The sequence below is a fragment of the Phalacrocorax aristotelis genome, chromosome 12, assembly GCF_949628215.1.
Source record: "Phalacrocorax aristotelis chromosome 12, bGulAri2.1, whole genome shotgun sequence".
NCBI lineage: Eukaryota > Metazoa > Chordata > Aves > Suliformes > Phalacrocoracidae > Phalacrocorax > Phalacrocorax aristotelis.
The window spans coordinates 18,348,001-18,419,670 of record NC_134287.1 but is presented as its reverse complement, the minus strand read 5'-3'; the positions used below and the strand labels follow the sequence as shown (position 1 = coordinate 18,419,670).

The window sequence follows — 71,670 nt, the reverse complement described above, 5'->3', positions numbered from 1 at the left end:
AAAGTGAGGTGGTATAAAATATCTTCTCATGGCTTTCACTGACATTCAGTTTTATTAGACTGATTGTAAGATCAACAAATATGGTCCAAGAACAGTGTGGATCTATGGAAACGTTTAAAATACTCTCAAAAGATTCTGCATTGCATTTGCAAGTTATCTGTTATAAGAATCTCATACATGTCATCCCCTGTATGAGCTGTATTTTTTTCCTGAAGATTTTACTGTGCTGCAACTGCCTTTGGCTTTGATGTTCCCTGGTTCACGTGAATAAAATAATACAGTGAATCTACTTTGTCCTGTCATAAGGATGCATGAGTCATCCCTTAAAAAAGACAATAGCCATTGACTTAGTCCACTGTGCTCTTTGTAGCTGCCACCCTACAGTGTAGGAATATTGGTGTAGTTTTGAACCAAAAACCTGAGCTACAAGTAGTAATAATATAGGCTTTTACTGAACTGACAAAAAGCCTTGAAAGACAAATAAATACTAACACAAGCCTTTTCAAATGAGAATTACCAGAGCACTTAAGGAAAGAATGACTAAAAAAAGAAAATGTAAAAATAGATGTTAGTTATTAACAATCAGTATTTGTATTTACTAATAGCACTCCAATGGCTGCACCATTTGACCTAAAATTTGAGATTTGATACACAGATGGAGGAAACTCCCTGTACATAACCAAGGAATGATGGGGAAAACTTCAGACCTCAGTGCAAATATGACAGTGTAAATATCACCAGCATTTAATAGAGGGGGAAATTATGAAGACATTTGGGATTTTGTTGCAGTTATGTAGGTTGTAGTTTCATGATAACAGGTTGTAGTTTCATGATAAATTTATGATAGCCCTTTAGCTACTCCACATACTTTGGTCTTAAACGTTAAGTACTTGTGAATCATTACACTTTCATCGAGTTCATTCCTCTATCTATGGTATCTTTTAGCCCTCTTCTTCTTCAGAAATCTTCCACAGAAAAAATTCCTCTGGCTGTACGCAATTGCATTATCACAGTGGTAATGTGGTAAGTCAAAAGGCACTGAAGTCTGATCTAGGTTTTTTCCCTTGGGCAGTTTTGAACACGTTCCAAAACAAGTGGCTGTAACAGTAGCTTGGTTTGCCCATTTGCAGATCCAGTCACACCTAAGCAGGTTAGCTGTACTTTCTCCAGTATCCCAAGCTTTTAAATGTTGCAATAAATGTACCAAAGGTCTGTTGACTCAGGTGGAGCTGCCCTGAGAGCAGCCATTGAAGTCCATTTCCACCTGCCTTGGCCACAGACCAGGGCCAGCCTTGATCACACACAATCCAGTGCTGAGGATGAAAATACAGTTTCCAGAGATATCAAAGCAAAGCTGATCTGCAATGAGGGCTCCAACAAGGTGTGCTCCATTGCCAACAGTGTTGTGATCTGCCTCTGCTGTGCCCCATCTTGCTCTGTGGTCACCAGAGGTGCAGCAGCCCAGCTCATGCAGGCAGACACAAGCAGGGACCAAGGAAGCACAGCACTTCTTCAAGACACCAGCTTCTTCAAGGATCTAGAAGCTGCCTACTGATGGCCTGACAGATGTAGGTCTCCCAGTATCTCAGACCAGCATGTATCATCTACAATATGTATAACTGTTTGGGAAAACAGGAGGGGGAGAAGACTTGCAGTTGGCCGATGGCTGTGGTGGCATTTGGCTTCTGGAAGCTGCAGTCAAATACTCAAGGCTGATGCAGTTTATACAGCAGTTTGTTCTTCTCAGGGCCCAGTGATGACCAAATGTTACGTGCAATGGTTACCTGATGGGGCAAATTATGCTAGGTCACCTTTGCAACCCCTGTGGCACTGACCAATCACAGCTGTGCCGTGCCCTGAGGAGGAGTCAGGGATGTTGCAGCCTGGAGCAGGTGGGGTTGCAGACAGGCATTCTTGGAGTTGCATCCTTTTTGCCATCCTGCAACCACCAAGATGTTTGCCCCACACAGTGCTCCAGGAAGGCACTGCTAGCCCCAATGATGTTAACTTTAACATCAACAATGATGTTGCTGTTAATTGTCATTTTTTTCTGAAGAAATGCAAGCAAATTGGTACCTTTGCCTGCTATGAAGCAGAATTGTGGTATTGCCTAAAAAAGTTATGCTGGCTTCATTTGACCATATTGGTTGGCAAAGACAAAACAAAAAATCAAAAAAAAATCTAGACGTGGAACTTCTAAGTTGTTTTCCAGAATTGCTTTTGGCTGACAGTAAAGTGCTATGTTAGGCTGTAGCAATAATTATGCTATCATGGTAAAAGTATAATAAGGATTTGTATGAATTTTACAGAGGTGCCTGGTTTAGGCAGCAAGTCATAGACATAAACTGTTATGCAGGGCTGATCTCACAGCAGATCCTGACCACAAATAAGATCTTCCTGGATTTTTCCAGAACCCAGGTATGTGATGTTCCTGTGTTCTTGCAGAAGAACCCCACATATGACCAACATGTTGCTTGAAAAAATGTCTTTATTAAAGATGATTCTTTTCAAGACAGCAAAACTTTGAGTTCAAATGCAGAGACACTTCAGGAATCAAGACAGAAATATCACACTAGAAACATTGTCTTCCTTATTTTGTGCTTATTCAATTTATATTGGAAATCAGCCATAACTGAAAATAGCTCAAACAGCTATTTGTCATTTATATGTCAAACAGACATTATGTATGAGGATCCATATGCAACTGGAAGAAAAATTTTTCTCTTTCAGTCATGCGCAATTGTCTAGGTATTTTTAGGTGCATAAAACCTTCTCCATCTGAAATATTTCATTATACCATGCAAATTTTATGTAAATTTTAATCTCCATCTTAGAAAACAAGACTTAAAAGAAAGCTTAGCAGAGTACAAAGGTAGTACCTGCATTCAAGTATTTTGCCTGCTGGCACTGACTGTAGTGAAAACAGGAACCATTACAGAGCAGTTTCAACAGTGCTACCCTTGCCTGAAGGGTGAGCTGAAATACATATATTGCATCACATTGAGATTTATTGATGTACCTTTCAGAGGTACACAAATGGGCTCCATTACTCATTGTCATGCAGCACATGTCGTGTGATGCACTCACAACTGCTCTATAGAAAGGAAGGACTCTTGGTCTTCATTTTCATCTGAGGAAGCGGGAAAAAAAACCTCATGCTTGGTGTGGAGCAGGAACTGGCTATCTGGGTTCCCTACAACCCAGGCGGGATTTTTCACTAGCCAACTTGAGAGGAGGAAGCTGATGATTCATGTACTGTGTTAAGGTTTGAAAGCCTAATATTCCTGGTGGCAACTAATTTGAAGGTTGTTATTGGGCCACAAACTTTCCCTGGTTGTCTGGCTTCCTTTAATGCTGAGTTGTTATGTCAAGCCCACCTCTTCTCATGAGGTGAGCCATCACTGCAGAAAGCCTTTTGTGTTTGGATTTTAATCTTGAATTGGCAATGAAATTATTCAATGCAAGAAAATTACTCAATCCATCAAATTACTCTACCAATGTGATCAGCTGCAGGTGTTTAACAAGGCTTATATGATCTGATATGGAATTGGTTTCTTCACTTAATGTTTCAAAAGAAGCCCAACAAGAGTGAAAATCAACTGCCAGGGGCCTGACAGCAAAAATGAATGGTGCATGAGAAACATGAGTGGAAGCAGGAGCTGAACTCATGCTCTCCTGAATGACAAAATGGTCCAGCTCTGGGAAGGATGAGAAGACCTGCTTACATTTTATCCCTCATCTTGTTATTTCCAAAACACTAAAAAAGAAAAAAATGGCATTCTAGATCAGGTTTGAAGATCAATCAACTTCTTACACTCGGATAGTGGTGTCCCTCAGGGGACCATACTGGGACCAGTGCTGTTTAATATTTTCATCAGTGACAGAGACAGTGAGATCATGTGCGCCCTCAGCAAGTCTGCAGATGACTTCAAGCTGAGTCATGCAGCTGACACACCAGAAGAAAGGGATGTCATCCAAAGAGGCCTAGACAAGCTGGAGAGGTGGGCCTGTGAGACCCTCATGAGATTCAACAAGGCCAAGTGCAAGGTCCTGCCCCTGGGTCAGGGCAACCCCTGGTATCAGTACAGGCTGGGGGATGAAGGGATTGAGAGCAGCCCTGCAGAGAAGGGCTTGGGGGCACTGGTGGACAAAAAGCTGGACATGAGCTGGCAACATGCACTTGCAGCCCAGAAGGCCAAACTGTATCCTGGGCTGCATCCCCAGCAGCACGGGCAGCAGGGCGAGGGAGGGGATTATGCTCCCCTGCTCCGCTCTGGTGAGACTCCCCTGCAGCGCTGTGTCCAGCTCTGGAGCCCTCAGCACAGGACGGACATGGAGCTGTTGGAGCGGGTCCAGAGGAGGGCACAACAATGCTCCAAGGGCTGGAGCACTTCTACAAGGACAGGCTGAGAGAGTTGGGGCTGTTCAGCCTGGGGAAGAGAAGGCTGTGAGGAGACCCTATTGCGGCCTTCCAGTGCTTAAAGGGGGACTGTAGGAAGGATGGGGGCAACCTCTTTAGCAAGGCCTGTTGTGACAGGACAAGGGGTGATGGTTTTAAACTAAAGGAGGGTAGATTTAGACCGGGTACAAGGAAGACATTTTTTACAATGGGAGTGGTGAAGACCTGGAATGGGTTTCCCAGAGGGGTTGTGGAGGCCCCATCCCTAGAGACACTAAAGGTCAGGTTGGACGGGTCTGAGCAACCTGATCTAGTTAAAGATATCCTGCTCACTGCAGAGGGGCTGGACAAGACGACCTCTAAAGGTCCCCTCCAACCCAAACCATTCTAATATTCTGATTCTATGATACATCCAGGGTACTGTAGATACACATCAAACAAGGATTATAGTAGTAGAGTGTGTTTATAGAACTTAAACTGCAAATTAAGCATTTCAGTTTTACCATTAAAAGCACAAAAAACAAACAAAAATCTTAGAGATCACAAATTTGTCTGGAAAGCTTTCAGACTGGCTTTTTGGACACAGCAGTTACAAGTCACAGGCAGTTTGGGAACAGGTGAGTTCTGGAGAGCTGCCTGTGCCCTGTCTCATCAGACTCCCTGCAGAGCTGCTGAATTAGCATTTTTATGATGTGCAGACAAAACCAACTGGTGTGAAGTAGGATTAATAGGCAAAAGTCAGTAAGCATATTCCTAATGTTTATTGTAGAGCTGCTGGTAATCCAGCAGCAGCATAGTTTCATACAGAATAAAGCTGGCATTTAAAGATGCTATCTGTGAAAGGAGGCAAAGTTTTATTTAAAATCACATGCATTTCCATTCTTAGCACCAGCTCCCCGAAGCTGTACTGGGCCAGCAACAACAGTCACACTTTCTTGGCCAGAGCTTGCCTCTCTCTTGGACCTACTAATACAACCTTGGTAGCATCTGGAAGAATAGTCATAGGCCCTGCACACCACTAGCTCACACTGCACGTAAACCAATGGATTGTTATTAACAAACTGGAAGGCACTGAATTTAAACCGGACCATGTGTTTGTAGGGTGAATAATATGTAGTGTAGGTCGAATCTTGAGCACACCTAAAAACAAACAAAAAAACCTCTCATGAATACACGCTGCAATTAGTCATTTACATGCAATATAACACATAACATGAAAAGTGATTTCTTAAACATGATGAAAATGGTTTAGAAACCTGCAATTAGGAAAAGCAAGGTGCCCTTCTTTGGCAGCATTGAGCCATGTTACCTCCCTTCAGCCTGTCATGTGGCTAGGTACCTTGCATTTGTACTTTTTTCTGAAGGTGAATTATCCTTACCTGAGGTATATCACTGTTACCTCTCTAGTAATAACAATCCACAGTGAACTGGCCATAGCCACTTAGTCTATTTATAATTTTAAACTGGAATATGTGTGTTATATTTTGGGTCAATCCATCCCCTCTTCCCCAGTAAACCTCAAATGCCTATGTTCACTAAATAGTTAGAAGCTGACATTAATGTATGCTGTATTCACAGTATTCCATTGAAAGAAAATTTAAAAAGAAAAAAAAAAAAGAGATACAGGAGTTCAAAGGCAGTTCTTTCTGTATTTGTAATGCATAAGAGCTTACCCATTCTTGATTATATCATAGGTTACTGTCGTAAAATTGTGGGGAGTGGGAGATGCCACACATGTGTCCAGAAACAATACCAGGTTTGAGTCAGAGCTGTGCAGGTAAGCTTCAAGGAACAAATTCTGGTTGATATCAACACAGTATGGTGACTCATTCACTGGCCATAAGAAGGATGCAGAATGATAAAATGTAAGGTTTACATCATATCTGCCATACTGAGTTTCATTGACTTCAAAATTGTCCTCTGCAACATACATTCTTTGTGCCCATGTGTTCTGGAGCATTTTGCAGTTGATATGCAAGCGAAGTGTTCTATTTCTTGTGATCAGAGTACCAGAAGAAGATCCTCTAATAATGTTGGAATAGATTATTGTATTGTTGTTTCCCTGTTTGGCATATAAAATAAAATGCGAAATTAATTAATACGGTCACACAGCAAACTATTATGCATTCTAAACTTTACTGTACCCCTACAGCAATATGCACAGTAAATGTATTATTTCCTGGAAAGTCTGCTGTGGAGGAGTCTGAACCTAGTAATTTCTGTTCTCAAGGTAAGAATCTGTAATCTACATGTAATATTCGGTGACTACAATGTGGACCTAGAAAACTAATTACACTACAATCAGAGATAACTAATTAAATACAACCTGTACAATTCTTTGAACATCAAATGCCTGAAGGATCTGGTCAAGCAAGGTATTTAAGCTCAAATCTGACCTACACTACAATTAGTCATATCTACTAAAGGCTTTAAGATATTTTTAACTATGACACTCATCTTGGGACCTCAAAAATGCTAAGTATTTGCTTCCTCCTGCACTTTATTCTTTAGAATATCAATAACAGGCTACAAGTGAATGGTCTGGCAGCAGAAGCAGGAAATATGGGTATTAATAAACCTGATCCCTCAGGAGAGGGAGAGGCAGCCCATAATCACCAGGACATTTCCAGTCCCTGAAGACCTTGGTATAACTTTCAATTTGTGTGGGTTTTCAAAATCAGTTCTTCAGTTTGAATTTTTACACACTCACAATATTTGCATATTCTGTTGAAACATTTAAAGTCGTACCTCTCTCACTGTGCCGCAGCCAGTGTATGGTATGTCGAATATAACATACTCTGATGTAATGTTGGGTTTGCAATGGGGGTCATTCAAGGAGAGACGCCAAGGAGAGTAGCCATATGACTGAAGGTAGTATCTGCTCACCACTGCATGCATGTAGTCTGACAAACACGACAGTGCTAGCAGACAGCAAAGAAAATATGTTACAAGCTCATTGAAGTGACTGAAAAAGGTTATACTTAAATAAAGTGTCTTTTGCAGAAGCAGCTGATATTGCAGGAGTTCAGAATCCGAACCATATACTTGCATCTCTATGAAATGTTACTGATTTAATTTAAAATAACACAAAATGGGTGATTTTTTGAAGTGGTACAACAAGATTAAGATTAACAATCAGTGAATATAATTGAGAAGAAAATTGAGAAGAAAATAATAATTGAAAAGAAAATAATCTGCTTTAAACATTAACTTACTAGTGCTCTGATCTGCCAGAGTGGAATAATAATCAGCCTGAAAACCTCTGTACGTATATTGAGAGTTACTGTAAAATCGGACAGTCAGCAGGTTTGAGGAAGATGTGTATGTGCGAAAAGAACCAGAACAAAATTTCCCAAGGAGACGAGACGTATAAAGTGGCCCATCATAGACTTCCACATAGTCAGACAGGCATCTGCCACCTTCCATCCTGGGGAAAAAACATGACTATTTAGTCAAATGCTTAATTTTGGGGGTTTTTTACCTCTTCCCTGCCCCTTTTTTGTTTTAACTCAGATTAACTGTTCATAGCAAAAAAGTACATTTTAGTGATATGAATATCAAGCCTTTGGAACAGAAATTACATCCTCCAACTTCTGTCTCATTGGATGCCAGCCACATTACTGACTAAATAAACAAAAATGAATAAATTTGTCATCCCATAACATACTGAAAGCTTTTAAATACAACCTTGAAATCAAGCAGCTCTCAGCTTAGTAAGTCCAAGGCATCAGTCCCATACATCATCTTCCCAAGTAAAAAATCTTTACTTACTGAACATCTCTAAATGTGAGAGTGACGCGAAAGTTGCTTTTTACTTCTATTTCCCAAACACAGTTGGCATTGTTTGGATAATTTCTGGGGTAAAATGGACTCTGTAATGTGCCAGATGGAGAAGAAAGCAAGCCACCACAAGAATAATCTTCTGTAGAGAAAAATATGAAAAGAAAAATATCTCTCTTAGATTTTCAAGTTTTACTTTCTTTAATGGCAAAATAAAAAAAAAACCTTCTCTCACTAAATGACCTAACATTTACTATGTGAACAAGGAAATTTTCAAAATAAGTACTATCCTCAAATGATGTGCTTGAACAATCAGCTGAAATAAGAATTAGATTAATAAAATTACTTATGAAGTGCTTAAAACTTCATAAGCACTTGTGAAATTACTGCTTAACTGCAAAGAAATAATTGACTTCACTGGTTGTGAAATCACCTGCACTGCTAATTTAGAACAGGCATTATTGCTTTGGTATAAAATGAAGAGGAATATGCCGCAAAATTAAAAGCAGTAACACACCTCCCAATTTCTACAATCATGATCAAGCAATTCCTCTGCCTACACAAGTAGACCACAGCCCCCACAAAAATACATGACACTTTCCATCTGAGGGTCCCCTTAGATGCTCACAGATGTTCCCCCTCAACATCAGGACACACTTTTTCACCGTGAGGGTGGCTGACCAATGGCACAGGTTCCCCTCAGAGGTGGTGGACTCTCGGTCCTTGGAGATAGAGAGCCAAGAGCCATTTGGGCATGGTCTTGGGCAGCCAGCTCTAGGTGACCCTGCCTTAGCCAGGGGGTAGGACCAGTTGTCCTCCAGAGGTCCTTTCCAACCTCAGCCATCCTCCAACTCTGTGATCCTGAGCAAGGGCAGGAGATAAGCGGACCCCTCAAGCCCTCCAGGCCCTACCTGAGGTCTGCGACAAGGGCCGACTCAAGCTGGAGCTACCTGGCGCTGCCAGGCAGAGACCAGCACCTGCGCTCACTCCTCAGCAACTCCTTAGCTGCAAAAAGGAGTTCACTGCGCTGCGTGTGAATGCATCGGCCCTCTTTATTTTGGGAAAAGCAGTAGTAACCATGAGCAGGGACGCTGGCCTCTGCACAGCTGTAGCAATGAGTGTGCCACGAACAAGCAACGCCTCTGTCTGCAATCAAGGCCAGAAAAAAGAGGTGGAGAAAGCCCTGCCCCTGCCCTTCAGGCAAAGAAAGAAAGAGTTTTCTGGCAGCAGTCGGGCGGCAGTCCTGTCCACAAAGGTGCCCCGAGCCAAATCGCCTGTCAGTGAGGCCAGAGGGTCTGGATGGCCAGAGGCGTCAGGACCCGTCAGAAGGCCCTTAGGAAGAGTGTGTGCTTCCGCCCTGGCAAAGAGTAGGGGACAGCTCTGGTCTTACCTGGGGTGCTGTTTTGGGCGAGAAACGAGGAGTAGTAGGCTTGGAAGCCTCTCTGGGTGACAGAGCCATCGCTGCGAAACAGGATGGTCAGCTGGGGCCCGGTTGAATTGAAGACACTGTGGTTGTTGCTGCAAACGTTCCCCAGGAGCGGGCTCCCAAGGGACCCACTGTCGTACACCTCGATGGCGTCGTACTGGCAGCTGCTGCCTTCCAGCCTGCGGAGGGAGAGGAAGGTCTGTCTGCACCACAGGCCGTGCCTCCTCCGAGGACGAGCACTGGCAGGAGCTGCAGGGCTCGAGCAACCACCCCCGCTCCTGGCCTGGCCCCGGCACTCGGGCAGAGGCGAACAAGGCCCCGCCGATGGGGACCAAGCCACCCCTGAGCCCACAGCCAGCGCTGGGCACCCTGCCCACACCACAGCTGCCATCCCGCCAGACTCACTGGACATCCAAAAACTGGAGCTCAACTCTGTGATCTGGATCCCACAGCCTTATGTGCCACACGCAGCGGGCGTTGTTGGGGTAGGGGTTGGGGTATCCCGGGCTCTGGATTGAGCCGGACAAACCCTCAAGCAAGCCACCACAGGAGCCAGCGCCTGCGGAAAGGAGCAGAGCCTGGGAATGGGCAGAGAGCTCTTGAAACCCTGTCGCCAGAAGCTGTCAGAGAAGGCATGGACCCCCGCAAGGAGACTCTGCCACAGCCCCACAGAGACCCTCCCTCCTGGGCACATGGCTGCACCCCAAAGCCTCATCCCCACATCCCCCCAGCCCAGAGCACAGGCTGTCCTCTACAGGTATTGTCCAAACTCAGCCATCCTCCAATTCTGTAATCCTCAGCAGTGGCAGGATCTAATTGGAACCTCAACCTCTATTTGGTCGCACCTGTGATTGATGGCATGGGAGGAGTCAAGCTGGGTGCATGTGTCTCTGCAGGGAGAGAGCAGCAGGTGAGTGAATAGTATTTTTCCTAAAAGGAACATACTTCTTGGGTCACCCTTCTCCAAAGCAAACCCCAGGACATTGATACACGAGACCTACATTCATCACTGTAATATGGCATGACTGAGCACATTTGTTGCAGTACCAACTGCCCCTCAAGGGCCTCACCACTGTGGCACTTTGAAGACCAGCTCCAAACCTATGAACAGTAGAAGCAGGTGCTTCAGTCCAAAAGGATTCCAAGTGATCCTGCATCTCCCTAAGCTTCTGGGACAATACCCAAGGTCTGTAAGTGCTGGCTATATTGGGTCTTATAATGGAGCATCCCAGAGGAAGAGCACCCCAAATAGAATACGATGTAAACAGAAATCTCTGGTTACCTGTTTGCAGAGGCACTGTTATTCCCGAGTCTGGAAGGAGAAAACAAGAGGGTGTGAGGCAGTCAGACCCCTTGGCTCCCCTTGGACCACATACTGTATGCTCATGGAGAGCTGTGGAGGGATTCCTGGGGAGCATGGCCTGGCTCAAAACCACCCTGCTCCTCTCACTCTGCTCTGTATGCAAGCCATCACCCATATTCCAGATCTCCTGAGCACAGTCTGCAAGCGCAGGCATGGTGTCCCTCTGAAGCAAAGGCCCCTGTGTCAGGGACATGGACACATGACCCACTGCTGCCCTATGGAGAATGGAGCAAGGGCTGGCTGCCTTTGCCCAGCCTCACACAAACTCCAGATGGGTTTTCTTCAGGAAAATTACATCAAAATGCAAAAACCCACCTGAACATATGACAGAAGCATCCCTTTGATAACAGCCATAGTACTCTTCCTTGTAAGGGCAATACCACAAATAGTCTTCAGAGCCCGCACAGTTCACCTCTGTCATCATGTATGGGTTCCAGTTGGATGAAGGGAAAGAGTACATCACACCAAGAGGCGAGCCACAGCCAAGCTGCCTGCACACAACCTGCGCATCTTGCATGTCCCACAGGTACCCGCAGACTTTAGTCCAGCTTCCAAAAAAGAAGACTTCCACATTGCCTGCACATCTGTTCGGCCCACCAGTCAGCTGCAGCAACAGCTCTTTGAGAGACACAAAACCCTTGGTCAGGTCAGCAGTGCTCTGGTTTCAGGCAATTATATTTGCTGACTGATACACACGAAAGTCGGTGGTGCTGGTGGCCCAAGGAGACCCACAGGTCTTTGCAAACCAGCCCCAGCTTGTGTGCGACCTGTGAAAGGCATGGGGCCAGGACCTTACCACTGGGATGGTGGGCCTGTGCTCTCACATTTAGCCCCCTGCTTCCTGGCAGAGCGATGGGAGAGCACAGGCTCCTCCATCCTCCCCAGGCATGGCTGCCCCCTGACACTGAGCAGCATCCACCTGCAGCACAGTGCGGGGCTGGCAGCCCCTTCTTGGGCTCCCATGCTGGGGGATAGAGAGGCTGGGGCAGCAGCGGGCATGCATGTCCCTGGGGCCATGATGACCTGGCAGACAGACTCACCATCAGCTATGACTGGAACTGCAGAGGACAACAAGCAGAAAAAAACCACATGGAGAGCAAGCGAATTAGGACAAATCCTTTGGGAGATGTCAGCACACTTCACGCTTTCCCCAGTGAGTCAAACCCCCAGAGAAAGGCACAAGCAACAGATCACTTTCTTCCTAGCAAGGATGCTGGCTGCTGGGGGGCAGAGCCATCCCCGAAATCCCAGCTCCCAAATAACTTTGATCTCACACACACACCCACCCCAGCATAAAGCATATATGAGCTTTTTTATCATACAAATTTCTTCCCAAAAATAAATATGATGGTAAAAATATAAAGCTATCACTATCATATAAGTGAAAAAAATCTGATAAATTCTACTTACAAATAGTGGTCTCACGTGGTGTTGGGGGAGCTGTATTTGTTCTTTTTTCTAGAGAAGAAAAAACCATACATGATACCATGTGAGGAGATCAACAAGGGAAATATAATTTGAAACTTCCCAAACACTGTTCCAGCCTCTAGCAATTTGTGGCTGATGAACTTTAGATCCAAGAGGTTTCTTTCTATTTTAGTAGGCCTTAGCAGGTTTTTCCTCCATTAATCATCAAATCTCTTTGTGAACCCACCAAAATCTGCAAATGGCCCAGAGAGTGCCATGTGCCCTCGAAGTGAGAAGAATATCTCTCTGTTTGCTTTGAACAAGGTGTCAGCTGGTTTCACCTGATCCAATCAGAAGTTGATGGCTGTGCTTCTTGCACAAGAATAGGCTGTGAACAACTGTCTCCTCCTCCCTTTCTCCGTACCAAAACCAACAAAGCTACCCCAAAAATCTTAACAGAAATTAATATAACTGAAAACTATCTAGTGAGCTGGTCAGAGCAAGGCCAGTGAGGAAGGGAGGCTGCAGACCCCATTATCTTCCTTCATTTTGTACAGTTGCAGAAAAAAGGGGGTCTCCAAAAGATCCCTGTGACAGGTTTTGCTCACATTCCCGCCACATTTAAGCTACACGGATTTGATCCATACCTCACTGCTAAACCCAGCTGGCGACATGAACTCTGAGTCAGAGAAGCTTTCCCTGCTAAAGCTCCTGTACAGGGTACTGGATGGAAAGCCCTCCAATTGGCACCAATAATCAAAGGTGTCCCATGGGACAGGGCTCTGGCAGGCCGAGAAAGGTGGTCTCCTTCCTCATGCTTCATCTAACCTAGGGAGTTATGTTCTCCGAGGTAGGGCTTTATGGGGTTATTTAAACCCCAGGGGAAGAACAGCATATAGACCACCATTATTACCCTTCTATATCAAGGCTCACAACTCTCCAAACATCCCATCATAGAAAAGTTTAAAAGGATTTAAAATAGGTGAGTTCGGCTGTTTAAAAACTGGTTTCAAAATATAAATGGAGTTGTTCCAGTGTTTGATTTATTTTAATAATTGTAGTTACTGAAATAAAACTGGTTTCCATATTGGCTTAATCACAGTGTCACTATATTACTTTGTAAGAATTGTGGTTTTGAAAAAGAAGAGCTGAGGTGTCTGGTAAGACGAGAGTGAGCATGGTAGACCATGGGAATATTAGGCCACAGGAGCAGGTGATGACAGCACCAATCCTATAATCAAAATGAAAAAGAGCATTTCACGGGGGCAGTGAGGTCCTGCTCTGTCTCCGTATAGGTCACTGGAAAGCAGGCTACAAACCTGTATTCAGTTAGAATTTGTTCAAACCATGGATGGCTTTTCGCTGTGCTTTCAGATACTCAGAAACTGTTGCATTTATAGACCCTTGGTTTTTCACACAGCGTTATTATCTTAAGGTTTTCAGCCAAGCACTGATTTGTTTAAGCTCTTCATTGCAGCAATGACTTGCATTCTTTCTTGGAGAAGAGTGACATATATATAATTATATGCTGCATTTTAAGTGCATACATACACTGCCATATAGAGCCTGCATGGGCTCATTTCAGCATCTGGGAGCCCAATCTGAAGGACACTGAACCCCTGACTATACTGGTAGGTTGGCTACATCAGCTACAACTGGACTAGAAAAGTTCTCAAATGCAAGCATCAGCTTAGAGAGAACATTTAGCAATGCGACATCTATAAACAATGTACATTTTTACATAACTTCTGAATTACCTGTTGTAGAAGCTTCTGACGTCCAAAATACAGACACTGTCGTCACAAGCAGCCAAAAAAAAAAAGAAGTTGAAAGAACATTATATGAATTAAGTAATGTGGATGGGAAGCTTTCATACACCCGATCCTCTGGTGACACTGACAAAGGGGTGTCTGCTGATTTACAAGGGAGTGGATTAGGTCCAACTATTGTCGGCAATAATCCTGCTCCATGCAAAGTCTGAGAGGTGGGAATATGCCTTCACTGACTAATATGTATGTATGTATGACAAGACCTGTAATATTGGCCCTTAAACACAGTCTATGTATTAAAAATGATTTCTGGATGTAAAGGAAGACCCTAACAGAAACGTGCCTAACAGAAACGTGCCATTTATTCAGTGAGGAGGGAACTTTCCAACGTGTCCCACCTGCTCCTCATGCATGCAAGGCTTTAAATCTAAATTAATTAGAAGGTAATGAAAGGATCAAACAGTAACTCAGTATTTTCCAGCTCAATATCAACATTCCAGCTTAGTTTTCGACATCATTAGGTGTTCCTCGAATATTTATGAAGGGAGTAAATAATAGCATTAAAAACTGGACCCTGGAAAGAGCCCTGAATGGTTATTTCATTTCATTGTGTACGTGGATGTTTGGGGGAACACAGAAAGGCAAAACAGGTTTTTGCTTTTGATTCATTAGTCCGAGTCAAGTTAATGCCAGAACTTTACATCTGAAAGACAGAGGGATGGAAAGACAGTGGAAATGCTTTTGATCTTTTTCTGCTCCTCCCTCCTGCACAAAGAATGCAAGAGCAGCTGCTTAAAATGAAATGCCTTGTTTCTCACAGCACCATGCTGGCACTCTGTTCAGTGTGGGAAGCCTCACCTGAAAAAGGGGAAGGTGTTTTTTGAATACAGGAAAAGTGTTTTACCCTGTTTGAAGCATCCTCCCTCCCATCAGACCCACCAATATCTATATTGGTCCCCAAAGGGATGAAAGTGGCTGGGCAGACCACTGCCTCTGCAACCAAATCCAATTACTCTCGTAACAGGAATTAGACTATGGGAAATTAGAATAATACAAAATTACAGTAATTCCTATTATATTCTAATAATGACAATAATAATAGGAACAGGGATATGTGCCATACTTGTTTTACCTAGGGCGCTCTCTTATTAAACACCAATGTGTTAGTTGTAACCAACTTAAACAAATACAAAACACGTGGCATAAAAAGCACCTCACACTGTTTAAAATAAACGTGCATTTCATGCAGAAAATACATATTAGTCTTTAAATTCATTACCCCAATACAAAGAGTCAGAAAATCATATCATTGGCTTTACAGTATAGTCATTTGAATTTCCTTCACTAGCCTCTACAAAATGGTGACAATAAAAATTTAAAAACATTTAAGCAGTTCCAGTAAAAGCTTTTGAATTTATGGGTATAACAATTGATTTTCTCATCTTGTATAGGCTTGACCTGCTCATGGTTTCTGAAAGAGTTAAGCTGTGCTACTAAATCCTCTTTTACCCTTAATTCTCAGCATTAGCCTGATGTGAAATATATCCACAAAGGTGATCAGAAGTGAGACTCTTTACCTGCATCCACCTGAATTTGAAGACTTATTATTACCATCCAAGACAAGATCATGGTGGCAGCCATCTCCTTGGAGCTCTTGATATAGAAGGGCACCAGAATTTATAGGCAGAGACGCTAAAGGGTGTAGCTTAGTGGCCCAGTCTGTCCCGTCAGTAAGTCAATACCAAACACATTCTGTCACTGCTCTTACTGCCCCAATGTCCATGACTGTATGTTTGATTTGTTACACAATAGTTATAGCTTCCTGGTTCTACAAGAAGCCAACACCTGACATCCTCCTCGGAGAAGGTAGAGAACAAAAGTGGTTGCAATGGCTGCTATTTTTCCATCCCACCCCTCTTTCAGCTGTGAAGTTCTGTTGCTGTCACGAATGTAACATGTCCGTTTCTCGGGTTTGAGTTGTATCTGAGCCAAAGTTGCTTTTAAGTCTGTGCAACAGAGCCTTCCTTTTTGTGACTACAGAGGTGGAAGGGTAAGAGTGTGGTGGGAAACGATTGAAGGGCTTATGCAGACCCTTCTGACTCGCCTGGACTCTCCTGGGTAGACATACCCACCAGGTGCTGGGAGGACATTTGCACAAATTGTGCAAAAACTTCTAGTAGATAAAGATTTGACATGCTGGTTGTTCCTGCTGCTAGTTTTAGATAGGTTTGGATTCATTACTGATTGGTAAACATATTGCTTCTCAAGAACTCAGGAATATGTTTCATAAGACTCATGAACCATGCAACACAGCTGTCCCAGCCCAGCACCCAACCTCAACCCAATACAGCAGAAGAACAAGGGGAGGAAGGAAGCACAAACTCCATAGTGGGAAGGGAAAAAAAGAAAGGACTACTTTGTTAGACATGCACACAGTTCATTGACTCTGTAAACATGGGTAATCTTCTCTTATCACAGTTTTGCAAGCCAGATGGAAGAAGTGGTCATTCAGAGGGATTGAAGGAAGTAAAGGAGGTAGCTTGGTAAACAGGTTGGGGCAGCTGTTGCATACCCAGAGAGATAAAAGAAAAGCAAAATCAGATTAAAAATATTGACAATTCAACAAAAGTTGTTAATATTTGAATGGAAAAGGAGAGCTTGTGAGACAACGCCAAAGATCAAGCCTGAGGCAAGCTCAGGTTGGCTGGTTCACACAGGCCTCAAGAGTTGCAATGCCAAACATCACTGCATGGCCATCCTGCCTGAGGACTGGCATTCACTGCTTGGAGCCCAGTGTCTCAGTTCTTCTGTCCCTGGATAAAAAGAAAACAAATGTGGTGGATTGACCTTGGCTGGCTGCAAGATGCCCACCCAACCCCTCTCTTATTCCTCTTCCTCAACAGGGCAGGAGGAGACAATAAGCTGAAAAAGCTCATAAGTCAAGATAAGGACAGGGAAATGACTTACTGATTACTGTCACAGGAAGAACAGGCTCAACTTGGAGAAAAATAGTTTAATTAATTGCTAATTAAAATATATATGGATAGTGAGAAACACATACAAATTAAAACAACTTAAAACAACACCTCCCTATTTTCCTAGGCTCAGCTTCATTCCTTCATTCCCAACTCCTCTACCTCTCCTCTCCCCAAGTGGCACAGGGGGAATAAGGCGACTGGAGGGCTGCAGTCAGTCCACAGCAGTTTGTTTCTGCTGTTCCATCTTCCTGCGTAAGTTCTTCCCGTATCCTTCAGGATCAGCCTGCACCAGCATGGGCTCTCCGTGGCCACAGATCCTTCAGGAAATGTCCCCTTGCTACAGCACAGGGCCCTCCATGGACTGTGGGGCAACCTCAGCTCTGGCACCAGGAGAACCCCTTCCCCCTCCATCTTCTCAGACTACGGTTATCTGAGAGCTCATGCACAGTTAGAACAGAACTGATTAAAGATCTTGATTGTAATGTATGAGCAACAGAGAAGTCACAGCTGTGGACAACTGCATAGACACATGGCTATGTGGGGCTACCACTGCTATTATTCACCCTCTTTCTCTTGGTTTACTGTTCCTTTCCCAGCCCTTTCCTCTGTGCTTTATTGCTGGCTCCTTCTTCCCCAAGAGTGGAATGGCATTTAGATCCACACTAATAGCTTGTAAGAGGGCACCATGCAGGAGAGCAGTGAGTGTTTGGCCAAGATCTGTTACAGCTGAGAGTATCCAAGTAAGCAGGTGAAGACAGCTCTTTGTGAGAGTCAAGAGCTACATGAGGAGATAATTATATTGATCTTATTACACTCAGGATCTATGACACATTCCTGAACAGTAACCATACCCGTGGCTAGAGTGGATACTTTTGAAAAGTGGGGAGAAAAAAGGCTTATCAAAAACTCAGGTCAAATTCAGCAAGCAATTTCATTTGAGCAAAATATTAATCTGTAAAAAATTTCTGTTCTGTACCTGTCATAATGAAATGTTTCAAATAAAGTTGTTGGAAATTGACCCAATCTATTTTTCAAAGCTTGAAGAACCTGAGAGCAAAACTATATTGTTCTTTTGTGACTGTGTAAGATTGCAACTGAAAAAAATTATTATTCACCAGCACTGCTGTTATTGAACTGCTTGTCCATGCCTGAGGAAGAGAGCAGACTTGGGATTATCTGGGAAGGGTACTAGGGAGATGGTTATGAAAGACAAAAAAACTTGTGCCTAGTCTCCATTTTGTGTTCCTGTTGGCTGCCTTTCATCTGCTTCCAGCTCCTCTCCCTCTCCCAGATCTCCACTGACTCCAACCCCCCCAGCTAATGAACTCCAGTCTCTTCTTCACACCCAAGTGAGGTACGCAATCTCATTACCATGATTGAATGCTGCAAGATCCGTTTACCAAAGGTCTGTATAAGATAACAGAAATCAATCGTTTTTACCTTACAATCTTGCAGAGCTGGAACTGTTTGATACTCGTTTATTTTCTGGTAGTAAACACTCCAATATATTACACAGTGTGTCAGAGGACGAGTTACTTGTTATATGAACTTCTTAAATCAACACAATCAGACTTGCAGCAGGTAAAGATAGTTAAAGGCTTAATAGAAAAGGAAAAATAAATGAAAAACATAATATCAGAGAATATCCTTGTCACTATGAAGTCTGAATACCTAAGGTTTACATAAACAGTTATCAGAACAGAGATAATAACGAGATCTAGAGTAGGAACGAGGACTGCGGCTTGCATACTTTTAAGAAGCCTTTAACCACTGCTAAAAAGCTACTCTTTACCCTGCAATTCTCTGTGTCTGGCACCATGCAGCAGAAGCACAGAGACCTCTCCTACCCTGGCCAACTGAGAGTCAGGTGTTTAGATTGGTTTTCTGGGATGAGATAGATGGATCCGACCCCTTTCACCTTGGGCATTTCCTTGCTGAAAAGATTAACTCTTAAGACATTTTAGGATGGTTCTGACCCATGGTCAGAAGGAAAATGGCTTCTACTTTCCCATCTGCAACTAGCCTCACCCAATCATAGTACATCCGGCACTCGCTGAGATCACTCACCATTTCTAACCTTTTAGGCAGGGACTATATGCCTGATTCCAAATAACCAAATTTAAGTGTCTCCAAGGTTGGTGGCAACTGATGCCACCAAGAGATAGGGAAGGGCAGTTCAGCTTCCATCCATCCAAGATCTCACTTGCATCTTGCCTTATGCTTGTTGAAGAAACTTGATCTTATACCTGACAAAGAGCAGAAGTTGGAAAAGGCAAGCAGCAGCTTGCAGAAGGAGGAAGGGTCTCTTATTTTTCGCTCAACACAGAAAGAAAAACAGTAGAATGATCCATTAAACCACAATCCCATAAAATTTCATTGAAAGGTAGAATGTTACCATAAAATAAGGGTAACCAGAAGCATTTGACAGATGTCATAGCTTGAAAATTTACATTGTCTTGTAACCAAGAAAAAAACAAAGATGGTGTTAAAGTTCACAACCTAAACACTTTGTTCTGTCATTCAATAAAGTTTAACACTGCTTTCACACAAATATTAACAATGTTTCCACATTATTTATGCAGTGGGAGAGAAACTAACAGTGCTATGTATTATTAACACACACTTCTGCCTATACAGTTTGGCCAACTTCCTAAACAATCCATCCCACCTAGTTTTGAATTTAGGGTAACAGTTTCATGAATTCAGCTCGGGTGGGCTGGTCACTGCAAGCTTTAGACTTAGCAGTTTTGCCTCCTTTTCTCAATAGGACTTGTAATTGCATCAAATGCTTCTGCCATCCTGACAAAATAAATAAGCCCACAGCCAGAGGAAAAGTCAAAGCCAAGGGCATTTCTATTAAACAGGAGAGAGACAGTGCCCATAAAGATATTTAAAAGAAAAAAAGGAAACCACAGAAATATGTTTTATGAGAGGAACAACTGTTTGACCAGCACAAGCACATGACTGAATTCTGCAGTTGTGTCCTCTTCATTATTGTACTGTGTTTTCCAAAACACCGCATAGTACTTGCCAAGTGTCATTCAGCCTCCTGAGTACTCAGAGTAATATCTGGAGGCAAATTTCACTTCCAACACCAAATACCAGAAGTTCAGATGTTTAAGGCTGCACCCTTGAGATGTCCCACTCAGAGGAGCCCAAGCACTTACCAAAACCATGCATGACCAACAGTACCCAAATACAGATCCCTGCTCTGAAGGACCAGCCCCTGACCAGCCTGGCATCAATGCTCTCGGTGGAGACAGCCCCAGCTCTCCTTACCCCTGCACTGCCCTTCTACTGGACATTTGGGATCAGATTAAGGCACTTTTCTCTGCCTTCGGTTTCTGTGCCACTCCCCATTCCTTGTTCTATGTCACTGTGTAGTGTCTGGGAATAATTTTCTGTGGCCTTTGTTTTAAATAAACTTATTATAATAAATGGTTTGTGTTGGAAGGGACCTTTACAGGTCATCTTATCCAACCCCTCTGCAGTGAGCAGGGACATCTTCAGCTGGAGCAGGTTGCTCAGAGCCCCGTCCAACCTGGCATTGAACATATCTAGGGATGGGGACTCCACAACCCCTCTGGGAAACCTGGGCCAGTGTTTCACCGCCTCATTGTAAAAAAATTTCTCCCTTATATCCAGTGTAAATCTACGCTCCTTTAGTTTAAAACCATCACCCCTTGTCCTGTCACAACAGGCCTTGCTAAAGAGATTGCCCCCATCCTTCCTATGGTCCCCTTTTAAGTACTGAAAGTATTGTATTTATTTATTGTATTTCTTTGCTAAAGAAGACTCTCCTGGAAGCATAATTCCCCTGCTGTGGCTGAGGGTTGGCAAGGGTCTGATTAAGATATAGAAAATCCCCTAAAGCAGATCCCAGCCTGATTCCCTGCAGGGAGGCAGCTATGAGAATTGCAAACAGTTTCATAAAAAACATACAGGCAGCATGTCACAATAATGGGGTGCCAGGCAAAACGGAGAGGCAAAATCCTCCCAGTGAACCATGTTTCTTATCAACACCCAGCCCCGTCTGACACTTTGAATAGGACTTTGAGTCCCAGGGGAGCTCCAGGGTGGTGTCACCCCACACATTGCACCAGCCATCTGCCCAGTATCATGCTGATCTACTTTACTTTCAATGAGACCTGCAACAACATGGCACCTTTGCCAAGTTCCCAGTCAAGGTCTACCACAGAATGGCTCAAACAACATAAAAAGGAAAAAAGAGTCATAATAGGATGCATTTTTGTAAATGCAAGACAGTCCAGCTCCTGCAAAGCCCACCTGAGACTGCACATCTTGTTGCCTTTCTGGGCAATCCCCACTTCCATAGAAGAACCTATATACACTTGACCGGGACATCAGTTCATCTTAGAAAGATTGTATTAATCCTTCTGAGTTGTTGTTGCCTGGGAGAAAAGCAGGCAAAGAAAACAGACTTAAGAAAATGAAATGCGATAAAACAAATTTTAATGTAAGAATCCTGACATCCAGAAGCTAACCTCATGCTTGGTAGGTTGCTTGAATCGTTTTCCTGTAACGAGTGCGAATCTCAAGTTTTAATAGTTTTAATAGTAGCAGCATAGTTAATGTAATGTGAGGATGTAATTTTGACCAAAGGGGTTTCACAGGCAATTATATATTTGAATGTAATAATTAATGGTTGATTCTAAATAGCAGGATTTACAACTACATAAAATAAGCAGTTAATAGCATGTTATAGTTACTTGATGGTTACGTGAAAGTTAGTTACATAAAGATTTCCCTACAGTAACATCTGGATAGCATGAAATCTAGATCAAGATTGATAAAATAAATAACCCTTTTAATTTTATCAGTAAAACTTCTACCACTTGATTTCTGTTTAAGCAAGTCTAGCACTTCTGTGGTAAAGATGAGAAAGCACGTTACCTTGTTCAAGCTTCAGTTTATCTGATGGCCAACAGCTGCATGGTAGCTGTAGCTGCAGGGAAAGCCTGTTATGTATAAAGATTTTCTAATATGGGAGATTGTGTGCGATGCCCTAACTTGTGAGGGAAACAGCTGAAGAAAAAGTCAATCAGCGCCACAAGAGACCATTTCAATCAGCACAGATAGCTTACAGTACCTAAGAGAAGACAGACTACCAAGAAAGAAAACCATCCCACCAGAAAAACATGTTATTTGCAGTAATATGGGTAGTGTATTTATATTTATATATATATTTAGTATAGTCTATGTAATTTAAAATGGGCGCTATGTAGAATTGAGCAGTAAATGTAAGACTTTCACTGCTGAGATGATGTGAACAATGAGAAACAAGACACAAAGCCCTCCCTGTTCTCATAAAATCACACATAAAGTGTGCAATATCTCTTCTCAAGAATGGATTAATAATTTACTGGAAAAAAAAATTGCAAATTTTATTATGCATGGATCAACTTATTACATGTCCACATTGCGACAAAACAATACCACTAAATATTTAACATAAAGATAAGTCTAGTTAGATGGTGCTAACAATCAGTGGACATGGTGCCACAGATACACATGGCACACAAGCACTGCCAGCACAGCAGCTCCTGGAGCAGGGAACCAGGTGCTAAAGCTGGGCTGGAATTCAAACCCTCACAGACTGAAGCCAGAGTTAAAGAATAAATATTATCTGGAGGGCAGACTTTGGCCTGTTCAGGACGCTGGTTGAGAGCGTCCCCTGGGAGTCAGCCCTGAAGGGCAAAGGAGTCCAGGAAAGTTGAGCATTCTTCAAGAAGGAAATCTTAATGGCACAGGAGCAGGCTGTCCCCATGTGCCATAAGACGAACCAGTGGGGAAGACGTCCAACCTGGCTGAACAAGGAGATTTTGCTGAGACTTAGGAGAAAAAGTAGAATTTACCACTTCTGGAAGAAGGGACAGGCAACTCAAGAAGAGTACAGGGATCTTGTTAGGCCATGCAGAGAGGAAATTAGAAAGGCAAGAGCCCAGCTAGAACTCAGTCTGGCCACTGTTGTAAGACATAATAAAAGATGTTTTACAAATATATTAACAACAAAAATAAAGCCAAGGAGAATCTCCATCCTTTATTGGATACGGGGGGCACTATTGCCCTAAGGGATGAGGAAAAGGCTGAGGTACTTAATGCCGTCTTTGCCTCAGTCTTTAATAGTCAGACTAGTTATCCCCAGGGTATTCAGTCCCTGGAGCTCAAAGACAGGGACAGAGAGCAGAATAACCCCCCCCATAATCCAGGAGGAAGCAGTTTATGACCTGCTGCTCCACCCGGACACTCTACGGGACTGGATGGGATCCACCCAAGAGTACTGGGAGAGCTGGCAGAGGAGCTTGCCAAGCCACCCTCCATCATTTATCAGCAGTCCTGGTTAACAGGGGAGGTCCCAGATGACTGGAGGCTTGCCGATGTGACGCCCATCTATAAGGAGGATCCGGGGAACCACAGGCCTGTCAGCCTGATGGCCTGACCTCAGTACCGGGGAAGGTTATGGAGTGGTTCATCTTGGGTGAGCTCACTAGGCAAGTGGAGGACAACCAGGGGATCAGGCCCAGCCAGCATGACTTCATGAAGGGCAGGTCCTGCTTGACCAACCTGATCTCCTTCTATGACCAGGTGACCCACCTGGTGGTTGAGGGAAAGGCTGTGGGTGTTGTCTGTCTGGACTTTAGCAAAGCCTTTGACACTGTCTCCCACAGAATTCTCCTAGAGAAGCTGGCAGCTCATGGCTTGGATAGGTGTACTCTTCGCTGGGTAAAAAACTGGCAGGATGGCCGAGCCCAGAGAGTTGTGGTGAATGGAGCTAAAATCAGCTGGCAGCCGGTCACAAGTGGTGTTCCCCAGGGCTCAGTACTGGGGCCAGTCTTGTTTAATACCTTATCAGTGATCTGGATGAGGGGATTGAGTGTGCCCTCAGTAAGTTTGCAGATGACACCAAGTTGAGTAGGAGTGTCAAATTGCTTGATCGATGGCCTGAGGCCAACTGTATGAGGTTTAACAAGGCCAAGTGCCGGGTCCTGCCCTTGTGTCACAACAACCCCAGGCAACACTTCATCCTTGGGGAAGAGTGGCTGGGAAGCTGCCTGGGCAAGAAGGCCCTGGGGGTACTGGCTGACAGCTGGCTGAGCATGAGCCAGCAGTGCCCAGGTGGCCAAGGAGGCCACCAGCACCAGGGCTTGTGTCAGCAACAGTGTGGCCAGCAGGAGACGGGCAGGGATGATGCCCCTGTGCTCGGCACTGGGGAGGCCCCACCTCGAATCCTGGGCTCAGTTTTGGGCCCCTTGGGACAAGAAGGCCCTTGAGGTGCCGGAGAGTGTCCAGAGAAGGGCAACGTTGCTGGGGAAGGGTCTAGAGAACAAGTGTGATGGGGAGCAGCTGAGGGAGCTGGGGGGTTTAGCCTGGAAGAGTTCAAAAAACATGTAGACGTGGCACGTCAGAACATGGTTTAGGAGGCCTGGGGGTATTGGTTTGATGGTTGGACTTGATTCCAACCAACTTGATTCCAAGACTTAGAGTTCTTTTCCAACCTTAATGATTCTATGATTCTATCAAATCACTCCACTGCTAGCCACAGAATTTTCAGTCTCTCCTGAGTTGCTAGTAGGTGCAGCTGGACCACTGCGTGTGGCTGCACTTTATTCATACAGCTGCAACTGATGCCCTCTGGCCAGGGACTTTACTTCAGGAAGGATTTGAATCAACTGAGAAGAGTCCAGTAATGAGGACAGGTACAGAAAATGTGACCTGAGATAAAAAAAGATTAAAATAATTGTGGAGGACAATTGTCCTCTGTCTTCAGAGGAAAAAGCTCAAAGCAGGAATGTGATAGCAGTCCTCAAATATACAATAAGTTGCTGAAAAGATGAAGCAGGCAACATGTGATGTCCATGCTTATAGCAGACAGCATAAGCAGTAAAGCTTTTCAGTAACAATGTGAAAGATCATTCAGTGTCAGGAAAAAACCTAACTGTACAGCTGATAGGAGTCAGTAAATTTGTGGGAACCTCATATAGGATTGATTTAAGTGCAAATGTCTGGAGTGTGTACAGGAGATGCATCACCTCTCCAGCCACGTCCGCTATGGAGATATTACATGTGGTTGGAGGAACATCCCTAGTGACTTGTCAGGCAACAGTTCTGAAGTTATTTGTTCTGCCATACACTGAGGACTGAGCTAGCAACATGGGGCTCCAACTGAGATGAATGACAAGGTATTTAAAGCTGCTCCCACTTTCTATCTTGAGCTGTAGCAAGAGTGGGGCTGTAGTATCTAGCATTTCTAATAACAAATCAAACGAGACCATGAACATCTGTGGCACAGGAGTTGATTTGATCTTACTCTGTTCATCCAGGACAGAAACAGTGTTGACCAGAGATCTTTGGCAGAGTAGCTTTTAATACATTTTTTTTTTAAATTGCTCTGTTCTTCAGGCAATGAAGTGACATGAGCAGAGGAAGCCCTTCTGCATGGTGACAAGGTTTGCAATGGCCCTCAGTGCTTGCAGGAAGCTATTGCGCAGGCTGGAACCGGTCCCAATAGAGTTCTTCCTTCTCACAGCACACCTGCCTTCTCCTGGAAAACGCTTTTTTGTTAAACATAACAAAAAGCTCACTTAGCTGAGAATAAATAAAAGCAAAACTAATAGACTGTAGGAAAGAAATAAGATATATTTCATGGTTTCGGTATAGCATTATCCTTTACATAAGTCTGTATATATAATGGTAACATTTACATGGTTGTAAACCCTTTTCTGTTATGTCAATAAGATATTCCTCTCCCACTAACCATGCTGATAAATGCAGCATTCTTTTTTGCTAACTCCTCTTCAAAAGGAAGGTTTCCTTTCAAGATCCCAGCCTCCAATTCAAACAGTACATACCCTTCTCAACTACAGATGACTACTAACCCTGCTGCTTACTTTCACAAGCCCCATCTCATAAGTGGGAGGTGCATGAATGCTGCGATTGTGCTGCCACAACTGCATTCAGCAATTCCAATTGCACTTGAGCTCTCAGCCTTCCCTGGCCTCACTGGTACCCTTCTTTTCAAGCAAGATACTGTCTCTGACCATGCTTTCTGATTCAGATGTAGCAAACATACTCTTACTCTTCACTTAATTACAGGCGTATTTTATTATAGGTTTGTTTTGAACCAGAAGGTGACAGCTAGAGCTTCTTTTGTGTTATATTTGCCTGTTCGTGGTTGACTTGCAGGTTTGGGTCTGGTTTTTGGTTTTTTTCCGGTGGGAGAAAAGCTGTACAGGATTTTAAATGAGTCACAGCATCCTGAAACTTTCTAGGTTTCCAATCCAGACTGTCAACTCTCTCCTTCCTTGCTGGACACATGAACTTATCCAAGATGCTGGCAAAATCTACTCTTTCCTTGCCACACCGGACCAGTCTCAGAAAGTTGGAATCAACCCTGTTATGAGAACAACTTGCAGCTCTTCTTTCTGCCCAGACACTCAGTTCAGGCTTCCATGGACAACTGCTTTCCCACTTGCATCACGCTCCTCCTGTGACGGTCACCCCCACTCAGGACAGCACCAGCAGAAAGTGCTGGATAATCACAATGCAATGTCCAGATACAGCATGTGCAGCTTCCACAGAGGAGGGTGTTGAAGTTTTAGCTTCAGTTCGCCCCCTCGTGGATTTACCTGACCGGAGGTTCTTATTAACACCTATTTCTCCTGGAGATGAGCCCATGGGCTGCTGCTCCTCTCTTAGCATCTGGGGGCTTTGGGTAATGGAAGCAGCCAGGCAGACACAGCAAAACCCCACAGCTACCGCACAGACACAGCCTAAATCACAGCTTTCTCAATCACCGACACCTCACACCTGTATTTTCCGCTGCAGAGTGGTGACCTGCACCATTAGCTCCCATTTAGAGGGGAAAGGAAGGCTATGCTTCCACTGGAAGCAGCCATAGCCCATGAACAGGAGACAGAAGAAATGCAGCAAACCTGTGTGTGCCATCTGCCCCAAAAACTCAACAGGGTCCAGCAGGACGATGCAAAGCTTTGCTTCTCACGCTAATGCTGCAGAAGAACGATCAGCTGGGAAAGGTCTGAGTTTGCAAGGTTACCTTGGAGTTCAAAAGAAGGTGGGATTCATTAGTCCTAAGTAATCGTGCTTAAACGCTGCACACTATGGGGCTTCAAATGAAAGCAAGGGAGCACATAAGAAAAAAGCAAAGTCCAGTATCAGATTCAGTGCTATAATAAGCCTGTTTGTTTTAATAGCAGTTAAAACTATAAATCTAAGAAAAAAGCAGTGAATGTGAATTATTGAAGGAATGGAATGGAGGAAGAGTAGGATGGACCAACTCCTTTAATTATTCAGGGAAGGTAGTTTTATGTATTTGTATGAGAGTCTTTCAATAGAAAATCCTTTCTGTATTAAAAAGAAATTAAAACAACTGACATGGTTTTCCATAAACACTTCTCATTTCAGTCTGCTTCAAAAAACATTTCTATTTATCAGAGACATTCATAGGAAGTTGCTGTGTGGAAGAGCTAGACCATCTGAGCCATGTCCACACAGTGAGTCCAGCAATGACAGCTACAGATAAATCAAGCAGTTGTCATTGCACAGTGACCTAAGCCCATAGATTGCTGTAACACAGTACATTTCCTTTAGATATACACATTGCAGACTTTCTGAAAATCATTGTGCTCTCTTTGCATAAACACTGAACAGCAAAGGAACGAACAGAACAAATATTTAATTTTCCTTTCCAGCACATTATGCAGTATTTCCAAGTTACTAAAGTTAATTCTTTACCAAATTCAGTTGACTCCCATGCTTTAGCTCTGACTCATTCTCTCTCTAATCAATTCTTAATTATCATCCACTTCCTCAGAGAGTTTATGGGGATGGACACTGCAGTACCATGACTACTAAACAAAACGATAAAAATTGAGGTAACATTTCCAGAAAAATGCAGATTAAATTGATAGGCTGCTCTAGTAGCTTTCTTCCTTACTTGCTTTGTCCAATTAGCTGATTACATATGCACTGGTTTTCACAGCAATTTTGTGCAATAAATAGTATTTACAATTGAAGTTATTGCATATTCACAGAGTAACAGTGCAAAGAGGCTAAACTGGATTAATTCCTGGGGCCCAGTGGGTCCATCACTGACTTCCCAGCATCTTGCACAAGAGAATGGGGTTTAGGAGTTGAGGGGAACGAAATAGATGGCGTGTGTCAGACACCTGTACAGCACAGCTGGACACGCAGCGTAGGATGTACAGACGTACAACGTACAGACACTAAGAATGTAAAATCAGCAAAGCTTTCTGCTACACATTTCTATACAGTCAAGAATGACGATGCCTTTCATATTATGAGTAATGCTGCCAGTCCCTTTGCCTCCAGATATAACTTTATCCAAGGCTGGTTTAATTTTGGGTTCCAGATGGGAGGTTGCCAGGCTGAGGTTTGCATTCTGAAGACAAAGGTACAGCAAGATGAGACAGACCTTTAGTCATCACTTCTCTGCCTGGCTCCTTCCTGTCTCTTAGGGGCATTCCTGCCTCTCAGAGTGAAGAAAGCCTCACAACAGCTCGCTGACATTTAACTTCAAAGTCTAACTAAATGTCAGCCCAGGGTGTAATTTCGGTTTCCTTTTGCTGGCAGTCATCAGCAGTGCTAATGGGGAGGGAGTTAGAGCAAAGGGAGGGAGAAAACTGAGTAAAGGATCATAGAAAACTAGAATCACTAAGGTTGGAAAAGAACTCTAGGATCATCAAGTCCAACCATCAACTCAACACCCCCAGGCCTCCTAAACTATGCCTTGAAGTGCCACGTCTACAGGTTGTTTGAACACCTCCAGGGATGGCGACTCCCCCACCTCTCTGGGCAGCCTGTGCCAGTGCCTGACCACTCTTTCAGTGGAGAAATTTTTCCTAATATCCAATCCAAACCTCCCCTGACACAGCTTGAGGCCATTTCCTCTTGTCCTATCGCTTGTAACTTGGGAGAAGAGACCAACACCCACCTTGCTACAGCCTCCTTTCAGGTAGTTGTAGAAACACATGTAGTGTTTCTACATAGATTTAGTCACATCCTTATTTTCTAGCAGGAAGAGGAAACAGTGTGAGATAATATGGGAATTTAGGAACAGCAGGAATAATCTCAAATATAAGTCCATCAAGAAGATCCCAGGAACCTCCAATGAACATTTCTTTATTCTCACTCTAAGGACGAGAAGGACTTCTGCAGTGACCTACCACTGCATGCAAATAAATAGTGGCACTCATCATGCACTGCTCTTGATTGGTGACTACTGACTTCTTGATCACCACTATTTCTCCTGCATATTTGCAACTGCAGTTTTAATCACCTCTACAGTATTTTTCTGATATACAGTAAGAACATGTATATAATCTAATACCCTATTAGATGTCTCTCTCTAATTTGGAAAGATGTAGTTTTAAAAACTTCCTCAGCTTCCTTAACATAAATACAAAATAGCTGGGGGGGTGGGAAGTCCTCTGGTATTGAAACCACAGGACCTGACTGCTTGGCATATAAGCCAGAGAAACCAAACAATTGTTAGTCATGATCATTTCTTTTCTAACTCAAGACATTTCCCTCATGGAATAAGTGAACTAGCTTTTCAAAACTACCTCTGAGCATAGCCACATGTAGCTATCTATTCGGCATCACATACGCAGCCACTCCAGTTTCCATTTCAGACATTCCAAAATACTGAAAATTAAGCCAGAATGTCCAATTTCTCTGATTTAGCGTCCAACACTTGCTAAAATTTCCAGGAAACTTATATTTATACAAACTGCGCCAAAGCTATTCTGTACAAAGTATTTTTCAATTGTACTTTGGAAACTACTGTGCATTGAAGCAACAAAGAATAAAACCCATTCCAAATCTATAACCCAGTAATACATAAAAACCCCCATGCTAATTAAAGACAAACTTTGCTTTTGTGTCTCTGCTTATCAGCAATCTTATTTTAAATACTTAAAAATATTTAGTGGCAATTTTGATTGCAAGAAACTGGGTAGCTGCAAACTTGATTGGATACTAGGAGAGTAAATTCTAAGCATTCTTCAGGATATGCATGTGGTTATAGATTTCTGATGCAAAGAAATTATTTATAAATTTTTTTAAAAAAGATAAATCAGAAAAACACTTTCAAATATATGATGGAAAATGGCTGGCTGCAATAAGAGACCATCTCACATCCCACTAGATGGAGCTACAGGCCTTCACTATAGGAGCCTAGAAATCTGCTCAAATCTTTCACTAAACCCAGTGGTGAAGGAAAACTATTTACAGAAGTCAAGTTCATTCACCTCTTTCCTACTGCACACGCAAACCTGAGCCATTGACCTGTGGCATTTCTGCCTCACAGCAGTATCTATGTAAAGCACAGACAAAGATGTGCAGTGCTAGGGACATTGTCGGTAAGCCCGAAGTAGCTTTCAAGAAACCAAGCAAAAAATTAATGTTTTTGCATATTAAGAGACCACAACAACAAACAATAGGAACAAAGAGAATCAGCCAGCTCTGTAAATTATGCAACTACTTGCTTTGAAATAAAAAGGCAGATGAAAAATAACTTCTTTTTTAAACTTTTTAAACACCATTTCCTGGCTCTGGGGCTTTAGCTTAAGTTTTGCTAGTTGGGTTAGGTGCAGAAGTGGAGGAAGAAGGTGGGATTTTTAAACTAATTTTTGCCAAGACCTGCATGTCACCACACCACATGCTACCCAGGGCACGGATGGTCTGCAAAATATAATCCCATTTCAACTGGAAGTTGGAAGTAGGAGGAACTTGCAGCGCAAATATACTACAAACCAACTCTGCAAGATCGTTCTACTTTGCATCTTTCATTGTAGAAAGTATTGTAGACCTTCAGTGCTTGGCACCATAATATCTTGTCAGATTTTCAGACATGGGATTTACCCTAGGGATGGAACAAGTAAATCAGTAATGAGGTGTTCAGTCATGTCAAGTGTCAATATACTGTGTGACTGTGTACATTTATAGTGATTCCAGGTGAGTAAGGGCAGGCACTGGCACTTGGGGATACAGAGGCTCCCAAAATTGGGATAAGCTGGCTGAAACAGAACTGAAATACAGCTGGTGGGAGAAGGAGCACTGTCAGGGATCCACGTCTAGAGGATTTCTTGCTGTAATTGAGTGGAATGCAGCCCTTTCTTTAAAAATCATAAGCTGCCAACTACCCATTTGAAAGTGTTACTAAGAAGCAGTTTCTAAAAGAAGAGCATGTTTAGGAATGACAGGCATCGAAATTTGTCTATAGCCCTTGGATTTATTCTCTGAGATACATATTCCAACAGAGGAAAGGAAAAGCTGCTTAACCTATTGTTTACCTGATGAGTAATTACACTGTAATTAAATTTGGTTGATTGTTCTTCACAGTAAGACAATCCCATTCACTACCCAAGCTTCAAGGGCATCCACAGATATATGTATAAAGGTTAATCTCTATGTTAGAGGAATGCCCAATATCCTAGTCAAAACCAGGTCCTATCATACACATACCAGCACTCAAGATTTTGAATAAATCAGCCTGCCTGAAAGAGCTTAAGGCCAGATCTACAACAGCTACAAACATCCTAATAACTGAACTAGAATGGTGTAAGATCTGTCATCCACCATATGACAATTTCTATAGAGGGCAAAGAGATTGCAGGCATTGGTGAAGTTGTAATTAAAAAATAAGGAAAGTATATTAACATCTGGAAGACAGGCCAATATGACATTCGAGCCAGCCACACTAAGAAAAGCAGATGCACAAGAGTGCAAATAAAAGCACATACTGAAAATATGAAAATACTGAAAAAAATAAGTGTTTCGGTTTATGATGATAAAAAGGAGACCATCAGGACATCCTTTCAGGCAGATGTGCTGCTCAGAGAAAAACACTCCACAAAGGAAGTAAAATGAATCACTCACAAGAAGTACTGTTGAATTATTTTAATAACACTAGGAAAATATCATAGTATTAAAATCCTGCATGGGATCCTCAAAAGGTTATTTTGGTTGGGATTTCTTTGTGTTTATAAACAAAACTTTTTTCCAATTGTGTTTTCTTTTAAACCAACTACCCCTTTACAATGGTATTTCCAGTTAAAACACAGCTAACCTATAAATACCTGAATACCACAACACACATTGTGTGCATGGGTTTTGTTTAAATCTTAGCAGAAATAATGGTAAATCTATTCAACACAGGGAAGCAAACGTCAATTTGTTAAGCAGGGAATGTAACAGCCAGTAAAGAATACATTGCATACATAATACAGAAGGAAAAAAAATTATCATCTGGAGTATGTGAAATTACACTGATTTTGCACCTTAAACCTATTTATTAGAAGTTACTCTGTTGGCCAATACTAATCCACTGAAGAAGCAGAATGTTGGTCAGAAGTCTAACGTTTCCTGTACCAGCACAGAGAGAATATAAGCAGTCCAATGCTGTTAAAAGAAAACATGAAATCCAGCTCATGTTTCTGGTTAGGGATCGATTTCTTCAGGAACTATTGTTAACATAACATCTTCATTGCCCCTGCGTACAACCATGTTCAACGTACTGTCCTTTTTAATAATGTCACTGACATCACTGGCTGAACTTATTGACTGTCCATTGATGCTTATAATCACATCGTTGTCCTTCAGGCCACCACTGAAAACACAAAGCAGCAATGTATTATTATAATTGCCATTTTATTGTCTTTACGTTAGTGTTTAAAAAAAAATATTGCTAGATTTTTCCTGTTTCCCGCCCAATGACAGTTGCATAGAGACATAGCAGGCATGCAAAAGTCAATCAGAATTCATAAAGTGGTAAAAATTACAATACAATGCAGAAACCTCATAAATTGGATGGAGGTACAAGTTCGATGTATCCTGTAGTTCAGTCTCTTCAGTGGAATTCACTACTGCGAATAGTGTGGTAATTCTGCAATAAGCATCCTAAATGCTGATTCGGTGGAAGAGACAGAGGCATATTTTTCTTTTAAAATAATTGCAAGAAGGGACCTATTTTAGAGGGGAAATCTTCCAAGCTTTTATTCATCTATACATAGCAAAGCAATCTGAGTGGCACTGTGTGTTAACTCATGAGGAATTTCAGTCCTGGATCCATGCTGTTCTCCACATATAGCTTTTTGGCAGCCACTTCACCTTACCTTTGTGTTTTAAACTTAAGCAGAATAACACATGCAGCAATCTAGGCCAGCCACCAAAGATGCATGCATGTCCTTCCCCTTGTCCGCCTGCCTGTAGCCCCCAGAATCCCTTCTCCTGACCTCAGCACCATACACAAACCCAAAACAAAACCCTCCCAAGCCAAAGCAAGACAGGACAGAACCAGAGCTGCACTGCAAGGCTCCCCCTGCCCAGGGCCATGGGTCTCTCCCCCAGCTGGCTGAGACTGTTGCCACGACCGAGAAACAGGGTGGTGAGGAATACAATCGACCACGTCTTGCCTAGTCTTGCACAAGTATCTGGCTCCAAGTTATGGAAATATTAACCAAGTAACCAGATCAGACATGATTCAGCCCTTCAGCATAATCCTTCTTTACAAAACCACAGAGCAGTCATCATTTTCATCAACCTCTTCCGCCCACAGAAAATGCCTTACACGAGTGTCTCCTGCAAGCAGGAGGCCTTGGCCAACATTTGCAACAAATCTGGTTGCCTACTGAAGGCATGGCTTAAAGCATTTTCATGGGACAAACCATTCCAGATTATCTTGGTCTCTTGTGCAGCCTCTCCTCTCAACTCATACCCAGGACACGTCACTGCAGAACTGCTCTGATCTCCTACCCAGCAGATCTACACAACGTGCATTGGAGAGGAAATCAGCAGAACGGAGAAAGCTGTAGGCAGGGGGACAAGGAGTGGGGGAGACAGAGCAAACATGGGCTGCATTTTAACTGCCAGGCCAGCCTTCAGAAGCAGCGTCCTGATTTGAGTTTGCCTTCAAGTTATGGGGCTACGTTGCCTCACATTTCTTCTACCTCTCTAACGTCTTTCTCCCGTTCTCTGCTAATATTACCTGTGCTCCTATAAGGTTTTTTCTCTGCCTTCAGACTGGACCTGCGTGTCAAGGCAGAAAGTTCACTGCCACAACAGAGCAGCCACATTACTCCTACGCTAACTGCAGTTTAATGTCACATTACAGACACCAGTATTCTGCACAAACAGTGCTGCCAACAAGAATTATCTACACAAAGCAGCAATAATTTAGAAAGCAAGCCGGAGAGCTAACACTGTATGTCTTACAGTGGCATCCAAACTGTAACAAAAAGATATCGTCCAACCATCCTTGCAGTGTCCCTAAGAGATAACATATGACTGCTCTGAGCAGCTTTCTGCCTACTTGGCTTTGGTGCTACATACACCTCTTTCTTGCCACAAAGATTTACCCTTCTCTTAAATGATCTCCAGTTTCAGAAAATTAGTGAAGTTTCCTATTTCCTACCCTGGATTACTACATGGTTTTGTATTAACCGAACTCTAGAGGGAAACTGTCTCCACCAAAAGTCAGACAGACCAGTGACTGTGACCACAGACCACATGCTGTACTTCAGCCAGACATCTCATGAAGCGTGGTACCAAACAGCAGGTGAGGTTCAGAGCAAATGCTGAATAACATGAAAAAAAAGACCAGTTGGCCAAAACAAAAAAGGCCTTCCCAGTAACATGACTCCTGACAAAGCTCTCACATTGAAGAGTATCTCATACCAAGAGAGGATTTCACCCCTGACAGAAGCATGCCAGGAGAGCTGGTGGGTTTGCCCAATGCTGAGGTGGTTGGGCTGAGGTAGACATGTCTTCACAAGGTGGAAGCAAAGCTTCTCCCTTGCTTTCCTACAGGAGTGACCAGCAGGGCCCTAACATGCACAAGCAATCAGCACTGGCATCGGTACAACAGATGTCTTGGAAGCAATCGCTGAGAAAAATGAAAATTGAGTTTTCACGCCCACTGCATCCTTGCCCTTTTGGCCAGGAACGCTGACAGGGCTTCACTGCAATACCCTGATATGTTCACAATATTGCCCATAGGGGACTAGACTGAAACCACAAACCAGTTTCCAGCAGACAACCTAATAGCTATCAGATGGTTGTAATTTTGTTAATTTAGCATAATCAAGATAGCCAGTTAAGCAGTGAACATTCTCCATCATTACCCCCTTAAGTCAGTGGCAGTGGTTTTGAGAAAAAAGTAGTTCAACTTACGCTTCAGCTGGTGTTTCTGGAATTACTTCAATAACATAGGCCCCAGAGACAACATCAGGAAAGTCTTTATGGCGATCCTTCAGCTCTCTAGCTTTGCTGGAAAATGAAGAAAATGCAACAAAAATATTTTGACAAGATGGGGGGGGGGAAATCACGCATTTTTACTTAGTTAACTGACCTATCATTCACTAGCTGAGGTATTTTACACATGTTGATGTGACACTTTTAAGGGTTAAAATGAATTGTAAAGTATTTCAAGAATTATTACACTTTTTGCAGGCATACAGTTCTTTAATGCCTATTTCTGGTAAAGACAATAATTTTACTAGATACAGAGGATCTGAGTTAAAACATTTCAAAACTTGGTCATTATTTGAGAACTACGAAGATCCTGAACAGCTGAAAAAAACCTTCACTTTTCAATGCATATGTAAAAAAACTTGTAGTTATTTCTACAGGGTGTAGCACCATCTGCTCATGAGTCTTTTCTGGTTTGAGTACGAATAAGCAAGTCCACACAAAAGTTTCATTTTACATTAAGTGAATTGTTTAATGAAAATAATTTTGTATGAATGGAAATATGAATGTGGCTGCTGTAATTCTTGAAAACATACTGTCTTGTTTTCTCCTCAACCCTCCTGACAACCCAGGACAGACAGTAACAACACTAATAGAGCCCCAGGACAAATTAAGGATCACTAACTATTCTCTTCGGAAGAATTAAGGAAAAGAAAAAGCCAAGGAGTTGTTTAAAAACTAGGTCATAGAATCTACAGGAGAGCTCAACCATGCAGCAGATGCAGAGAAAAATGTAGCACAAATCGGCTGCGAGTTGCCACCAGCGCCTACGGAGGAGACACACACTCCTGGTTCAAACCTCCTGGTTGTTTCTGCAGCTCATGAGCTTGATCCAAATGCATGCAGTGACCACACTTCAGAAAGGTGAGGAGCCATCCTTTTACTTACCTAGGAGTTAGAGACATCATTCGAATGCCAATGTATTTCTTTTTGGTTATAGCTTTTCCTACAAAAAAAAAAAAAAAAGGAAAACAGGTCTTGATAAATTGCTCTTACCAAAAATAGAGCCTCAAAGGCTGTTGACTTCTGTTTTATTACCATTTGCATGTTTTTCTCTTTCAAAGAGATAAATTACAGTACCTTTAGCTTGTCTGTCATGGGATTCAGTTAGGAACTTTTTGATTTTATCTGATGGGATAGCAAATGAGATCCCTGCTGTAACTTTTAATGTGTTAATTCCTATGACTTCACCATCCTGAAGAAATAAGAAATTGTTATTAGCAAACGTGAAACATCTTGAAGAGAATGGATTATTTCTTCCATGCAATCATAAAGACAAATTCATACAACACATTCCGTAGCTGCTTTTCAATTTTCCAAATGGCTTCTGTAAGACTAATTTCTCCGAATCCTCTATTGATTTAAAAAAAACTATCCCACAATTCTAGAAAACCAATGTCGATATTCATAATGCTGCTAGCGGAAGGGAAATCAGAACTGGGCAGCTCTCCAGCTTGCAGCAGACAAGCAGCATATTCTACAGCCAATTTCACTCTGTTTTTTTTCAGGAGGCACCTCATGAAGCATAGCACTGACCTGCAGGTGAGGTGCTGAGCAAATATCGCATAATAATATAAAGAAAAACAACAAAATCAAAAGCCTTTCCTGGTAGTGTGACTCCAAGAGAGAATTTTGGATTAAACACCTCTGCTGACACCTGATGTTTCAAACAGTTCTGAAATCTCAGCAGCTTCCTTCCTTGATCTACCCCAGGTAAAAACTATCCAACTACAAATTTTAAAATGGATGTTACTGATGCTGAAATTGTACTGTGAGTCAGGTGAAAAAAACAATTGCCAAATCTCCAAGGCAGCAAATCTGACTAGCACTTTCTTCCAACTTGTGCTGTCCCTCATTGCGGACCACTGCCTCTCCTCTGTTCGACCCCATCTGAGAGCTCACACAGCAGCTGGGTTTTGCAACCTGCTTCGGTTGTTCTCTCTTGGGCTTCTCCACAGCTGCTGCAAGGTCAGCTCTGACTGCATTCTACAATAGCAGCAAATAAATCCTAATCCTCTGATAAATGCGTGGGCTTTTCAATCCCCTCAGTGTGATTCAAAATAAAGGGGTAGATATGTTTTTGAACTGTTAAGCTGAGTTTCAGGATGCAAAATAAATTATTGCTGGCTGTGTGGTATACACTGAAGGCAAACACCTCAACTTTAAAATGTGCTTTCTGCTTTTTGCAAGGCATGGGCAAAAATAATTAGGCATTACATTTGCTCAAAACTATGCAAACCATAAACACCTTAAATATTGAAATCCAAGCGTATCTTGTGATTTGCCAACATAAACACAGACAAGTGATTATTAAGAACCATGTGAACTTTGTGCAGTCAGCCAGATATTGAATGCTCTGAATTACATTTCTGGTGTGGGGTGTTGTTTGGTTGTTTGTTTGGGTGGGGTTTTTTGGTTTTGGTTTATAAACTAAAAAGGAAAAATTAAAAAGCTTAACAGGAAGCAAACAAACTTAAAGAAACTCTTACCAGATTTACTAGAGGTCCTCCGGAGTTTCCGTACTGAAAAAAAACATATGGCAAGAACATGTTATAATATGTACCTCTTAATTCATGGCAAGCAAAACATAAAAGAAATTTTTTAAATATTTCTGTAGCAATTTTTTCATTGTCCATTAAATATGTGCAATAGAGAACTATCTTAACATCCAAACCCATTAACACTTAACATCATCCCTTTCAGCTGAATTTTGCAAATGCTTAGTCCTTCTTCTCTTGCCAGAATAAGTTAAGAAAGCAAAGGTTTTTCTTTTAATAGTACCACACTAGGTTTTTCTTTTGTTTTAATAGTACCACACTAGAAGATTTTAGGGCAGTTCTGGAAGCTGTTAGCGAAGATTTCTTATAAGGTCAGCAGTAGAAGTACAAAAACTATTGTTTTGCCTTAAGTGCAGAAACAAACTTGAATCCTTAAACTAAGCTTGGCTTCTTTTTCAGAAAACATGATAGACTTTGAAAAGACACTTATTTGCAGGGAATATTGCCTCCTCCCCTGTAATTCGTAAGAATTTCAAAGTGAAGGCAGATATTGTACTTGGTGTGATTCCTTGGGGGATTTTTAAACAACAATCAAGTGCTGCTGCAGCGCAGATGTCCATATTTACATGAATGAAAGAAAAGCCAACTACATTTGCTGTTCTTAAGAACTGTAACACTGGTGAAATTTTCAAAGCAACTGTTCAAGAAATTTAAGAGCTCCAGGGGACAAGGCTCAGAGTGGGACATACGTTGATGATGGCATCGGTCTGAATATAGTCCATATCAGAGTTGCGGAGCCCCAGCTCCTTCCCTCCACGCTGAGTGGTACTAACGATCCCTGTTGTCACTGTGTTTTGAAGAGAAAATGGACTTCCAATCGCGACCACAAATTCTCCTGGCCTCAAGTCTGCAGACTGACCAAGCAGAAGAACTGGCAATTTACCCTACAAATAAAATAAAATTAAATTAAATTTTAAAAAATCAAACGTTAAGACACCACCCACTACACAGGTAGAAGAAATTCTATAGAAGCATGAATACATTAATAGGCAGAGCAAAAAACGAGAGGCTTTTATCCTTTGGGATTTTGCTTGCTCTGTTTTCTTTGAATATTTCACGTGGCTTTGTACAGAAAATCTCAATCAACTTCTGCTCTAAAGAGTGGGCTCTTTAGACTGTAGGGGTGCTTCTTCCACAACAGGTACACATTAAAAAAAATTAAAAGACCAAAGGAAGTACAAAGCAAACATCTGTTGATACTAGGAATGAATTGTTTCTGACAGCTTCTTGAAATAATTAGTCAACAGCTGCTGAAGTAAAAATAATATATTGTTTAAGAGTGAGCACTAAAGAGTCACGAAAGCAACGGACAAAGTGTATTAAACATGCATATGTATAGTTAAAAACATTTTATATTCTCATAAGACACCAGCTAACGTTTCATCTTTATTCGATGGAATATCTCTTCTAAAGAATTATATTGCCTCCCACATACTCTGATATCTTCTTCTGAAGATGCTAGGATTTAAAGACTTTATGGGATTATTCTGTTATGAGAGTAGGGGATACCGTTATATTTTCCTTTCAAGATCTTACCTCTGAACATATTAACTATCATGCTATTGAAGACATTCCCACTAAGACACAAAACATTCTTAAAATCCAGCATCAATAGAGATCCTTGCAATTTACAGCAATAAAAAAAAAAAAAAAGGGGGCGGAGGGAAGGTTGGATCCACAGACCTTTGCCAATGCAATGCATCAAGGGAACAGAGTACGGTTTCTCCAAGAAGTGTTGTATCTGCACAGGAACTGAACTGGCTGGATAACAGATGATTCAAACTGGACCAATAACCCCCCCGCAGCAATCAGAAAACAGTTGAGAAGTTCTTAAGGCCTCCTACTCACCAAGTAATTAAGTGTTGTCTGAAACAGATCATATTTCAAATAAATACTTTGCCTTTATTTATCACCCGCCTGTGAAATGTACATTGAGCTCCATTTTATCTTTGCTTTGTATTTTTAAAAATCAGTCTTTACCCTTTCAGTGATGTTACACATTTTACTCCTTTAATGTCTAATCTGTTGCCCAAATGATCCTGACCCACCCCAGCTACTTAACTACATATTTAATCATGGCACTAGCCTATTTCTTTTAGCATCAGTAGACATGGACGTGTATGAATTCAGGTTTCGACTCAAGGGTTTGGAGGATTAGAAGGTTACTGAACCTGAAATCAAAACAGAAGTCGTCTGAAGGGATGTATCTTTCGCTTGGCAAATCTGACTTTAACACAGCTTTCCTCCAAGCTCGCCCCCCTTCAAAATTCTTTCCTTTGCTCAACAAACCCATCCCCCAAATGGAAAAAGGCATTAATACAAACTTTCAAAACACGTCAGTGATTCTAGATGCAGTGGAAGCCCCACCTAGAGACTAACTTAAACCAATTTCCAAGGAGTGGGTAACATAGTCACTTTATTAAACCAGGGTACCTTCAAGGTATTCTTGAGCTGTGTACCTAAAATGGAGGTACATATTTGCCTAATAGCCCTTCTTGTAATTCAATCCTTCTGGAAAACTTCCAGAAGGTGCCTTTTTCATCCCATATGTGTTCCGAAGTACACAGATGTATGCACCTATACTTGATAGGATCCAAAAGGTATATACTATGTTCTCACGTAGCAGATAAACAAGTTAATATTTAGTATGCCCTCATTATTTGTACAGATTCCCAGGGCAGTGACAATTTTGTTTCAGAAGTTAATAGAAGCTGAATCACTACTAAATTTTGGCAAAAGGGAAAACATTAGATGTTTAAATTGGAAATCGAGAGCTAGGTCTTTTGGGGTCTTCTGTCACCAGCAGTTTGAAAGCCTGTATTGAAAAGTCACTCTTAAGGAAAAAAATCCACCAATATAAACTAACCCAAAAGCCCATCACTTTGTATTTTTCACCTACAGGTTTTTTTCAAATGTCCCAGGAGGTACACAATGTCTGTAAAATAGAAAGTACAAAATAAAAGCATCGGTCATCACTGTATGCTGCTGCAAATACAGAAGTTATGGTTTTAATATTTGACAAGCCTGGTCCTGTGTATCCTTTATCCAACTTTGTTACAATTCCACCAGCAAAATTTTACTCAGATGAACAGATTGTTTCAATAAAACTCACTGCCAAATCCCAGACAGGATAAGATGCTTGATGGAAACTTATCTTTCGGTCTCCAGACAGCAAGAAAGTAATTAACCAACTGCTTGTTAAACAGAATCAGTTGGAAGAGCAACAGAATAGGCAACACAGCAAGGAGACAAACATTTCCCTTTCTAATGATCTTTCAGAAGAAAGTTTTCACAACCAGCAATGCCCTACTGTTAATAACAGTTACCCGTGGTCCCTGTCAGTGTCACAGACACAGATAAATACAACCAAGGCTGTGGGTTAATTCTGAGAAGGATTCAACAGCGATACCTAGTATCCCCATCATGTTTGCAGCACGACAAACAAGCAGCAGCATCCCAGGGCTACACTGCTGAGTAGTTCATAATCTCAGGCCACAGCCTTGACTCCACGGGACCTCTCCAGCACAGCGGGGAAGAGGCAGCTACAGTTAGCTGTGCTGGGAAGCACGCAGTATATGCAACACAAACAGCCCCATATGGGTATTGTTTGGATAGAGGGAGCACCCTGGCCCTTCCTTTTCTCAACAGATGCTATTAAGCTTACGTAGCACATGCTTTCAATATGTCACTGGTCAAGAAGAGCATTGCATTTTGGCACTGCTTTTCCTTATTAAAAAAAGAAAAAAACACTAAACACCACCACAAAAGTGGCTTTTGTTTGTATCCCAACGCACTGAAAACATACTTTCTAGAGAAAGAGGACATTTATCAGCAAATGAAACATAGATGAGCAAAAGAAAACAGATTTTTTTCTTCATTAATAGAAAAAAATGAAAGATTGGTCATGTACAAAGTTAAAAATTTATACAATGTTCCTGAGTTATAAAAACAGTCACAAAGCCAAAATCGCATTTGGCAGCAGAAAGGAAAACCATGAACAACCTCTGACTAATACAATTACTTTTGATAGTGCTGAGTTTTCAAGCCTGTGCCTATACTAGCTAGGCTTCAGTTCAAAGTCTGTATGGATTGGCTGTGGGTCATCCGTGTGATTCAACACGGCCTCTGGAAAGAGTCTGGCTAACCCTTCCTTTGCTTTGCTAGGAACAAAAATCTATTGCAAAAAATTGCCTTGCCCTGCACATATGAAAAACATAGCTTTGGAAAACGTGTTCTCTATGCAGTACATTTCTAGAAGAGATATAACCTTATGTAAAAATACGCTCTCTCAAGATAACTACAAATGTAACTAATGCATTTGATTTGCCATATTCTGTTAACCAAGAGAATTAATTTTTATCTGTTATATCAGAATCATATTGCCCTGTGCCATGGGGAGGGGACAGGAGGACCACCCATGTGGGTATCTGACACACTTAAAGAACAAGAATGATGAGAACAGTTGGAAAAGAGCTCCAAAGTCTGGGTGTCTATGGGGTAAATGAAAGTCAGCAGGGTTTGTGTACTACTTGAAATGCTATTCCTTATGATTTTGCAGCGTGGTGCAGAGTGCACTCACAGCACTACATGTAAATACTCTCATTAGAGCCTCTACGAGTAAATGCCATGAAGAATTGGTTATAATTAATATATGTACTGTAGTGGCTTTAAATTTGGGTGTTTTTTCTCTTAAAAAGCTTAAAAAATAATATAAATATGTTTACATATTATAATACCTAAAATAATTGTAATATATAATATTAAGTAAAAATTTTTAAAAAGCCATAGGACGTTAAGGATATAAAGTTACTGGAGAGTGTCCAGAGAAGGGCCACAAAGTTAGCGAAGGGTTTAGAGGAGAAACCGTACGAGGAGCAGCTGAAGTCACTGGGTTTGTCCAGCCTGGAGAAGAGGAGGCCGAGGGCAGCCCTCATGGCGCTCTGCAGCTCCCTCCCGAGGGGAGGAGGAGGGGCAGGGCTGGTCTCTGCTCTCTGGTGACCAACGCCAGGCCCCGAGGGAATGGCAGGGAGATGTGCCAGGGGAGGGTTAGGCTGGGCATTAGGAGAAGGTCCTTCCCCCAGAGGGTGGTGGAGCCCTGGAACAGGCTCCCCAGGGAGGCATCACGGCACCAGCCTGGCGATATTCAAGCAGCACTTGGCCAAGGCCCTCAGAGATATGGTGTGAATTTGGGATTGTTCTGTGCAGGGACAGGGGTTGGACTCAATGGTCCTTGTGGGTCCCTTCCAGCTCAGGACATTTTATGATTCTGTTACAACATCGCCACATTCAGAACGAACTTTCCATTATTAAAAAACCCAAGTATTTATTTAAATTGTAGAGGTGGTTTTGAAGTTATCTCAGTATAAAACCAGTCAAAACCCCTGGGCATCAAGTGATCGAGTGGGAGGTATGTCCTTCTGCAGTCCATAAGAGGAGCACTGGAAATGCAGGGCAAGCACTTATAACAGAGGCTGTAACCAGAATCGTATCAGAACACCCTGCCTCTGCCCTCACACCCTTCTACGGGCAAGTTCTTGCCTAGGATGTCAAGGCAGTCCTTGTAAACCAGGTCTGTGCTTGGGTAAAGGGCCCTTAATAACTATACTTAATAAATAGACCCTCTTCAATTTTTATATAATGTCTGATGGTCATCAGAATGACGTAACTCCTGTTACAACTCGTGATTCTCTTCAGTTAACTATAGATTTGCCACAACAGTTAATTAAAGTCCCAGGGAAATGAGCATGCCTTGCAGCACAACGAACAGGGAGCCAGAAACACCCAGCACCTAAACCCAGCTTTCCCAGTGACTCACTGCATGACCTTGGGCAACATATACATTTCTTTCCCTCATCCCTCCGTTTTCGATTTGATGAAGCCTCAGGGCTCTGCTGGGATCCATGTTTACTCAATAAAACAAATCTGCAAGCAGGCATTCTGCAAGTACACAGAAATAGGACTAAACATGCAAAACCGTAAGTGGCACATGACTCACTGTTTACACCCAGCCAGAGAAGGAGCCATTAATTAGTGTTAATATTTTAAGCCTTTCTCATCCCAAAGGGTTTCAGGCATTTTTATATATGGATTTGACTCAAACCCTGGATAAACATAACTCCCACGAAATGTGCACTACCACAAGAAACGGCTTCATCCAACAATAAGACACAGCTATCGTGGCACAAGGGATTCGGACAAGTATAGAGGAAGAGCATGATCAGCCAGGAGCCAGATGTTCACCTGATGTACATTAGCAATGTAGCTCGAGTCAGGTAATGTAAGTGGAGCCTTGACAAATCAGCTCAGAAACTAAACAAAGAGGCAGCACGTAACCACCACTGGGCACAGCCTGTGCCACAGAGGAATAAAAACCAAGAGATAGATGACCGTAACCAGTAGGTGTTTCGGTTGGAAAACTTTCATCCATGAAATAAGTGAATCTGTCTTTATGTTGGCACAGAAAGCAAGTAAATCCCTTCTCTGCTCTGTAATCCCCTTCATTTGTGGGAGGCAGATCATGAATTTGCAGGAAGTAGTTCAATAAACTGATGAAGAGAAGACAAATTTTCAGAGTTCAATTTGTTTTAAATGGTGACATTTCCTTCAAGCTTTTTATTTTTAGGTGGAAAGGAAACAGATACTTGTATGGTATGATAATTCAGCTGTAAGTAACTCTGGCAAAACATGTAACTTCCCTGGGAATTACATTTCTGTTCTCATTAATGAAACTATTTAACTTTCAGAATAGGTTATGGCAAAATAAAAACACAGGCCATGAGCATATAAAAATGTAGAGTATCATCTACAACCTAGAAACTGCTTGACAAAATGCCAAAGAAAATTAAAAACCCAAGCTAAATGCATTACAAGACTCCAAAAGTATTTCATCTATAGTTAGAAAAACAAAACTGAGTCTCTCCATCTAAATACGGAGCATGGGAAGCTTGTAGAAAAAAAAAAAAGAAAAAAGGATGAAGCGTTGTTTTGCTATGTCACCAGGATTTCAATTATCTTGCAAGACATTGCTGTTCTCCCTTAAAATAAAATAAAATACCCTGGTGCTGGCAGGCCCACACTGGAAGTCTGCGAGCATTTCCCTGTGCGGGGAGCTGGACCAGCACATCATCCCCACAGTGAGGGCTACTGGGAGCTGAAGATGGCAGGAAACACTGCAGCCTAAACTGGTGAGTAAACAGGAGTTAACATGCAAGCTTTTTACAAGCTGTTCATTTTTATAGGTCCTGAAGACTTCTGGAACCAATACGTGGGCTTCCCCAGCCTCTCTAGAGGAAGCAATGTAATATCCAGCAACAGATTTCAAAGTAAAATAGCATTTTAGAAAAGCCACTTACAGCTGGTATTCAAGTAGTTTGCTTTTTTTGAAATGCAGGCTATTAAAATATTGATACATAAACAGGAATGTTTGCTTTCCTGCTTCCTCCAGTTTGTACACACAGGGAAAAAAGCAAATCCCCTCTGACCGCAAAGATACAGATGCTGCGTTGCCTCATGAAACCACCGAAGGAATGAGGGCAGCAGGTCTTGTTGATTTAAAAGTGTCAAACTAAGTGGTTATTAGTAAAATGCAGGAAAAACCTTAAGCAAAAGGGCTGAAATACCACCGCAAATTAGGGATCAGTCACAAAGCCACTACTGCTGTATCACTTAGATGCCAAATCCTGCCTGGGGTACAGCAGCCAGTAACTGGTCACACAGAGGAACAAAAATCTTCTGATCCTGGCATATTTTCCACAGCATAGGTTCTATTTCAGAGCCAGTGGCAAGTGTCTCACGGCTGGATTTTAAGCATGTGGGAAGAAGATACACCTCAAAATAAAGCCATTCACCATGTTCCCCCCTTCTGTACTTGCTGCCAAACCATAGGCACCTGCCACAGAGAAATTTCTGCAGGGCAGAGTCCAATTTCCAGGGTTAAAAGGGAACTCCAGGTAAGAAACTACCTCCATCTTCCACTGCATTTGGCTTCCAGCTTCAATTTGGGTGAGGGCACACTCTACCCTCCATTAACTCTGACATTGCCCATTAAACCACCCCTAAAATTTTCTTTCCTCCTTCTGGTGTTTGCAGTTTTCAGCAACTGTATCGGACATTCTCATTTAACAAGGTAGTTATTTGCCTTGAGATGAATTTCATAATCAAGCTTTGCCAGCTCAAAAGCATCTGCTAGCTTTGGGGTGTTGTGCAATATTTCTGATGGGGTTTAGGCTCACTGCAGCATCACACGTGCCACACAAGGTGGATTATTTCACCAGCTTCTACCTATGCTGCCAAAGTCCAAACTTTTCTAGGAAAGTTTTATCAATTTTACGTTTGTATCCAAATTGTCTGCAATAATTTCTTTCTAGTATTGCTGTCTCCTCAAAGCTGTTTGCATTTGGAAGAACAGTCATGTTGCCTTCACATTTCCCACATGACTCCAATCTTACTTCCTACTATCAACGCTTCAGCAAACTGCTGTGTCTCACTACAGACACAAGAAATACAGTTTCTCTCTCTTATAGACTGTAAAAATAAATGTATTTCAGGATTAGAAGAACTCCAGATTGCTGTTCCTCACTGACTGCAATGTTTTTCCAAGGAGAAGATTTTAATTAGGGAAATGGTTCATCCTTACTGGTGCCCAGGTTTTACCACCCTCCTTCATTTCCTCATTTGCACTCAGCAAAGTCAAATTAGTTCTAGTAATGTCTTTGGCCAGATGTTCACAGCTTAAAGAAAAACAGCATGCAGGCTGCTGCAAAATCTTAACAGTTTTAGGAATAGCAGCTGACAGCCTAAATCCATACTTCAAGCTCAGCTCTGTTACTAACCACAGAGGCATTCTTCATCCTTCATAGCCTGCCTTAACGTGCCACAAAAAAAGAAACAGAAGAAAAAAAAAAATGTCTGCATCTTTGATGTCACCTTCAAATAACTTATTCAAAGGAAGAAATTCACCTCTTTCTTCAGAAAAATTTTCTGAATTTCCTGGTTTTCCTGCTATATCCAGATTTTTAAAGGTTTATTTCCACCATCACATTAACTGCTTTATTCATCAAATACATTTTAACTTCCAACAAATTATTAACTCTGTGATTTTAAAAAGCCTTTTATGAATCTGAATGATTGCAAGGCATTTCAGTACAAAAAGGAAAGCTCAAACACTGAACCTGAATGGTTATATAAAATTGTGACGTGACTATTCAGTCTGAAAATCAACCCCTCAGCTGACCACATTTCCATTTTAACTTTTTGTGGACACTTCAAATGTTGCATTTCTAATCCTCCAAGTGCAAAGCATCATCTGTCCTGCAAATAAAGGTGCCTCAGGCCTCACCTTAGATTGGGATTTCCCAGTGCCTTGTCACTAGAGCTAGCTGGAAAACTGGACCCTCATCCCAGAAAAAAAACAAGCAACACAAGAAGTTTTCCCCAAGTCTTCTCAAAATTATCCTGGGATGCAATAGGCAGGGGTCAGGGGGGAAGAACACACAAGGTACTGCACTGTACATCCGATAGGACACTTACCAAGCACATGTCGGACCCAAGTTTATACCCATATTCTACCTAATTTAGAGCAGAGACAGGAAATTTGATCTCCTGCTACCCAGACGGATGTGCTAAGCTGACATCCGGTGAGGAAGGCAGTGGGGGCCCACTCACCTTCTTCTGCAAGAGCTCAGCCCCAGGTGCTGAGACACTTCCCAAAGTTTCATTAGAACCAACCCTTTTTCTCATAGACAACTGAATATTAATGGATCGAATCCTCCCCTCTCCACCCCCAAAACCAAAAACATACCTGATTTGGCTCTAGATAGCTCTAAGATGGAAAAAGTTCCTGCCTTGAAGAATTTGCAGATATTTATACACATTAATTAGGTTGCAATGCTGATGTGCTGTTTGCAGAACAGGGTCACAACTACGTTTAGAAATTAAACTGATGGAAAAAGATTACAACTATCATTTAATTACACAGCAGTAATTTTTAAAAAAGAAGAGTCTCTGCCATCTTGCAAGTCATAACTAGAATCACCAATTCCAGTCCTGTTTGCCAGTGGTTTCCACTACAGGCAACTCATCTGGCTGCATTCTCTTTTTTCCAAGCTCCTTCCAGTCTTCCAGGTTATCCCTTCCTGCAAGCAGCTTACACCAGAGAAATTTTGGAGCCATTTCTTTAGGCTCCAAAAATAACACAAACCCTTTATGTCTGTTCCTTCTTGAGTCCTCAAAACAATCTGTCACACCAGTTGTCTTCCTTCTCTGAAGCTCACCTTCCTATTGCCTTAGGTCTTTTTCTTCTCACCAGCATTTTCTGGTCTACTTTCTCCACCATGCTGTGCTTCCAGTTTTAAATCCCTTTTCCAGCTGCCCCTCATTCCCTGCCATATCCTACTTAGCCTAATGCTGCCAGTTCTCATCCCAGGGATCTTTTCCTTTGCTTTGTTACCGCAGATCTGCTTTTGCTTACTTTAATATAAAATTGAGAAAACAAACAATTGGCAAATGTGTAAATAGGTTACCTCAGGAAAACAGAGGAAAAAACATTTTAAAAAATTCTTGGTATTGTTAAGGTTTTCTGCCATGATACCGCTAAGAAACTTTTAAATAAGAAAAAAGAGCTTTTAAATGACAAAGGTGGCAAGGGAGCAGCAGGAGCATGTCATATCTTGGGTCATCCAAGGGTCCTGCATTAGACATCTGATTTAGTCATGAACTCTGGCACAAACACTTTTTGACCTCGTTGGGGAATAGGTCTCAACTAAAACAACACTGCAAGATCTACACATTTTCGAGTTGTGTTTCAAATGAAATGTTCTTGCCCGTTGAATTTGGACATCATTAACTAACAGTCCAGACAAGGGACACAAATACGAGCAGCAACCCAAGCAATCACATGCATCTAACTGCATCTACATTACAGTATTTTGACACAATATTCTACTTGCACTATGCTGTTGACGTGCGCAGAACCGCGACAGCTTTTCTGCTGCTGCAGGAGGCAGAATAATGCTGACAGCCTTATGTTTGACACGGAGGAAGACTATGGATGAGAAGTTGCATTCGTGTTTGTTCAGAAAATCACTTGCAGTGTAAGAGCATATTTCCAAGGCAGCTTTAATTTGCATATTCAAGATGCTTCCTGACACACTCTCCCATTTTAATACCTACATCAGTGTGGTACAGCCCTTCACAGGCACAAGGATATAATCTAAAAGCAATTTGTGACATCTGTACAGGCACACAAGAAAGACTCACGTCCCTCTTCCAACCCCAAGGGAACAACCCCCATTTCTTCTCAAAGGGAGAGAGTTACATTAGCCAACGTATGTGTAAACCAGCCAGTAAATGGTGTTGGTTTTTATTTTGAGGATACATGCAGAAGTGCGATGGACTTGTTTGCACTACACCAAGAGGTGATAAAATTGACCACTCCCAACCGCAAACTTGGCTTTTAAAAACATCTATCCACCTAGCTCAAAGATTCTCTGTAACTCAGACCACTAAACTACTAGCCTTTCCTTCAAACATGAAAATAAGCAATGGCTTTTGGAAAAGAGGATACTAAATTAAGAGGAATAAAACGAATCTTGCTTTAATGTCTCACCTGAGAATCTATTTTAATTAGCGCAATGTCAGCTTTTTCATCAACATCTTTAATTTTAGCTTCATACGTTTCACCATTCTTCAGTTCCACCTTCACCCGGTTTTTGTTGGTGACGACATGAGCGTTTGTCACTATCAGTCCATCTTCTGAGACAATGAACCCTGAACCACTGGCAACAGGGATCTCCCTCTTCGAATAAGGAAGTCTAGAAGACACGGGAAACAAATACTAAATAAGGAAGTCTAGAAGACATGGGAAACAAACATTTACCACTGCAAAAAGTTCAAAGTTCACAAATCATTCCAAATAACACACAGCCAAAAAGAGTTTGGTGGTTTTTAATGCTTTAAGATACGTGCTGCTACTTACTATCATTAAGAAGATAATGCACGTGCATTAGTTTCGGGGTTTTTTTTTTCCCCAGGACTCTTAAATTATCTTTAATCCTTAAGGCATGACAAATATTTACGATCTTAAAAACCTCTTTGTTATTACACAACATCAATCAACATTTCTGGCACACTGGCAGCTGTTTTCAAGAATACAAAAATCAAAACTGGGCATCTTGTTTACTTGCGAAATAATTCAATGTGAACCACAGCAGGAGCTATCTTCTCCACCACATCTGCAATAAAGTTGTATTTGTGTCGCAGGCTATTAGGATGTTCTTGGCCTGAAATAGAAACAGAAAACATGTCGTGAGTTCTTCAAGTGACAGGAGACGGGTCATTGCAAAACACCTGAATCTAAAAAAAGCTCCAAGTAGACATCTTCCCCCTTCTTAAAAGTTATCTGCAGCATAACCCTTGCCCTCAGACTTCCCTTCTGCCTCTTTGCACACGAGAAGCAGCATGCTTTATTGTTAGGACAAATGGATCTATGAAACCTTCTTGTTTCAAGTGCACGTAAATGGGTCGTGGGGCAGCAGATCTGCTGCTCCAAGGGTGGCTGTGGGCGCAGCACGCCCCACCGCTGGCAGCTCCCAGGAATGAGGCACTGGGGGAGCGGGGGGAGCACAGGGTTTAATCCATGTCTGCACTGCCCCACTCTTCCTTTGTAAAAGGGATTTTGTACTCAGATGCCTCCATTTCTGCTCTCACCTCTGTTCTGGATGGTCTGTTTAGCTTGTATGGTCTTCTCAGATTAAACAAATGGCTCTGTTCCTCTGCCAAAATACGCCTTCCTCTTGGTTTTTGAAGTCACTTGCTGCTGCATTTGTAAAATGCCGAGGACAAGAAGGTCCTAAACCCAGTGTAAGCCTACAGCAGCTGCTGCGGAAGCTTAACTTGGGTGCGAGGTTTGTGCTGCCTCTCCCACCAGTGTCCCCACACAGCTTGAACCACCAGCCCCTGCCTGTCACCTCAGCATGGATTCACGTTACATATGCTCTACACAGCCATGCTCAAGGCACCTTTTCCACCGCAGCCACCTGTGGTCCACCAACTACACAGAGGAGTGGATCCCGTGTACTTTGGGGTTACTGAACCATCCTCAAGGCTACAAAATAGATACGCACATGAAAACAATGGGACCACAAAGCTCTGCATTCCTGGGCAGTGCTGTAACACAAAAGCTTATGGTCACGGAGCATTCAAGAGAGGTCAGTGTGATTTTCAAAAGCAGCTGGATACCAAACTCCTATTGTGGCCACCAGAAAACCTGTCTGCACCATCAGATGTCTAAAAGAGTGCTGGAAAAAAAAAAAAAAATCACAATTCTGACCCAGCTTCCCCTTCTCAAGTAGTTCAGGGGCAAAAGTTGGTGGTTTGTTTTTTTTTTTCTTTAAATTGGGAGCAACTAAGCAACTGGAACATCCCAAAGAGTTATTTTGTATTTCCCGAGAGGCAAGAAACACGCTTTGTTTTCATTAGTTTTCCCATTTTATCTAATGCATCCATCTTATAAAGACACAAGCCAAATCTGCAATTGACTTTCAGATGGGTATTAATGTGCTGTGCTGCTCCCATCCATCCATGCCATTTGGCTTCTAAATCTGTCCAGAGATTAAAGCAGTAAGCAGCTTGTAGATGCTGTAAGTGGCTGTGATGGCGTAACAGGAGGATTTATTTGCAGAGTTGTAGAAGGAGACACAGGACTATCCTGTGAAATCATCCCAATACTGAAACCTGAATGACCTTCATTATCTGAAAACCAGACTGGAAAACTAGGCAAAATTTTAAGTACATACTGGAGGCAAAAACCCACAGCAGGAGATTCAGAGGAATGATTTGGGAACAAAACATTGCTGCTCTTAATACTAACCAGATACTGGTTTGATTCAGGGATGAACAACAGGTTTCAGGTGACTTACCAATGCCTACTAGCACGTACTGCCCTCATGAGAGGGGTGGATGGTCAACCCAAACACTATCCAATCACTCAATAATGTGTTGGGGTTTTTTCCCATTTATTCCATGTGGAACATCTCAAGGGCTTTTAAATGCAATTGATCATGAGCAGCAGCCACAGCAGTAACCACATAATCCATTATGCTGTTTCAGATCACAGTTCGGAGAAGTTAATCTGCTTTATGAAGCAGGAACGTTGGTCAGGAAACTTGTGTCCTCACCTATTGTTTTCCTCAAAAGTATCCCGTGCTTTCTCTGCTTTACGTATAAACTGTTTTCCTTGGACTTTAATGCCACAAAGGCATAAGGGCTTGCTGACTGACAAACATCAATTTACCAAAGGATTTATGTTCTCTTTATTAGAACTATTCGGTATCAAATGAACCATGTCATCACTATAAAGCTGACAAATATGGGAGTGTTCTGGAAAACTGGTAGAAGAATGAGAACTGCAGTTTGGAAGTATTCACTCACATTAAAGAGAAACTTTGACAGATTATCAGACTGGATTAATGTGATGTTGGGATAAAATGCCACAGGGCACTACTGCATCCATCAATATGCTTTTTGATCACAGCTTATAAAATGATTTCATCCCAATTACAATGCTGTAGACATTCAAAGGTCACATCCTGCCCTTGAAAAAGATAGCTCCCACGGTTGAGGGAACTGCACAGGAAAACACAGCTTTTTTTATGCCTTCAATCTTTTTTGCATTTAGCTATTCAAGAAGAGAAAGGATGCCTAGGCTGTACATGATGAGACTACTAATACTTCACCTCAGAGCTGCCTTCACTTTGAGTCAGAGGGTACGAATGCCAAGATTTCAGAATTGACAGTATTTTACATATAATCCACCTCCTCGCGCAGTCCCAAACAAAGCTGTGCCATTGAAAGGTCAAATTTTCATACTTTGAAAAAGTTAGATAATAAATACTGATTCATGGCATACTGACCTAAAAAGCTTGCCACGCCTGCCTATTGCTTATGCATTAGGAATTCTTGCATTGTGTAACACAGTTTTGCAACAACTCTTGAATAACTGCCCGCTTAAATGGAAAACATACCTTTTTAAAGCAAATAAACAAAAGTCAAAGTACCATTCAGATGAATTAATTGATGAATGCAAATAAAAAGCATTCCTATCAGCTGGTCTTCACCCTCATGTAACAACAGAGCATCTGAAGGCTATCGTGAAAGTATTAGTATGTTGAAAGTTTCTTCTATCACTGAGAAAAAGTATCGGGGGGGAAAATGAGACCAAAATGGACACGTGTACATGCATACCATTTGCCCATAACTTACATACTTCGTGCTCTCCATAGCTAATTCCTTTTCGGGACTACTGCGCAATGCGTGTGAGAGCTGAGAGGTGCACTTATCTTTCCTCCAAGTGACCAGCACCATGTAAAATTTTATCTTATATTTTAATCACCAGTGGGCCCAGGTTTTTATGGCAATTTAGCCTTCCACATAGAAACAGCAGTAATGCAAACTTAATATGAGCAGATGCTCATTCTTCAACCACCATACAGTAGTTTCCAGCCATCACCAGTCATGGTAGAACACAGCAGTGAAATTCAAAACTTCTCAAGAGTCACTTTCCTCTGCTCTCTAACACACACATATTTTTCCAGCTGTACTGATAGTTCAGGGTTTTAGTAGAAAATACAGTTTTAGGTGTGGAATGGGGATATGCAACGTCCTCCAGGTTTTCAGGTTTTAAGAGCTGGACACTGCAGCTGTTTTAGCTGTCCATGCTTGGCTATTAAGCAACAGAAAAAGCAATAGCTTTAAGTTTTGATTGATTATATGGTTTTGACTATTTAATCCCCGCTGCCTGTGTATTCTGATACGTACATCTAACCACAACATCCACCCTGACTTATAGGTACCCTACAAGCAGGTAGGTAGCTCTTTAATTCTATATTTAAATTGGTCCCCCAAATGTAGATTTCCTCTGTTAAAAAACTGCTTTTTTGGTATCGCCAGGGTTGAATTCCTGAGAATAAAGTTACCCCAATTTTTTGGACTTTTTCTTTAAACCACACCCTCTGGAGTTTTGTTCCTAGTAGTATCTTTTCATTATTTTCTTTTTTTTGTGTTTGGGGTTTTTTTGTTGTTTGGTTGGGGTTTTTTAAAAAAATTTTTTCTAAACAATGAAAGGTGGTCTTGAATAAAGCTCTAATTCCTAAATACCTTCAGGCTTTGATGTTCAGATCTTTGCAGACTGTCCCTCTTTCTATTTATATACTGTGATTATTTGTGTTTCATAATGTTTTTATTGGACTATTGCACAATGTCTGAAGTGCCCATAAGCATGGTTAAGAAACCTTTATTAATGACATTATGAAGATGATTGCTGCAAATTCAGTTAATGATCAAAAACTGGCTTAAAAAAACATAAATAGGTTACAGCATGAAAAATTCCCAAGGCAACTAATTCAAGGACTTCACAGGTGTGCTGGCTGTCTGCCCTCAAATGAAAAGGAAAATCTCTGCCAGCTGACATTAATAGGGCTAATATCAGTAAACAAACCACAAGGAGGCAAGACAGAATACCAAGCCAGGTTGAAAAAGCACACCCAGCTGTAAACAACTGAAATAATTTGGTTTTATAAAGATGAGCCAAAAATCATATTAAGATCTGTGTTCTGATTAGGTCATTACTCAAAGTGGCACTGAGGCTTTAATGCTTGCACCTCCTACATGCTGCTTTTGGTAATATTTTGAGCTGAACTGAAAGGATGCTTTGGAGATATAAGTCTCAAAAGTAACCTTTCCCCTTCAGTTGTGAGAACTGTATCTGCTGTTCTTGAAGGTCTCCTCTCGGCGTAAGGTCCACCTCTCATTGGAACAGCTCTTTGCATAAAGCTTTAGGCACCTCACAGTCAGAAATTGACGTTTTCCCATTCAGTTTTCATGTGTTTTCCCCCTTTCAAACAAGGGGTTTCTGCTCTCATCCATCAGGACCAGCTCAGCTTGCTGCCTGTTCCTATCCGCATCCTCTGCGGCTAGCCTGTGCTAAGGCATCCTCAATGCTCCCATGTGTCCCTTCCACTGTCTGAATTCAGAACCAATACAATTACCTCATTCAATGGGACTTTTTATTCTAGACACAGGGAGTGGTAAGGCACACCCCAGCAAAACTCTCCCTCCCACCCTCACTTGATGTGATCACACCAGATATCCTCATGTCCTAAGTCAAAAAGGTCAGATTCAGTCTGGAATCTGGAGCCTTTCTTTAAAACCAGCAAGAAACTTTCAATCCCATTAAGATTTTAAAAAGCCCACAACTTCCCATGAAACAGTAATCATCCAAGACAGCTGCAACTGTCAGTATCTATGATTTTATAACTGGTAAAGAGGATGCTTATATGCAAATTGCAGGGAGGGTGGAGCAGTGGAGCACTATCTCCAGGTTCACCATCAAAGATGCTTCATATTGGAAAAGTGCAACACCCCTGTCCTTCCAGGGGAACCAAATTAAAATATCCTTTGAGTTTGCTCCATGCCTGCACCTGAGCAGCCGCACGCTCAGCCTGGGGGCCTGTTTCGTCCCTGCCCTGTTCATCAGGCCCAGCATTACCACCTCAGCTGGTGGGGTGTGCAGTCTGCTAACACCAGGCTGGGGCCAGCCGAAGAAAATGGGGCTTGGATCCAGGGATCTGTGGTTAATCTATCCCTTGCCCGTTAACTCCATAATGATTCTACGGAACCCTTGCCCAGTGAGGCAGAGTACGAGCAGAGCCATCACAACCTGCTGAAGTTTATGGACTGACTAAATGTATTTAAAGCTACCCAAGTTGCTGAAAATAGATGGTTACTTCCTCCTGAGCTCGCTGCTTGCTTAACGTTATATTCAGACACACGATCCCAGGTGCATATGCACACCAGGGTCTGAAAGCACAGCTTGGGTTTCTCTGCAGAACAAAACCAGAAGGGCTTAAGCACTCACGAAACCTCTGGGCTGGCAGAATCAGTGACTACTAAAACAAACCACAAGACCGTAAAGTTTTACTTGGAGAACTTCCACCCTCCCAAATAAAACTCCAACCACTGGTGTTTGTACAAATTCCCATTCATGTCATATAGGAAAACGTTAAAACCTCTGACGCTACTATGGAAACAAAAACTCCAGCAAATGTGCTTAGCTCACACCGAAAATGGTGGTATCGGCAAGCTCCGCTGGAGAGACACAAGGAAAAAGTGATGTATGGGGATCTGTTGCCACTCTTTTTTAAAAAAAAATTACATAAAACTGCAAGCCTAAATATTCCACTTCCTATTCAAGGATAAATTGTGTAATACACCAGAAAAGGATATTACACAATAAAAATACTAAGAAAATAAGAAACAACATGCTACGCATCATAGACGATTTGCTTAAGAACAACATTCAGATCAGCGGAGGGAATTTTGAGAGGTCTAAACCACAGCACCTTGCTAATAAAGCTACTATTACATCAGTTGTTTTTTCCCTGTGTAATCCAAGGAGAAACTAGAGACACTTTGCAGATTTCTGAGAATAAAATCTGTATTACACTGTGACAACCCTAAAAGCAAAAATATTTTCACAGTGCTAAATAACGGAGAGATTTCAAGCATTTTATTCTACCAAATAGTAAACTGCACAAATCTGGTATTCACTTAAAATATGTCCTGCAGCAAGAGCCACTGCAAGATTAAAGTGAGCATTTAAAGTAAAATTGCTTTTTGGCACAAATGCAAACTTGCAAAAGGAAAACAAAGTCCATTTTCATCATCATAATATTTAGATGATCAATTCTTTCTTGGCAACCTTTAGCAAGGACTCTGACAAATTCACCAGAGATCTTGCAAGTAACAAGCTTTGAAATGTCTATTTTCCCTGCTAATCCAAAAGCCTGAAACCATTAATTTTAATCACTGGTTTTAAATAAACCAAAAAAATTTAAAAAGCTCTCAAGCGAAACAGAATAGGGAATCTATACAAAGTTTGTAGAACAAAACAGCTCTCAATAACACAAAACAGTTTTCAGAACAGCGTGTGGTCACTCGTGTAACATAGAACTGTTGAGCACAAAAATGAAGGTGAATAAATCGCACATTTTAATTTATGTTCTCAAGATCAAAAGCAGACTTCATGGATTTTCAGGGAGAAGGGTGTGAAGGAGTATGCGAAGCCCACCAAGCAGCAGGATGTTGCTGCTGCTGGTGCAGAGGCTGCGGCGATGCACTGGGTAGCTGGGTCTCTGCGTGCATCCTATTCCCAACTACTGGCCAGAAATTAATGCATATATTAGAGGGTGAGTTACTGAAAGTGCAAATGTATGAATAAGTAAGAGCAGATATTGTTAATGTATGAACGTCCAGGCTACACAAAGAGGATGACACATACAGAGCTCTTCTGCATTTATAAAACAAGAAAAACAAACAGAGAAAAACATACTTGAAGAGAATTAAATTGTAAAGCACAGAGTCTTCAGAGAACTTTGGTCCAACCTCTTTGGTCTAGCTTCTTTCTTAGTATGAAACAGACCTCTCTTGCATCCAGTCTCAAGGTGATTCAAGATTTTCTTGCCACTGAAAATGGTCAGCGGGGAATGTCCTTGGGCAATGTGCCTACATGTTTCTTGGAGGAAGCTCCTATATAACTTCAGATATAAAACTTAAAATTCCAGCTGAACAGGATCTGTTCCTACCACTTGTCTACAAGGCAGAATACGTAGTAAATGAGCTAGATACAGAGTATCTTCTGTTGCAGCTCAACTACTGAACTGCTGGATAGACATTAAATGGTTGGAACATTGTGCAGGAGGAGGAACACCCGGGATGTGTGCACATCTTGGTCTAGGCTGTGTTATTACTCATGAAAAGTGATTTGAATCTTCAGTGTCTTAGATTTAGCTTTAAAATGGGCATAACCCCTATTTTATCTTACAGGAATAGACTCAGACTTTAGGAACCCTTGCAGAACCTCACAGGGAGAAAACATGTATATAAAAAACTCTCAAGAAATGCCAGAAATTCTTCTATAAACCAAGTACACTGGCTGTCCCTGCAAAAAGCCAGTCTCACAATTAAAGTAGTAGCAAGCAAAACCAGTAGACTTTCAAGCTGATGAGGCTAAAAAGCAATCTGAGGGGAGCAACACAGGGAGGGGAGGCATCCAGAGCAGAGCGACAGCTCCATCTAACACAACAGGAAACTGCGATTCCTTCTGTAAACACGAGCGGTGAGGTGGGAGGAAACCCAACTTCTGCATAAACAGCCAGGCCAGAGCCCCGGGCCGGAGGAACGCGGCCCTGCAAGGAGGAACATGCTGTTCCCTGAGCAGCATTGCCATATTAATACAACACCGAGCCCAGGCTCATCAGAGGAAATGACAAATTACTCGCAACTCAGCAGCCCTCTGACAAGGATGCATGGCTCCTGGGTTGCTACGCAGCAACACTCGCTGCGCTTGCAATGCCCTGCACGGGTGCCCCGCTCTGTCCGGGGCATGCGGAGAGAAAGCAGGGCACCAGCACATGCTCAGACACAAAAAAAAAAAAAAAAAAAAAGGGTGAAGAGTAATTCAAGACAAGGACAAAGAGTGCTGAGCTTGAAAACATCATTAACGGTAGTCCTGTCTGAACTGGAAACATTAAGAAATGTAAATCAGGTAGTTACGGAAAAGAGTCTGCCTGATTTCCTACAGACAGATGAAAAAAATATTTCAGTCAACAGGTTTAAGCAGACGTGGTATTCTCTTCTCTGGAGAGGTTTGAAAATATAACAGATGAGTCAGGAATAATTTCTCTCCTCCTTTTCCAGCCCTGCTCAGTTTACATCCCTTCCAAATCAGGTCATCACCCTGATCTACCTCCCAGCCCCACTCATCGCAGGCAGAGAACCAACAAAACATCCCCCAGATGCCCGTACGGTAACAAAGACACGTTAGTTCCTATATCCTATGTGTAACCAACAGTTGTCTGATCCTGAAAATTCCTCTTAACATTATAAAGGCATTAAGGTCTCATTTTAAGTACATGAGAAACTTTCGCACTGCATCTTTAGAACAAATCCCTGCTTAAGAGTAACTTGGTTTCAACTTCCAGGAACCCTAGTACGAAGACACCAGGGAATAAAAACAAGTTCTTGTTTTCATGCTTTTTAAACTTTTTTTTTCCTCTAAGGAGAAACCTAAAAAAAGCCTCTTAGATGGAAGCCTGAAAAAAGCCTCCCGAGATGCTGCTTCTCTGCAGGTGGAAAAGGCATTGATTTCACCACTTCGCTTGGCAAGACTTACAGTGTCACCGAGGTGATACAGAGAAGGATCAAATATATAGAAAAACTTCAAAACAGTAATAAAACATACACACACACAACTCACACCCCCAGGGGGCTTCGTAATTGTGTAATACATAAACCCAGCATAACCATATCACAAAAGCCACAATATCTACAGCTTCTGGCAGGATTTTCTACACCTGTCTTAAGAACCACTCTAAGACCGTCCAGATTTGTTTTAATGTAGACATCAGAAATCAATGAGCGTTTGGGGAACGAACCTGGAGTAATGCAGAGGGTCCTTCTGCCATCCTGTTTTGAGAACTACAGAAAGGAGGTGGCACTGCCACTTGTGTGAGAGCCACCGTCACACAGCACCCCGTTCCACTGCACGTATAGTTTCTCCTTAAAGGTTAAAGGAAGAGCAGGTTTCTATTTCACTCTCTTGAATATGCATATTTTTACAATATTTAGAGTGCTAATTATATTCACTGCTCCCCATCAACAGTAAATATTTACAGAATGGCTTTTTTATCCACCCAACTATTCTGCTTTATTTTATGGAGCATGTGAATATTTTCTGTATTTTATTTATAAGTGGTCTCTGCTTGCCCACTTTTACTGTCTGAATACAAAAGAAAACAAGGGTTAGCCAAACTTTACCTTTATAGATAGAGGGCTACATACAGATCTCTGATACAGAATAGGCAGACATGCCAAACTGCATATGCTGTCCTGGAAAAAAAGGAATGAATCAACCCTTTACCACCACAAATGTTGACATATGAGATTCCTGGGGGGTTGTGTTTATTTTGGAGGTGGGATGGTGGGAGGGGAGAGAGCCATTTGGGTTTCTTTTCCTTATTAGTGCTCAGTCCACCCACTTCTTTCCTTCTCCAAAATTACTTTCTGCAGATGCAGATTGACAGATCATCGATGCCGTTTGCAGAACAAAGCCAAAACTGCAGTCGGCAAGTTTAAGAAATAGAGTAATGGAAAAGAAAAGTAATGGAAAATGGAGCGGCAATGCTGGCAAGGGGCAGAAAAACGAGCGGGGACTCATAAAACCTCAGTTTGCTCTCAGCTCTGCTACTGGAATACTGGCTGACCTTGAGCAAAGCTCTTTATCTTCCCCTGCCCTAGATTCACGATCTATAAAATGGCGTAATGACATTGGCCTCTGGAAAAACCTTGTGAGCGTCTTCTAATGCTCTGCTACATGAACTATTTCAAATTTTAGACCATTGGATAGCTTCTACACATGGTTACTAGATTTAATATGCATTATTTTATCTGTCAGTTGTTTGTCAGGAAAAATACATGCAAATCCAATTGCCATCAGAAACATGAAGTGTTTTTTTAATTTGGTGAGCTCCATCTCATCAATATTTCTGGTAGCAAGCCTGTAAAACTGGATATAGGAACAATTCACTGCATATCCAACCTCTCCCATGTCACCAAAAAGGCAGCTTTACAAGAGGCAGGGAGATGGAAAGACTGAGAAACCCTCGTAGAATTTGATGGGAAAAAATGACAGACACAAGAACGAAGTTTCGTTAACTTGTAACACAGAAAATTTTAACGGGGTGCCTATAGCATGGCTACACCATGACACTCGGCACAGCCCCAGCACTGGTGCATCAACACGCTGCAGCTCGCACCAACAGGACCAGCACCTGCCCTGGTGCAGCCCATGGAGTTCATGTGCAATAAAAGCAGAGGCTAATGGCTCTACTCACACCTTACACACATGTATGTGTTTCTTTTGCAGTGTGTGTGCATATGCATGCACACATTTTTGTCTCCAGAAACAAGCTCCTGGCAGAGGGCTCACAACGAATTGCACAACCCATCTGGCTTCCAGCTTTGTGCTTCGTCTTATCAGTGCACCAGGGTATCTGATATTAACACAGAAATTTAAGAGCTACTCTATCTGGCTGCCTGACTCATCTCCAGTCACTAAAATATGGTAGCCAAGATCTTCTCAATTCCCTAAACTTTAAAATAAAATAACTAGTCAACTGTGTCCTGTCATAGAGGTTTAAGACATTGTAAGTCTCCTGTTACCTACAGATACGAGGTCAACATCATCAGTTAGTGTAAGATCAATGCCTTATTTTATAGCTCTTCAATATAGGGGAGCTGAAACTTATTTGTTAGTTATATTCTTCTCTTTGAGGCAGGTGAACCAATCTGGGAATCACAATGACCTGTACCCAGAAGGCAAAATAAAGGCTGCCTTTTTTTCTACATCCTGAACACAGCCTCCAAAATAATACTAGATATTCGCTTGGGCCTGGTTACAAACACTGTGGGACTTACTGCCAAGTCTAGCCAGGGATCCTAGAGGCCCCAGCAGTTTATGGGAGTGAGGAATGACTTTATTTACAACAAAAGTGAAGTTCCACAGTACCCCAGTTTCTATTTCTAACGTTGCTTTCTTTCACTCCAAGCACACGTAAATTCACATTTGAAAAATATTTTCCAGCTTCTCCTATTTCTTGGACAGCAGAGTCTTTCCTTTAACTGCTCAGGATACGCTGTCCCCATCACAGCTAAACTCTACTTAATAAGATTCCTGCTGCTTACTCATGGCTTTAAGTAGTCCTGTCCAGTCAACAGGTACCTTTAAATTTCAAAGCCCAGAAGATGAAAGGATTGAATCGTTCCTTGTTCCAAATCTGTATTTACCGACCTGTTTGAAGTCTAGAGACTACAGAATTACTGCCGGCTCCCCGGGAAGAAATCTAGATGTGGAGAGGGGAAAAGGTGAGCTTCTTCAGACAAACCACTTCGTAGTGTTCCCTCCTCTCAGAGCTGAATACTTGGCTTTGGTTTTCCAAAGCTGTTTAATCCCACACTTGGGAATTTGTTCTCTTCTGTAAATATGTTGCTATTTGTTTCCATTGCCTTCAGCTGCCTCTTCCCTCCCTCCCCTTCTCCTGCTGCTGCAAAAGAGACTGAGGAAAGTCAGAAGGATAATGACTTTCAGACCACCCAAACACAGCAACTGAGGGAAATGAAGGCAGCTAAAAAATATTAATGGCACTGGGGCGCTCATTTGTGCATCCAGTTCTGTAACACTTGCTCCTCCCAGCTCATTTTTAATAGACTCAACACGTGCCAAGTAACCTGCAAAGGTCTCCCAACATTTCTTCACCACACTAACCATCGCGTGCCTGTTGTTATCTTTCGGGAAACAGCTGAAAGCCTAGTTCATAACAACATCAACTTTCCTCTCAATAAATATCAGGCTTAGTTCCTGACCTTCCCAGATTTCCTAGCTGAGTTTCTCTTCCTGCCCTGATTATTCATTCCTGCAAGGCTCAGCGCTGCCAGCCCGTTAGCCCTCTCCGTACTACGGGCGAAGGAATTCAGGCAGGTCCATCTACTGCTCTTTCCCATCCTCTGCTGCACAGATCACATTCTTATGCCTTTTTTAAAGGACTCAATTAATGACTAACAGTTTATTGACCACAGAGGTCCTTTTCTTCTGCCAGGGAATTACACAGAGTCACTTGGATGCAATTTCCCCCTGTGTATTTCAAAATACAAGGTCAGCCACTTTGTGAGAAATTGAGTTTGAGTGATGGATTTTTCTTCTCCTCCCTCCATCTCTGGAACTATGAAATGATAATGTGATGATGACAAATAGTGAAACCTGTATCTGTTAGTAACACACCTTTCTAAAGCAAGCAATAATAACAAACTGGTTAGTCTAAACCAGAAGAGCTCACATCAAGCTCCAGATGTGACATCATTGTGCGAGCACGCCTGTGAGAGAGAAGCATGATCTGCCTGTGACAGATGCTAGCATGCTGGGGACCACCGAGGTTACTGGGGTACCACATCAGACTCAGTAATACGAAACATGAAAACAAAAAAATCCGGTTCAAAAAGGGGCAGAGGAAAGTTAGGAACTGAGAGCAACCACAAGTAACGTTCTCATTCTGGTTAAAGGTGAAAGGACAAATCCAGGTTAGTTTGTATTTTACAGTGTGATGAACACAACATGGAGAGAAGGGCACTGTCCTAAAACGTCTGGCAGCATTTGCCAGGAGAAGTGAGGAGGGGAAGGAAGACTGGTTTAAGTTGTGTGTTGAACATCCCATGCCTTCCTTCCTTGGTCAGCAGGAGGGATTTAAGAGCACCAAAACCATATTTGCTTAAGAAAAAGAAAACATCCTCCCAGCACATTGAACCTCATCACACTGAATATTGAGGTCTTGTTGCACTGACCTCGCTCCCGGGCGTGGGATGGTCTTTACACAGTCATGGTTTAGGCTCAAAGGACATTCACCTCCTTTCTGCGCATTTGTATTTTCATTGGTACCAACCCACACTGCGCTGCACCAGCACATGCTTTGCAGGCCTGAACACCCTCTACCAACACCCCTCCTGTCCTTCACAGAAAGCGAAGATCTCTTTCATGGACGCTGCAGCTCAGCAGCCCTGCCCAGGCTGGTGCAGAAACGGCTTGCTGGTGCTGCAGGCACTGGCCTGCCAGCAGTTCCGATACGAAAAGCAGGGCTACATCATCCGCTGAAGGTGGAGGGAAGAGGTGCCCAGGGTGCCCTGGGGAGGCTGCCCACCGCCGGCAGGACGGGTACCGCCGGAGCGGAGAACTGGAAAGGGCGCATGCCCCAGGCAGGGACACAGCACTAATGAAAGGGGTCGACTGGCCACTGCACGGTGCGTCACCCTGCTCATCACCAGCCTCGCCTGCCTTTAACCGAGGCGAGCCCCGGCAGGGCACGCTTCAGCCCTGCACCCAGGCCGTGCACTCACCATACTAGTTCAACCGATGCATCTCCTGGCTAAAAGCCACAGCCGGGCTTTCCCCTCTCTCCTCTCCGCTCCTGGTGTTTCTCCCAATAGAGCCTGTTTTGTCCTTTCTGCGTGCCTGGCCCGAGCTGCGGGCTGATCCTGCACCCCAGAGCACAACACCACAGCAGCGCTCAGCATCTCGGTGCCACTTTGCTGCACCCTGCCACCACCCATCGTCTCAGCAGTGTTTAAGGCCAAGGCTACAGTAAGCTCAGAGGCTTGTGAAATTTTTCTTGAGTTTTTTAAGACTCACGATCCCCATTTTGCATAGGAAAAATCCCCCTTTCGCACACAGACCCAGCACAAGCTTCCCCTGCCTCAGCCGCATCCTCTCCTAAACACATCCGGTATTGGATCAGCAGCACTGAGAATCACTGACAGACAAAAGCAGCACCAGGAGTGGACTGTAGTAGATGAAAACTGAAAAAGACAAAGTTTTACTTTATTTTATGCAACATACACAATGTTGTACCTGACCAGCTACTAAAGTGATGTGAAACTTAGAAACAATGTAAAAGTGTTTTCCAAACACTTTCTCTACACCCCCTTTCTCTCATTTCCCTGGGCCATTGCACTGTATTCACCTAATTATTTATACAGGTATGTTACTATGAAAGCATAAAAATATTTTCCCAAAGATAACTCCATCTCTAGGGAGCAAAAGCTCTCCTGAAAATGAAATAAAGTTAACAACTCTAAGGAGCCACGTATTAGGCAACGGCTTTTCAAAACAGTGGGCCAATCTGCCCCCAGGGAACAGGGCTTTACTGCCTCCTCTCCATTTATTTTTATTTTAGTTTTTTACATATCAAAAAAGCTTTGTTTGCAGCAATGTTTGCTCTGGTCTAGGGATAAACTGCATGCTACTGGTCAGCTTCTCTAGCACCTTCCTTTTGTCCCTCGTGATATAGAAAATAAGCCTCGCTCCAACCAGAGGTGCAACAGGGCAAAATGATTGTCTGGACACACACGAGGTACCTACTGCAGCAGAGTTTTCCTATACAAGGCCTATATGCAGCCTGTGCATTTTCTGCACAACCTACCGGAGGCACGTATTGCTCTCCCGCTCATACACGGCCCGAATTCCACAAACGTTCAGCAGAAGAGACTGAGAAAACAATGATGGTTTCATGAACTGAGAACAAAAATCACAAGGCATGATATTATACTGGAGATCAGGAAACCATAGCGTGAAAGCCTGAATTGTCTCCAATGTCAGTAAACGCCAGCAATGTTCCACCAAGCACAACGCAGCTTTGAAACCAGGGGGAAACCAGTGGTACAAAAAATTGATTGTATCGATAGTAAAGTTGTAAGTTTGATCTGTAATGCAGGACCAGTGTTTTGCCCAAGCCGAACACAGAGTCACTGTACATCAGAATATCCTTCTGCTGGAGAAATACAGAAAGAAATTTGTTTTTAGAGGAAGAAATGCAGAAATGGTACAACCTATACTAAAAGAATCAATCCTCAGTGGAACGGTGCTGACTTATGAAAAGGCAACTCTTCAGAAATAGAGGCTTAATGCATACTCATTTTTACCTATTACCCCCCAATCCTGCTGAATGGCTTAGAAGTAAAAGGCAGCCTTAGCCTACAAGGTTCAAGCCAGACTGTATTAGGGGTTGCAGCTCGTAAAGATCACCCCGCGTTTATCCCCAGCGTGGTTTTGTCACACCGTGTCGCATCCTGTGCTCAATTTGCACAAGACTGAACATTTGCACAGGACTGAACTGCAAGACTGAACATTTCACCTGGCTCTTCAGTCCAGCAATTCCACCTGCGGAGCCACAGCGTCAGAACGCAGCAACGCCTCTTTATACAGCTTACAAATAATGAGCATCCCTCCTGCAGCTCCCCATGCTCGAGTTAGATCCGATTCAACTAAAATAACAACTAAATTATAATAATGCCGAAGTAAAAATACTAATATTGTTACGTCTCGACGCCACTCCCATCCTCCAAAAACCACCAAACCCTAAGGTCAGCTTCACACGCTGCTCACTTACGAGCATCCCCTTCTCTAGCAAATCTATGATTAATAAATCAGGGCACATCTGGCAGAAGGGGCGAAGGCAGCCAGCTACCTGCTCTGCCCACACCGACACGCCGCATTTATTCGCCGCCATCAGATTTTTAACAACTTCTACATTCTCGCCTTTATTTCCCCGGGCATTTCCCCGCGGCCGGCGCCCGAGGGGCGCCCAAGGGTTTCCCTAAACTTTGTCGAAGCCGGGTCCTCACCCGCGCCGGCCTCCGGAGTTTTGCAACCAGTTTCCCAGTTTTGAGCCCTTTGAGCTTCCAGGGAGCCCCCAGAAGGTAGCTTCTCTGGAGGAAGGAAGATGTTAAGCTTTAATGTTGGATATAGGGTGGGTTTTGGTTTTTTCTCCCCCGACACTCGGCGGACGGAGGCAAACGCTGCATTCTTGCTCGAGTTTCTGACTGAACTCGACTACCAGACCGGAGCCAAGGCCAGCCCTTTTCTTTGGCCCCCTCCTCCCGACGGCAGCCCCCACCGGGCCGGGCCGCCCTCCCGCTGCGCAGCCGCTGGCTCAGGAGCCCCCCTCGCCCAAGACCCCCAGGGATGCGGGTCCCCTGCCCGGCGGGGGCAGAGGGCGATGGGGCCGAGCCCTGGTCCCCGCACTGTCCTGGCCCCGCAGCACCCGCGAGGGCGCGCCCCCCCAGTCCGTCCCCCCCCCCCCGGGGTGCCGCCCCTTACCTTGTCCGCAGGCTCCGCGCTGGATGGCGATGAGGGGCGGCTGGCGGAGCCGCTCGGCGCGGCGGCTGGCGGCCCGCAGCTGGCAGGGGCTGGCATAAGTGACGGCGTCGCTGCCGCACACGGGCTCGTTGCTGGAGCACTGGCAGCGCCCGGCGGCCGCCCGCTTGCGCACGGTGGCCGAGGCGGGCACGCCGCTGCCGGGCGGCACCACGCACTGGAGCCCCTCACCGCAGGGCGGGCCGCCGCCTCCTCCCCCTCCTCCGCCGCAAGGCTCGCCCTCCTCCGCCCCGCAGACGCGGCAGCAGCCGCAGGCGTCCAGCACGGCCCCGCCGGGGCAGGAGGTGGCGGGCAGCGGCGGGCAGCGCGACCGATCGCAGCGCTCCGGGCACGCGGGCGGCGGCGGGGCGGCGGGGGCGGCGGCGGGGAGCAGCAGCAGCAGCCCCGCCAGCAGCAGGCTCCAGCCCCACAGCGGCATCGCGGCGAGGCGAGGCGAGGCGTGGGGCGCTGAGCGCGGCGGGGCGGGCGGGCGGCTTTAAGCGGCGGCGGAGGGGGGCGGGGCGGGGCCGGCCTCCCCCCCCGCCTCCCCCGGCGCCGTGACACCCCCCCTTCCCCCCCCGCCCCGGCCTTGTCTTTTTGGGGCAAACCCGCGCAGTTCGTTACCGCACGGATCTGTTAAACTTGGCGTTGAAAGGCTAGGCCGCGCTGCAGCCCCCGCCCCCAAACCATCCCCGCCAGACGGATTCAGAAGACGGGCGGAGCTGAATACTCTTCCCCACTTGAGGAATTACGGGAAAGGCGATCCGAACTAATGTTATCCGATTGATAACATTGCTATCTGATAAGAAGATGGGTGGCAGAGCAGCCGCGGAGGGCAGGGCCGCCAGCCGGCCCCCTGGGAGAAAGAGAGTGAAGCGATGCATGCAAATGCAAGGCGTCCCCGCCCGGAATGCCAGGGACTCCCGCAGGCGGCGTCCTGAGAAATCCCCGCTCTGGAAGGAGCTGGGAGGCGATGCCGGCGCCGAGGCGCGCCGCCGGTACCCGGAGCCTCCGGGGGCGGAGGGACGCAGGGAGGAAGGGATGGGGGTGGGGGGATGGAGGCTGCTCCCGGGTCGCCTCCTCTCCCCCCGCCCCGCTTCACCGGGAGTTCTCAGAGCCTCAGGGCAAGGTGGACACCAGCAATTAGCAGAAGGTTAATCCACCGAAATTAAAAAAAAAAAAAAAAACAGCAACTCACCCCCACCCCACCCCAGCCTTCCATCACCCTACCAGACAGCTGAGCCCATCTGGCACCTGTACAACCCCGGACACAGGCCCTTTCTCGACACACGCTCTTTTAGCGCTCACAAGGTGGTTTGAAAGGCAGTTTGATTACACACAAGCACCTTCCAAGGGAAAAGGCATCGTTTCCAAAGCAGGTAGAGAAAGGTATAACAAGAACTAATAGCTGGAAATTGAGCACAGCCGATTTTTTTAATTACGAGGCGATTAAACTTTTGGACAGACTACCAATATGTAATTACTTAAGTGTATCTTTATCAGGCACCCAATACCCAAGCGAACTATTCAAACCATTAGGCAAGACGAAGTGCTGTTGGATGAGCTGTGACTAAGAAATGGAGAACGCCAGCAACTGAGACAAGGCAGAAGAACACAGAGTCTTTTCTCCTACAAAAAGTGGAATAATCTTTAACAACCAGCCAGCTATGCAGGTGGAAGCAGCAATCCCAAGTGTCAGAATTCAAATCTAATTATTCCAGGGAACATTATAAACTGTGACCACAAAACCACAGATGTGCAAAGCTGCGTGGTTCATACCTGAAGGTGGAAAACCACGTAGAATCCAACACTCCCAATAAAAGCTCCAGTATGAACCCCTTACACTGGCTGTTTTCTAGTAACTTCAACACTGTGCAAGGCAAGAGATTTCTGGAGAATTACCAAAGCAGTAAAGTAGTCATCTAGAACAATTCACAGCAAAACTTCCATAGTGTTAAAATCATTACATTGTTAAAAAGTCTAATAAAAAGTTTGAAAATGTTTATAAGTTTAAATATTTTTAAATGTATGTATATATACACACACACTCATATATATTATGGATAGATACCATGGTAAAGTGTTTCCAAATGATTATTTGTTTATTCATTACTTATTTGCTACTTTTAATAAGCTTTAGGGTTTGTTCTGGGTTTTGTTTTGTTTTTCCTTTTACTTTTAAGTAATGACAAGTCTTCAAGGAAAGACGAACAGTTTTCAGTTTAAAAAAAAAGAAATAGAGGTTCAGACAAGATCTTATAAATTCCTAGAACAAAATATTCAAAGACTAGTGAATTACCACAGGGTTTAGTCCTACCCCGCCCAGAAGGGCTATCTGCTTTTCTATCACTTTGCCTTTGTCAGATAAATTACTGTGAGAAGCCATTGGAGCCTTACCTCCGCAGGCAGTGGGAAAACTCCTTGTTCAGTCATCCTCTCTCCAGGGACGTTTGTGTCTGGTTTAGCTTGGTATCCTTTGATACTGGTCATTCTAAGGAGCAAAGGCGAGGCATTAGGAGATGCTCAAAATACATGAACAACAGCCCTGTTTGATAGAAACCGGCTTGGAACGGTAGTAATTCAGTAAGTCAATACCTTAGTTCAAACCTAAGTAAAGTGAGCGCATCCTTACCTCAGGAAAGGAGTAATCAATCAATGAAAATATAAAGTGTTTACTTAACTGTTCATCTTATAAAGTTTACAAACTTAAGCTAAATATTTAACTACTTCAAGAACTACTGCAAGCTTATAGTGCTCTCACACAGAAGTTTGAAACACCGGTTGAGTATATTTATATTTTCCGTGAGGTATCATTCCTTTTGCACAGTTCAGCCAGCACTGTCAGCTGCAGGGTCTGTTACAGATTACTGAAGACCTGTAGTACACTAGCCAAGGTATTTTCTTAAATAAATAGCACAGAGAAGGGATGTACCTTTGTTGTTAGACAGTTAAGGGTTACACACTGCAAAGGAAATAATCCCAAGGTCATATGTGAAACCATTAATTAGCCATTTACTTCCAAATATATGGACTAGTATTGAGGACCTTCTGGTGTTGTGTTTTTTTGGTTCTTAAACCAGGTAAGGATGTGAACCTTGCTCTGAGTATTAAAATATAAAATTTTTGTAACATTAATTTTATAGGTTTCACGTGGGTGCACACAAAAAACTGAAAAAAACCCCATCTTGCTTTCCCGAATAGCTGAGATAAGTCTTTGGGGGATTTAATAACTTAGTTTACTGAAAAAAAGTATTTGTTAAATACCTATCTAATCTGTGCAGAAGTGCTTTATACCCAAAAGGTGCTATAAACCCAGAAATTATTATTTCTCCTCCATCAGAACATTTTCGCACAAAACAGCAATTCAAGCCAGAAGATACTGACCAATACTCACAGAAGCTGAAAACCTGGTCTGAAAAATACTTGCACTTGAGAGACTTCACTGGTAAAACATTTCATCTCCTACTTTTCAAATGGAACTCGATGACAGGAGGCTCCATCCAGAGATCACATACTGCAAATTCTTCTAAAGGAATGAAAGTTTTGATATTGCTGTCAGGGATCCAGAATTTGCCCAACATCCAGCCTCAGCCCTGCTCACAGCAGGGGCCAGGACAGAAGAGGCCGGCCTTTCCTGCAGTATGATGGTATGCTTTATATTGCCTATTAGGAAAGTAAGTTTTCCTGGATGCCCATGAAGATGTTGCCACATTACCAAAGACTTATCATTTGCTCCCTTTGAAATCTCAGTTTCGGAAAGCAGCAAGAAGCCCTGTGGTACCTCCAGTGGCTTACTGGAGAAAGGAGGGAGCAAGAGAAGCCAGCAGCACTGGCCACAGGATTCTTCTTGCATTGCTACTGCACGTGGGGCCAAGGAGGACCCAGGTGCTTTGGAGTAAGGATCTGGGCACACATGGAAAGGGTGGGAAGCAAGAAGCAAGTAAAGGATGAAAAAAAAGAGTACACTTGGCAGGAAAAAAAGGGCTTAACATTAAAGTCTGGAACTAGAAGGATCCTGGCCAGAAAAGAGGCTGGGGGAAGTTTGAGATGGCCAGAATGCCTATATTCTGAGCAAACTTAAACGGCTTAGACTTTGCAGAAAGCTTTTCTAGGTTTTTTATGACTGCATTATCATTTTGCTTCATTTGTTAATGGCTTTCTCCCAGATTTTCTATGGGGGGAAAAAAAGGTACGCTGTGCTGCATACTTTTGGCCAGGATGTAACACCCCTACCCCCACCCCGCAAAAACCCAGGCACTACACTACAGGCAGGGACTCTAAAACAAGCCTCGAACCTTCATAATTAACTTAACTTAGAGAAAACAACCCGCTGCTATGAAAACAAGCAGTTAACACCCATCTATTGAGAACAGACATTGCTCAGGTGCCCTGATGTGCTCAGTTATCATTAGGAGAATGGAGACAATAGGAATGTTGTGCATCAGAGTGGTTTAAATTCTTAAAAGATGTGTTCACTAGGCGTATTGATATGCAAAATGACAGTGCTGGTGGTTTTAAATGCAAATCCCTAATTACAGTGTCAAAGGTACCACTTTGAAGAGCAATGTTCAACCACTACTACACCATTACATAGTGCCTTTACAAATGAGTACCAGTTTCTTTTTCTCAGAGAGGTTGCACAGAAAATCTGACTCGAAAAAACAAGGCAGATGTGTGGGACATGATTCAGTCACAGGGTCGGGCTCACACTTACCTTTTCCAGAGAGTGGCCTTCATTACTTCAGTGGAAGATGTCAGAAGTACTTTAGCAGCTTACTAGCATAGAGCTTCAAATCAAAAACCTATAATAAATAGGTTGTGCTCTAAAATACAGATAGATATTAAGACATTAAATAAAACTGATAAAACATAGCACAGAGGGCTTCAATTTT

General features: G+C 43.0%; 2 protein-coding genes across 7 annotated transcripts; both read right to left on the bottom strand.

The window, feature by feature from the left end:
- Positions 1–5,144: 5,144 nt before the first annotated feature.
- On the bottom strand, positions 5,145–15,909 carry LOC142063578 (scavenger receptor cysteine-rich domain-containing protein DMBT1-like). 6 transcript variants are annotated; one of them, XR_012662811.1, is made up of 15 exons: positions 15,722–15,868; positions 14,133–14,168; positions 12,379–12,426; positions 12,009–12,026; positions 11,284–11,586; positions 10,888–10,917; positions 10,451–10,495; positions 10,011–10,164; positions 9,570–9,784; positions 8,171–8,321; positions 7,615–7,826; positions 7,148–7,320; positions 6,331–6,461; positions 6,073–6,232; positions 5,145–5,539 (listed from the first exon to the last, which is right to left on the bottom strand). XR_012662811.1 is itself a non-coding variant. In XM_075107473.1 (14 exons), exons 1-14 carry the CDS (start codon positions 15,783–15,785, stop codon positions 5,254–5,256), a joined length of 2,124 nt encoding a protein of 707 aa, XP_074963574.1. In that variant the 5' UTR covers positions 15,786–15,909; the 3' UTR covers positions 5,145–5,253. The 6 variants fall into 6 exon arrangements, 5 of the variants coding, with proteins under 5 accessions (XP_074963574.1, XP_074963576.1, XP_074963575.1 ...); XM_075107473.1 differs by having other exon boundaries at positions 6,073–6,461; positions 15,722–15,909; XM_075107475.1 differs by having other exon boundaries at positions 6,073–6,461; positions 10,888–11,146; positions 15,722–15,798.
- Positions 15,910–32,068: 16,159 nt separating this feature from the next.
- On the bottom strand, positions 32,069–67,284 carry HTRA1 (HtrA serine peptidase 1). Its single transcript, XM_075107468.1, has 9 exons — positions 66,743–67,284; positions 50,168–50,267; positions 49,595–49,799; positions 38,679–38,873; positions 37,921–37,953; positions 36,512–36,626; positions 36,320–36,377; positions 35,354–35,449; positions 32,069–32,792 (listed from the first exon to the last, which is right to left on the bottom strand). Exons 1-9 carry the CDS (start codon positions 67,215–67,217, stop codon positions 32,624–32,626), a joined length of 1,446 nt encoding a protein of 481 aa, XP_074963569.1. The 5' UTR covers positions 67,218–67,284; the 3' UTR covers positions 32,069–32,623.
- Positions 67,285–71,670: the final 4,386 nt, after the last annotated feature.

Excerpts from the sequence above, each read along its gene's own strand:
- LOC142063578 (XM_075107473.1), bottom strand. The coding sequence starts at position 15,785 with ATGGCTGCCACCATGATCTTGTCTTGGATGGTAATAATAAGTCTTCAA. Across the intron at positions 7,827-8,170 it reads CTCACATTTAGAGATGTTCA|GATGGAAGGTGGCAGATGCC; the intron begins GTAAGTAAAGAT and ends TTTTTTCCCCAG. Across the intron at positions 7,321-7,614 it reads TCTGGCAGATCAGAGCACTA|CACTGTCGTGTTTGTCAGAC; the intron begins GTAAGTTAATGT and ends GCTGTCTGCTAG.
- HTRA1 (XM_075107468.1), bottom strand. The coding sequence starts at position 67,217 with ATGCCGCTGTGGGGCTGGAGCCTGCTGCTGGCGGGGCTGCTGCTGCTG. Across the intron at positions 50,268-66,742 it reads GCGCGGAGCCTGCGGACAAG|GCCAAGAACATCCTAATAGC; the intron begins GTAAGGGGCGGC and ends TTTCTATTTCAG. Across the intron at positions 49,800-50,167 it reads CACATTGAATTATTTCGCAA|ACTTCCTTATTCGAAGAGGG; the intron begins GTAAACAAGATG and ends CGTGTCTTCTAG.